This window comes from Stenella coeruleoalba (assembly GCF_951394435.1).
Source record: "Stenella coeruleoalba genome assembly, chromosome: 3".
In the NCBI taxonomy this organism is placed as follows: Eukaryota; Metazoa; Chordata; class Mammalia; order Artiodactyla; family Delphinidae; genus Stenella; species Stenella coeruleoalba.
The window spans coordinates 132,724,327-132,796,415 of NC_137148.1; the positions used below are offsets into that span (position 1 = coordinate 132,724,327).

At 38.3% G+C, this 72,089-nt stretch overlaps 2 protein-coding genes across 4 annotated transcripts; one reads left to right on the plus strand and one right to left on the minus strand.

Moving 5' to 3' along the window:
• Positions 1 to 315: 315 nt before the first annotated feature.
• On the minus strand, positions 316 to 33,299 carry SOX30 (SRY-box transcription factor 30). 2 transcript variants are annotated; one of them, XM_079918293.1, is made up of 5 exons: positions 32,243 to 33,299; positions 30,012 to 30,251; positions 28,616 to 28,795; positions 21,988 to 22,480; positions 316 to 1,358 (listed from the first exon to the last, which is right to left on the minus strand). In XM_079918293.1, the coding sequence occupies exons 1-5, from the start codon at positions 33,273 to 33,275 to the stop codon at positions 977 to 979; spliced, it is 2,328 nt and encodes a 775-aa protein (XP_079774419.1). In that variant the 5' UTR covers positions 33,276 to 33,299; the 3' UTR covers positions 316 to 976. The 2 variants fall into 2 exon arrangements, with proteins under 2 accessions (XP_079774419.1, XP_079774418.1); XM_079918292.1 differs by having other exon boundaries at positions 21,988 to 22,515; positions 28,600 to 28,795.
• A 32,441-nt stretch (positions 33,300 to 65,740) lies between these two features.
• Positions 65,741 to 71,914, plus strand: THG1L (tRNA-histidine guanylyltransferase 1 like; the record flags this gene model as incomplete). 2 transcript variants are annotated; one of them, XM_079916925.1, is made up of 6 exons in its annotated part: positions 65,741 to 65,931; positions 66,753 to 66,929; positions 67,587 to 67,756; positions 68,555 to 68,643; positions 69,854 to 69,961; positions 71,033 to 71,914. In XM_079916925.1, 6 exons carry the CDS (start codon positions 65,741 to 65,743, stop codon positions 71,192 to 71,194), a joined length of 897 nt encoding a protein of 298 aa, XP_079773051.1. In that variant the 3' UTR covers positions 71,195 to 71,914. The 2 variants fall into 2 exon arrangements, with proteins under 2 accessions (XP_079773051.1, XP_079773052.1); XM_079916926.1 differs by having other exon boundaries at positions 65,799 to 65,931; positions 67,682 to 67,756.
• Between the last annotated feature and the right edge of the window lie 175 nt (positions 71,915 to 72,089).

A 72,089-nucleotide genomic window follows, 5' to 3' on the forward strand; every position in this document is an offset into this window, starting at 1 on the left:
CATGTGCTCTTAAATGAACTCCATGGTTTTAAAGACAGCTGCTTGAACCAAATCTGGAAGAGTTCTTCCATTTAGGGAGTGTTTAAGTCATAGGTACACATCTGTAAAGAGTTTGGAAATGGCATCATAATATGTGTACACCATCTTTGTTGATACAGTTTCAAGTAAGCTAATAGGATCTGTACAATTCTAGAGACTATTAAGTTAAAATGAATATCGCATGTGGTATGGAACCCATTCTCATTTGAGCAATACTCATTTTGCTTATTTCTGTCTCCCAAACAGAAAACATCCAACAAGAACAATTTTCTCTATGTTTATTTAATTATAAAAAAAGTAGAACAATGCATACCAAATGTAAAAAGATATCCAAAAAAGATGATGAAAATGTTTAGGAACAGAAATGACTAATTTAACTGAAGGAATTACTCAGGTTCCATTAAAACATACTTGCAACTTATAATTGGTTATTAGTGTAAATTAAATTTAGTAACTGAGTCCCAATTTACTACTAAAAGTTATCAAAATATTTTCAAAATGTTACATAAAAAGTGAAACATCCATAAGTATTATATAAACACCAAACAAAACATCATATAAAGAAAAATAAATGTATCCTGAGATAAAATACAAATCACACTTGTCATGCCAGATTATACACCCCCTTTCCCCTCACATATAATTGTGAGGATTCAGTGTTTTGCACGTTCCAAGATAAAGTGATGATAATATACGCTGATGCAAATTTCAGCCATAAAAATAAACTACTTCATATCTTAAATATTCCTACGATGAAACATCAGGATTCCAGTTTCACTAATCAAAAGTTTATGAAGGCATAAATTGCATTTGGTTTTGACTCCTCAGATCACAGTTGAAAACTCTCAGCAAAGTATTCTAGGCTCTTTTTTTCACATCAAGTGACCCAGAATATATTTTAAGAAATATTTATTTTCTGGACATATTTGTTTTATAATTATAAATTCTTGAGCACTTTTTCTTCTTCCTCATCATCACTGTCAGTGACATTGACTTGCTGGATGTTAGAGGGAGTTGATGTCGGGGCTGTGAAGACACTTTCCAAGGCTCCAGTGTCCAGCTGAGGCACGAGATTTAAGTATTCTTCCCCACTGTGGCTATGACTGTTACAGTAAGAGGTCCCATCCATGCTCTCACAACTCCAAAAATCTTCGCTGTGAGCACGTTCATCTGGGTAGTCTCCATAAGGATAGTCTCTATTTAAAGCTGAAAACATAGCCTCATGGTTCTGGCATCTGTCTTCATAATAACCAAGGCATTCTGGCACTGCACTTGGAAAATTTCCATAGCCAAAAGGAGGCCGACTATAAGGGCACGTGCTGTATCAGAAAGACAAAAAAGGAATTCGATCATAACTTATCCACATGTTGCCTTGTATACAGACTAACTGAGCAAGTTTAACTGGGGCCTAGAGAGCTCCTAAGATAACTTTCTGCAACTACTTCATGTACTCATCCACATGTTGCCTAGTCCCAACATAAAACAAAGTAAACAACATAAAGCAAAGTAAGCTTATAACTATTACCTATTATCAGCCTCAGGTTTCTTACCTTTGGCAGCCTTAATAAAGAAAAATTACTTATCTGGGCCTTTCTCTCATGATGCCTCATGCCATGTAAGGTTTTAGAAATGCAGACACCTGCTGTGCTGTGCTAAATATTGACACTTAGTAAGCAGTGTAACAATTGTTCTTACTAGTATTTGAAGCAAAATTTACAGGAGGTGGGGGGAAATGTGTAACTGGGTTGAAATAAAGAGCTCTTGGGGATGGGGGAGGGCACTCGAACAGAGGATAACAACTTAATTTTTAAACTCACTTTCAATAATTAATTATATTAAAACACTCGATACCAGAAAGATTTAGAACTGATATTAAACTGTGGTTTTTAGAGATCTTTTCCAAAAAAAAATTTGGAGTGTGGGAATGTGAAGAATTGAAAAGATCACTTTGCTGTTTTATAAACTAATGGTTTTTCTTGTAAGGCAAATCTAAAAATTCTGCCATTCAAACCCATTTGTCAATTTTTTTAAAAAAGTATTACTCCACTTTTCAAAGGCACAGAACAGGAATCATTGGAAGAGTTATGTAGAAAAGTCCAACCAAAAGTTGCCTGGACTCATGGACTCCATCTAGTGACAGATAATATAAGCATAATAACCATGCTCATTAGCAAAACCCAAGACAAGTTGGGTGTTTCATTTCATGCTCCCACATTTTTTTTAAAAGGTCAACTTTGTTTCCTTCCCTTTAAAAATGTAAGTATGATTGACATAATAGACTATCATCTCAAATTCTTTGTAAATATAGGGTTTCTTCAGTGGTTGGTGTCCTACCCCCAAATCTCCAAGTGCTAGGGACCTTGCCCGTGTTCAATATCACAAATATGAGACCTAGTTTCTGAAACGTTTCAGGTTTCCACTCCTACTGCCACATCCTTATTCAGGCATTTTTACTTTAATACATACATCCTGAATGCATTGTACTTGCAGCTACTGTGACTTTGCTTGGTAGCTCTTCCACCTTTAGATCTCTTCATCCATTGGATTCCACAAATACTTCAAGGGTGTGCTCAAATCTACTTCCTTCACAAAGCCTTCTTCTCTTCAGCTAGGAACAATTCACCTACTAACTGTTCTTTTAGGACTCAATATAGGCAAGATATTACACAAGGTTTGGTGGAGAATTTAATTTTAAAAAAATCTAAAATCCAGGTAGTATATACTTGATATGTGCTAAAGTGTGCTATAATGCAAACATCACACGGCTATATTGGTGTGGTAAAAACAAGTTAGTGTTATATCTGGAGAACAAAAAGATCAGTAAAGATAAGAGTAATCCTGGACTTCCCGGGTGGCATAGTGGTTAAGAATCCGCCTGCCAATACAGGAGACATAGGTTCAAGCCCTGGTCTGGGAAGATCTCACATGCCGTGGAGCAAATAAGCCCGTGTGCCACAACTACTGAACCTGCACTCTAGAGCCTACGAGCCACAACTACTGACCCGGCATGCCACAACTACTGAAGCCCATGTGCCTAGAGCCAGTGCTCCACAACAAGAGAAGTCACCCCTATGAGAAGCCCGCGCACCACATCGAAGAGTAGCCCCTGCTTGCCACAACTAGAGAAAGCCCGCATGTAGCAACAAAGACCCAACACAGCCAAAAATAAATAAATAAATTTATTGGAAAAAAAAAAGAGTAATCCTAAAAGGTTACATGGATGAAAATGAATACCTACAGAAGCATCATGGTGTAGTGGGAAAAGCAATCCTGATGGGTGTGTAGTGATGTTGCAATGTTGTTTAAAGTTGCAATTCCCTAATGATATATGATATGGAGAATCTTTTCATATGCTTAATTGTCATCTGTATATGTTCTCTGGTGAGGTATCTGATCAGGTCTTTTGTCCATTTTTAACCGGGTTGTTCATTTTCTTATTACTGAATTTTCAGAGTTCTTTGTATATTTGGGTAACAGTCCTTTATCAGATACATCTTTTAAAAATATTTTCTCCTAGTCTGTGGCTTGTCTCCTCTTTCTCTTGATACCATGTTTTTTGATACAAAGTAGCTTTGTAGTAAGTTTGAGGTCACGAATTGTGAGTGCTCCAACTTTGTTTACCTTTTTCAAAATTGTTTTAACTATTCCAGGTCACTTAAAATTCTATGTAAATTTTAGGATCAGCTTTTCCATTTCTGCAAAAAAGCTGCTGGGATTTTGAAAAGGATTATATTGATTTTGTAAATCCCTTTGGGAAGTATTGCCATCTTAATAATAAGTCTGCCAATGCATATACACGAATACCTTTCCATTTATTTCAGCCTTCTTTAATTTATTTCAGCAATGTTTTATAGTTTTCAGTTTACAAGTTTTGCATCTCCTTGGTTAGATTTATTCCTAAGTATTTTACTCTTTTTGATGCTATTGTAAAAAGAATTGTATTCTCAATTTCCTTTTTTGAGTGCTTATTGCTTGTGTACAGAAATACAAGTGAATTTTGTATATTGATCTTATACCCTTCAACTTTGCTGCATTCATTCATTCACTCTAATAAATTTTTGTGGATTCTTTAGGATTTTCTATATATAGGATTTTCCATATATAGTATCATGTGTGAAAAGAGGTAATTCTACTTCTTTTCCATTTTAGATGTCTTTTTTTCTTGCCTAATTGCTCTGGCTGGAACTTCTAGTACAATGTTGAACAGCAGTGGTGAAAGCAGACATCCTTGTCTTGTTCCCAGTCTTAGGGGGAAAGCTTTTGGTCCTTTGCCATTGAGTATGATGTTAACTGTCGGTTTTTGATAAATGCCTTTTATCATGTAGAAGAAGTTCCCTTCTACTCCTAGTTTGCTAAGTTTTGAAATCAGGAATTGATTTCTTTCATGAAAAGGTGTTGGATTTTATCAAATGCTTTTTCGGCATCAATTGAAATGATCACGTGGTTTTGTTCCTTCATTCTTTTAATGAAATGTATTACCCTGATTGATTTCCTGATGTTGAACCACACTTACAATTCCTGGGGAAAATCCCACTTGGTCTTAGTGTATAATCCTTTTAATATGCTGCTCGATTCAGTTTGCTAGTATTTTGTTGATTCTGTAATTTTCTTTCTTGTGATATCTTTTTCTAGCTTTGGTAACAGAGTAATGCTGGCTTTAGAATCGTTCCCTCTTATATATTTTGGAAGACTGTGAGAAGGATTAGTGTTAATTCTTCTTTAAAAGTTTGGTAGAATTCACCAGTGAAGCTATCTAGTCCAGGGCTTTACTTTGTTGGGAGGTTTTTAATTACTGATTCAATCTCTTGATATATACTTATTCAGATTTCCTATTTCTTCTTGAGGCAGTATTGGTAATTCAAGTATTTGTGCATTTCATCTAGGTTATCTAACTTGTTGGTGTACAATTATTTATTATTATCCTATAATCATTTTTCTATGAGGTCAGAGTAATGTACCCAGTTTCATATCTGATTTTAGTAATTTATGTCTTCTCTCTTTTTTTTCTTAGCTTAGCTATAAAAGTTTGTCAATTTGTTGATCTTTTCAAAAAGCCAACTTTTGTTGACCTTTTTTTCTCTATTTCATTAAACTCTCTATTGTTTTTCTATTCTTTATTTCATTTATCTCTATTCTAATCTTTATTATTTCCTTCCTTATGCTAGCTTTGGGTTTTATTTGCTCTTCTTTTTCTAGTTCCTTAAGGTATAAAGTTAGGTTGTAATTTGACATCTTTCTTTTTAAATGTAGGCTAGGGCAGCTATGAATTCCTCCATCAGCACTGCTTTCGCTATATAATTCCTTAAGTTTGGGTATGTTGTGTTTTCACTTTCATTCCTCTCCAAGTATTTTCTAGTTTTCCTTGTGATGTATTATTTGACCCATTGGTTAAGAGTGTGTTGTTTAATTTCCAATATGTGTGAACTTTCCAGTTTTTCTTTCTGTTATTGATGACTAGTTTCATTCCATCATGGTTAGAGAAGAAACTTTGTATGGTTCCAATCTTTTCAAAATTTCTGAGACTCATTTTGTGATCTAACATATGGTCTATCCTACAGAATATACATTTTCACTTGAGAAGAATCTATATCCTGTTGTTGGGTGGAGATCATGTATTTCTGTTAGATCTAGTTGGTTTAAAGTATCATACAGTCTTCTATTTCATTTTTGATCTTCATCATTTTTGGATGGATGGTCTTCCATTCATTATTTAAAGTATCCACAGCTAATATCATACTCAATGGTAAAAAGTTTAAAGGTTTTCCTCTAAGATAAAGAACAGAACAAGGATGCCCACTCTTGCCACTTATTCAACATAGTACTGGGAGCCCTAGCCACAGCAATTAGGCAAGTAAAAGAAATACAAGGCATCCAAATTGGAAAGAAAGAAGTAAAACGGTCTCTATTTGCAAATGACATAATAATATATCTAGGAAAACCTAAAAACTCAACCAAAAAAACTGTTAGAATTAGTCAGTGAACTCAGTAAAGTTGCAGGATACAAATTCAATATGCAAAAATCAGTTGCATTTCTATACACTAATAGCAAACTGTCAGAAAAAGAAATTAAGAAAAACAATTCTATTTACAATTGCACCAAAAAGAATAAAATACCTAGGAATAAATTTAACCAAGGATGTGAAAGACCTGTACACTGGAAACTATAAGACACTGATGAAAAAAATTGAAGAAAACACAAATAAATGGAAAGATATTCTGTGCTCATGGATTGGAAGAAATAATATTGTTAAGATATCCGTACTACCCAAAGCTATCTACAGATTCAGTGAAATACCTATCAAAATCCAATGGCATTTTTCACAGAAATAGAACAAACAATCCCAAATGCTTTCCGGAAATATGAAAGACAGTGAATAGTCATAGCAATCTTGAGAAAGAAGAACAAAGCTGGAGGCATTTTACTCTCTGATTTCAAACTATATTACAAAACTATAGTAACCAAAACAGTATGGTATTGGCATAAAAACAGACACATAGATCAATGGAACAGAAAACAGAGCTATAAAAAAGCCCATGCATATGTGGCTAATTAATTCATGGCTATTAATTAACAAAAATAGACAATTGGGAGAAGATAGTAGCTTCAATAAATGGTGTTGGAAAAACTGGACAGCCACATGCAAAAGAATGAAACTGGACCCCATCTTACATCATATACAAAAATCAAGTCAAAATGGATTAAAGACTTAAACGTAAGACCCAGAGCTTTAAAACTCCTAGAAGAAAACATAGGCAATAAGCTCCTTGACAACTGAATTGGCAAGTTCTTTTTCTTGGTTTTTTTTTTTTTTTATTTGACACCAAAAGCAAAGGCAACAAAAGCAAAAATAAACAAGTGGGACTACATCAAACTGAAAAGCTTCTGTACTGTAAAGGAAACCATCAACAAAATGAAAAGGCAACCTACCGAATGGGAGAAAATATTTGCAAATCATACATCTGATAAACAATTAATATACAAAATACATAAAGAATTCATATAACTCAATAGCAAAAAAAAAAAATCTGATTTAAAAATGGGCAGAGGAGCTAAACAGACATTTTCTTCCCAAAGACGACATACAGATGGCCAACAGGTACATGAAAAGGTGCTCAAGAACTTCCCTGGTGGTACAGTGATTAAGAATTCACCTACCAATGCAGGGGACATGGGTTCAACCCCTGGCCTGGGAAGATCACACATGCCGTGGAGCAACTAAGCCTGTGTACCACTCACCACTACTGAGCCTGCGGTCTAGACCCCGCGAGCCACAACTACTGAGCCTGCGCACTACGACTACTGAAGCCCACGCACCCTAGAGCCCATGTGCCACAACAACTGAGCCTGCGTGCTGCAACTACTGAAGCCTGTGTACCTAGAACCTGTGCTCCACAACAAGAGAAGCCACCACAATGAGAAGCCCACACACCTCAATGAAGAGTAGCACCTGCTCGTCACAACTAGAGAAAGGCCATGCGCAGCAATGAAGACCCAATGCAGCCAAAAAAAAAAGGTGCTCACAATTATCAGGGAAATACACATTAAAACCACAATGATATCATTGCTACCATTTGCAACAACATGGATGGACCTTGAGGACATTATGCTAAGTGAAATAAGTCAGAGAAAGACAAATACCATATGGGTTCACTTACATGAGGAGTCTAAAAACAAACAAACAAAAAACAAAGAAAACCAAATCATAGATACAGAGAACAGTTTGTGGTTGCCAGAGATTGGGAGTGAGAGGTGAGAAAAATGGATAAAAGTGGTCAAAATATACAAACTTCTTATTTATAAAATAAGTAAGTCCTCAGGATGTAATGTACAGCATAGTGACTATAGTTAATAATACTGTATTGTTTTTTTGAAAGTTTCTAAGAGATTAAATCTTAAAAGTTCTCATCACAAGAAAAGAATTATGTTGTATACTGAGACTAATATAATGTTATATGTCAATTATATCTAAATAAAAAATAAATAAAATTAAGTAGTGAAGTCTTCAACAATTATTGCATAACTGAGTATTTCTCCTTTCAATTCTGTCAATTTTTGCTTCATATATTTTGGGGTACTGTTGTTATATATGTATGTGATTATAATTGCTATACCTTCTTAACATTTTATTATTATTTTTGGCTGCGTTAGGTCCTCGTTGCTGCGCGCAAGCTTTCTCTAGTTGCAGCAAGTGGGGGCTACTCTTCATTGTGGTGCGCGGGCTTCTCGTTGTGGTGGCTTCCCTTGCTGCAGAGCATGGGCTCTAGGCACGCGGGCTTCAGTAGTTGCAGGATGTGGGCTCAGTAGTTGCGGCACATGGGCTCTAGGTGCACAGGTTTCAGTAGTTGCAGCATGCAGGCTCAGTAGTTGTGGCACATGGGCCCTAGAGCACGTGGGCTTCAGTAGTTGCAGCGCCTGGGCTCAGTAGTTGTGGTGCACAGGCTTAGCTGCTCCATGGCATGTGGGATCTTCCCAGACCAGGGATCAAACCCATCCCCTGCATTGGCAAGCGAATTCTTAACCACTGTGCCACCAGGGAAGTCCCTTCTTAACGTTTTAAAATAGATATGTGGGAGTTCCCTGGTGGCCTAGTGATTAGGATTCCAGGCTTTCACTGCTGTGGCCCGGGTTCAATCCCTGGCCAGGGAACTGAGATCCTACATGTTACGTAGCGTGGCCAATAAATAAATAAAATATGTAATGTCTTTGTCTCTTGTAACAATTGTGACATAAAACCTATTTTGTTAAATACTATTATAGCCACCTCAGCTCTCTTTTGGTTACTACTTGTAAGGAATATCTGTTTTTATTTTTTCACTTCAGCCTATTTGTGTCATTGGATCTAAAGTGAGTCTCTTGTGGGAATTCCCTGGTGGTCCAGTGGTTAGGGCTCTGCACTTCCATTGCAGGGGGCACAGGCTTGATCCCTGGTCAGGTAACTAAGATGTCCACAAGCCACATGGTGCAGCCAAAAAAAAAAAAAAAAAAATCTGCTCAGTGAATATCATGTTTATTTTTTAAAATAAATAAAGTGAGTCTCTTAGAGACAAGATTTAGTGTGATTATTTTTTAAATTCATTCTGCCAATCTACCTTTTAATTTAATCCATTTAAGGGGATTACTGATAAGGAAATACTTACTCTGCCTTTTTTCTATTTTTTGGCTGTACCACGTGGCATGTGGGATCTTAGTTCCTGAGCTGGGGTGCAGGGGTGCAGTGGAAGCATGGAGTCCTATCCACCACCGCCAGGGAATTTCCTCAAATATTTTTAAGTTATTTTCTTAAGTGGTTACCATGGGGATTATAATTAACATCTTAAATTTATACCAATCTCGTTTGAATTGATACTGTTACCTTCATTAGCATATCAAAATTCTGCTTGTATACAGTGCCTTCCTTCCTTCGTATTGCTACTGTCATACATTTTATATCTATTAACAGATTTTATAATAGATGTTTTATGCATTTGCTTTTTAAATCACACAGAAGAAAGTTGTTAACCAAAAATACAATATACTTGGCTTTTAAAAACAAAAGAAGGACTTCCCTGGTGGTCTAGTGGTGAAGACTCTGTGCTTCCACTATAGGGGGCATGGCTTTGATCCCTGGTCGGGGGAACTAAGATCCTGCATGTCTCTGGCGAGGCCAAAAAAACAAAAGAAAAAAGATACTTGGCTTTTCTATCTGTTATTTTAGTAACTTTTACCAGTGTTCTTTATTTCTTTGTCTGGCTTTGAGTTACTGTCTACTGCCTTTTCATTTTATTCTGAAATACTTCCTTTAGCATTCCCTTAGCATTCCTTGTAGGGTAGGTTTACTGGTGATGAACTTCCTCTACTTTTTTTTTTTTGGCCACACTGTGTGGCTTGTGGGATCTTAGTTTCCCAACCAGATATCATATCTGGAGCCCTGGCAGTGAAAGTGCCGAGTCCTAACCACTGGACTGCCAGGGAATTCCCTCTCCTTCATTTCTTTCCTTTCTTTCTTTTTTTTTTTAATTTTTGGCTGTGTTGGGTCTTTGTTGCTGGACACAGGCTTTCTCTAGTTGTAGTGAGCGGGGGCTACTCTTCCTTGTGGTGCGCGGGCTTCTCACTGCAGTGGCTTCTCTTATTGCAGAGCACAGGCTCTAGGCACACAGGCTTCAGTAGTTGTGGTGCATGGGCTTAGTTGCTCCGCAGCATGTGGGATCTTCCCAGACCAGGGATCGAACCCGTGTCCCCTGCATTGGCAGGCAGATTCTTATCCACTGCACCACCAGGGAAGCCCTCCTTCATTTCTGAAGGGTAATTTTGTTGGTTATAGAATTCTTGGTTGATGGTTTCTTTTCTTTCAGCACTATGCTATGCCACTGTCTTTTGACTTCCCTGGTTTCTGATGAGAAACTAGCTGTTGACCTTATTGAGAATCTCCTGTACAAGATTAGTCACTTCCCTCTTGCTGTTTTCAAGATTCTCTCCTTCTTTGGCTTTGACAGCTTGATTATAATGTATCTCTTTGAATTTATCCTACTTAGTGTTCATTGAGCGTCTTGGATTCCTATCTTTCTTTAAATTTTGGAAGTTTTGGGTCAAGCTATTTACAAGTCTTCTTCAGCCTTGATTTCCTATTTACATAGAGCCTAAAAAGCAGTCAGAGGTGAAAGCTTAGGGTCTTCTCCAGTGTTTGCTGAACATGTGTTTAGCTCTGGATATGCTAGCTCTGGATATGTTTGTGCCCTTGTGTACTGATTCCTCAGTATACATGGGAGATTTTCAAAGACTCTATTCCCCATATATCTCCTTTCCCAGTCTCTTCTAGGCTTTTCAGTCTGTCTGCTGCTTGTCCTGTCTGTTGTCCCTTAACCCAGGCAGCTGTGGACAGTACATACCTTTAAATATTTTCCACAAACACTAGCTGTGAGGCCACTCCAGCTCTACGGGAATGCTTGGGAGAGTCAAACTAAGGTAAGCCCCTGAGCCAATTCCTCAGGAAGTCACCAGACAGGTCAAAAATGCACAACCATAATGCTTTAAGAACAAGGTCTGTACTGCCTCCTCTAATAGCAACAAGTCACACCAGGAACATGGGTCACCATCCCCTTGGCCATCACTGAAGTAGAAAATGTGAGATGGCTGTGGCAAAAATACCACAGTGCTCTCTTATCAGAATTTAGCAGCTTCTTTCTTCATTAAACACCCCTCCAGCTGATTCTGACAGGTTTTGCCAGCTTACTTATTGCTTCAGTGGTGAGAGAGATTCTTGGGGCTCCCTATTCTGTAAGTCTCAGTGACATTCTACCTCAGTGGTGTTTTGTACTTTTCAGAATATAAGTTTTGCACTTATTTTGTTAAACTGATTCCTAAGGTTTTAAATTCTATTTTATTGTAGATGGAATTGTTTTCTCAATTTCATTTTCTATTTATTCACTGCTACTGTACAGAAATGCAACTGTTTTATATATATTAGTCTTATATCCTGAAAACTTGCTGAATTCATTTGTTACTTATAATAGCTTTTTTTGTGGATTCCTCAGGATTTTCTATATATAAGACTGTGCAATATATAAATATAGTTTTATTTCTTCCTTTACAATCTAGATACCTTTTATTTACTTTTCATGTCTAATTGTCCTGGATTAAACCTCCAATAAAACGTTGAATAGAAGTGGTAAAAATGTACATCCGTGTCTTATTCTTGATCTTAAGTGGGTCTTGCTGATCTCCAGTCTTTGCCATTAAGTGTAATGTTAGTTAGGGTTTTTTTTGTTAGATGCCCTTTAACTAGTTGAGGAAGTTTCTTTGTATTCCTAGTTTGCTGGAATACTTCATGTTCAACATGAAGAAGTGCTCAGTTTTGTCAAATGCTTTTTTTCTGGGTTTATTGAGATGATTGTGTGGTTTTTGTCCCTTATCCTATACTACATTAATCGATTTTCAAATGTTAAACAACTCACATTCCTGGAATAAATCCAAGTTGGTTACAGTGTATAATCCTTTTGTTATGCTGCTGATTTCAGTTTGCTAGTATTTTGTTGAGGATTTTTGTCTCTGTATTCATTAGAGATATTGACCTGCAGTTTTTCCTTCTTACGTTGTCTTTCTCTGGTTTTGGTAGCAGAGCAATACTGGCCTCATGGAATGAGGCCCTACCATTTTTCGGAACAGTCTGACTATGAAGTGTGTCTACTGTAGACAACATATAGTTAAGATCTTGATTTTTATCCAGTTATACAATATCTGCCTTTTGATTGTTTAATCATTAACAGTTAATGTGATTATTGAAACAGCTGGATTCATGTCTGCCATTTTATTTTTTGTTTTCTATGTGTCTTGTATTTTCCTTGTGGCCTTCTATTCCTTCTTTACTGCTTTATTTTGCATGAAGTAAATATTTTCTAAATAACTTTTTAGTTCCTTTAACAACTTTTCCACTATTTTTTCGTTATTTTCTTAGTGGTTGCTCTAGGGCTAATCATATAATCTTACCTTACCTGAATCAACTTCAGATTTTTACTAACTTAATTCCAGTAAAATATAGAAATTTTAAAAAAATATGTATTTATTTTGGCTGCACTGGGTCTTAGTTGCAGCATACAGGATCTTCATTGCAGCATGCAAGATCTTTAGTTGCGGCATGCATGCGGGATCTAGTTCCCTGACCAGGGATTGAACCCAGGCCCCCTGCGTTGGGAGCGTGGAGTCTTACCCACTGGACCACCAGGGAAGTCCCAAAATATAGAAATGTTGCTTGTATATAGCTCTACTCCTTCTTCCCCCTTTTTGTACTACTATTGTTATATAAATTATAGCTATATGTTATCAAACCAGCAATCTATTGGTATGATTATTAATTTATATAATTTTATGCCTATTAAATAAGCTGAGAAGAGAAAGGAGAGCAAGTATATACTTTGAAGTTTGTTATATTAACCTTTTTATTCACTACTGCTGGTTCTCTTCATTTGTTCCTGTGGATTCAAGTTACCATCTGCCATCATTTCCTTAACTCTAAAACAACTTTGCCTCCACCTACTTCCTTATGCTTTTATTATCAAATATATTACATTTCTATATGTTATAGGTCCCCCCAAACAATTATTTGCATATTGTTTTATACAACTGCTTTTAAAACCAGTCAAAAGAAGATTTATACTGTCTTTTTTATACTATCTTTTATTTATTTTTTTATTTTTATTGGAGTATAGTTGCTTTACAATGTTGTATTAGTTTCTGCTGTACAGTAAAGTGAATTGGTTATACGTATACATTACATATATCCACTCTTTTTTAGATTTCCTATACTATCTTTTATAATTGCATTTTTACCTTTACTGGGCTCTTTGGCATTTTGTTTGTTTGTATTCCAACTACCATTAGTGATCACTTACTTTCAGCCTGAAGAACTCCCTTTAGTATTTCTCAAAATGCAAGTGTGCTAGCAATCTCAGTTTGGGATTATCTGAGAATCTCTTTACTTTGGCTTCATTTTTGAAACATGGCTTCACTAAATGTGAGTTGACAGGTTTTTTTCAGTACTTTAAATATGTATTCTGGCCTCCATTGTTTCTCATGGGATGTCAGGTGTTCATTTTACTGGGGTTTCCTTGTACATGATGAGTGTCTGTCTGTCTGTCTGTCTCTCTCACTTTGATTTTCTCTTTGGCTTTGGATTTCAGTATTTTACTATGATGTGTCTCGCTGTGGATCTCTTGGCTTTTACACTACTCATAATTCATTAAATTTCTTAAATGTGTAATATTTTTCATCATATCTGGGAAGTTTTCAGCTATTAGGTCTTCAAGTACTTTTTTCCGCTTCTTTCTCTCTCCTCTCTCCTTCTGATACTCCTTTTACAGATACACTGGTACACTTAATGATTACTGTGTTCTGAGGCTCTGTTCATTTTTCTTCATTCTTTTTCCGCTCTATTCTTCAGATTGTATAATCACTACCAGTCTATTTTCAAGTTTTCTGATTCATTCTTGTGTTCGTTCAATTTTACTGTTGAGCCCCTCTAGTGAATTTTTCATTTTGGTTATTGTACTTTTCAACTCCAGAATTTCCATTTGGTTATTTTTATAATTTCTATGTCTTTATTGATAGTATCTCTATGAAGAGACATCATCATCATAACTTCCTTTACTTCTTTAAGAATGGTTTCCTTTAATTGTTTGAATATATTTATAATGGCTTGGAAGCCTTTGTCAAATTTGAAATCTGGGCCCTACCACAGGTAGTTTCTTTTGCCTGTTTTTCTCCCCCATGTACAAATCGTGCTTTCCTGTTTCTGTGCATGTCATAATTTTTGGTTGAAGTCTGGACGTTTTAGGTAATATACTGTAGGAACTCTGGACAATGACTCTTTCACTTCTCCAGGGCTACTTTTTTTGGGTTTTTTTGCTTGTTTTTTGTTTACTGACTTGACTAGACTATTTTATTTTTTATTTTAAAAAATATTTATTTATTTATTTATTTATTTATTTTGGCTATACCGGGTCTTGGTTGAGGCATGCAGACTTCTTAGTTGCAGCATGCAGACTCTTAGTTGTGGCATGCAAGCGGGATCTAGTTCCCAGACCAGGGGTCAAACCCAGGCCCCCTGCATTGGGAGCACAGGGTCTTACCCAATGGACCACCAGGGACAGACTATTTTAGTGAAGTCTATTTCCTCTGCAGTGTGAACCTTGAGTGTCACTCCTCAGAGGGCACAGACTTGGACATGAATACAGTCACCCTAGGATGATATTGGTTTTAGCAGGACTCTCTTTGACTATCTCTTTCCCTGATTTTTGTGTTAAGCTCTCTGACTCATTTGTTATCACATACAGCTGTTAAGATTCCACTAATTGCTGGTTGATTGCTCTGTTTTCGAAATGCCTTGGGGCAGAGATTGTTCCACAGTCTGATCCAGTTAAATTCAGAAGGGGTAAATTTTGAGGAGTCTTTGAGGTTTGTTCTGACTGCAGGAGGGCTCTTCTTAGCTGTTTCTTTCCCTAGTTCTCTTTGGTGTACTAGCTGGCATACAGTAGCTGCTTGGTCTCAATTAAGAGGAGTCTATTTTTATTTGCTTATCACCAAAATCTCATTGTTTTCAAGAGTGTCCTTAGGGTTGAACTTCCCCACACTGTTTCAGATAAAGTCAAATTCCTTTGGGGGAAAGCTTCTGAGCTCTCTGTTCTTATGGCAAAATCTCTGGTTTTCTTGGCTTGCCTCTGCCAGCATAGAACATCTCTTCTACAAGTGACCTGGGTCAAGCGTGTTCAGGGTTGCAGTATTCTCTGCCTGTCATCCTTAGAGTTGAGTGACTATCCTGTTAGTAGGGGCTGAGCGAAGAAAAGGAACCCCCAACCTCTTGGTCACACTCACCATCAACTTAGTTTCTTTAACTCAAGAGCTGGAGAGGATGAGAAATGCTACCATTCTCTGTAAGATATTGTATCCCTTGATTAGGAGCTGAGGGGAGTGAGAGCTACCTTCTTGGCCATACCCACCCAGAGTTGGCATTCCATCCAGATGAACTGAGGGTGGGAGTGAGGGATGGTATTTGTCATGGCTCAAGGGTCATAGACTCTTGCTGTTCTCACCAAGTTTTAGGATGTTTTCTTGAATAAATGTTTCTTCATCTGCTGTATGCCCTTAGGACACTGCCCAGAGAATTTAAGCGGTTAGTTTTTTAAAATAGTTTTCACGAGTCATGCTTGTTTGCTTGGGAGCAGCTTCACAGAGCTCCTCATGCTGCCACCTCAGAAATGAAACTCCCTCTCACTTATCTTTTTAATCATACTATTTCTATTAATATCCTTGAGCTTTGTTTTGGATGCAGTTAATTACTTGAAAACAGTTTGATCATTTCAGATCTTACGAATTTTTAGATAAAATTTTTTAGATAAAAATTGATTAGAAATTTTTAGTCTAGGCCTAGCTGAAACAAGACTCTCTAAGTATTTAATACCCCATCAAGGTTTTCCAATCTGTTTGGTGAGAACAGGAACTATTTCCAGCCTGGTGTGATTGCTGGGAACTGTTGTTTCTGATTTTTCAGGTAGTTTTTCCATTAGCCTTGGGTAATTTTCCTCACAGGCATACACTGATCAGTATTCAGCTGAATACTCAAGATGGAACCTATGCAGAGATCCAGAGTTCTTGCACTGTGCAGCTTTCTTCTCTCCACTACTCTATCCTGAGAATTCTAACTGACTTGGTTTCACTGGTCTCTCAGCTCCATCTCCTCAACTCAGGGTGTCTGCAAGGATCTGCTTGTGCCACGGTTTCCAGGTCAGTAAGCTGGTTAGATTGCAAGGCTTACCTCATTTATTTTCTGTCTCTCAGGGATCTTCATATTCATTGCCTGGTAAATAGTGTCTTGAAAACCATATCTTCGTATATTTTGTCTGCTTTTTATCATTTCAGATGAGGGTAGATACAGTTCCTTATATTGCATCTTGGCTGGTACAGAAGTCCTCTTTAAACATTTGAAATATTGATTTTTAGTCTCTCCCTGATTTTCAGTTATTTCAAATTCTTGGGGCGTTAATTCTCCTATTTGTACCATCTACTGTCTCTTGTTCTTAATGAATACTTTCCTCGTGTTCCATAATTTTCTAAAGTTCACCTTTAATAACAATTTCCTCCCTTTGGAAATTCCAAGTGGCTTGAATGGTGGAAATGTTCCTCTAGAATAGTTGTCCCAGGTAAGTCATCCAAGAACTAATTTCTATATTCATTTCTCAGTTTATTTTTTTTATTATTTTTTAATATTTATTTTATGGGGGGGCTGCATCGGGTCTTAGTTGTGGCACGTGGGATCTTTGTTGAGGCATGAGGGATCTTTCGTTGTGGTGCCCAGGCGTCTCTCTAGTTGTGGCATGTGGGTTTTTTCTCTTTTCTAGTTGTAGTGCACAGGCTCCAGGGCACGTGGGCTCTGTAGCTGTGGCACGCAGGTTTCAGAGCATGTGGGCTCTGTACTTTGTGGCACATGGGCTCTCCAGTTGAGGCATGTGAGCTCAGTAGTTGTGGCACGTGGGCTTAGTTGCCCCACAGCATGTGGGATCTTAGTTCCCTGACCAGGGATTGAACCCATGTCCCCTGCATTGTAAGGTGGATTCTTTACCACTGGACCTCCAGGGAAATCCCTAACTTCTCAGTTTATCAAGTGGATAGGTTGATTTCAGATTCTCAACCAGTGTGCAGTATAATCTAGGGTTTTGATTTCTAACAGAAGACTTTTTTCCATATATAGCCCTGAATAAAAACAAGTTTCCTTTGTGCTTTCTCTGGGTCAATGATAAAAATCTTCTATTACTTTATCAAGGTTGAGAGGCCTTTCTAGGGTCTTAGCTTTTTTTAAAAGTTATTTATTTATTTATTTAGGCTGCACTGGGTCTTCATTGCTGTGTGTGGGCTTTCTCTAGCTGCAGCAAGTGGGGGCTACTCTTCATTGCAGTGCATGGGCTTCTCATTGTGGTGGCTTCTCTTGTTATGGAGCACGGGCTCTAGGCACACAGGCTTCAGTAGATTTGGTGTGTGGGCTCAGTAGTTGTGGCTTGTGGGCTCTAGAACGCAGGCTCAGTAGTTATGGTGCACGGGCTTAGTTGCTCTGCAGCATGTGGGTTCTTCCTGGACCAGGGGTCAAACCCATGTCCCCTGCATTGCCAGACGGATTCTTAACCACTGGGCCACCAGGGAAGTCCTCTAGGGTCTTAGCTTTATGAAGAGGTTTTAGTTTCAGCTCCTCACCTTGAGCAGAGTCATGACCTCATATCCTCTCCTTATGTAGGCATTAAAACCCAAGTTTATAAATGCTGAGACTATATGAACCTGCAAACTACCCCCAAGACCACTGTACTAGTTTTCAGCTCGTTTGTCATTTTGACGAAGGGGGATTTATTTTCCTTTCTTGTGATTTCAGCTAGGTATTAAATTGTTCATATATAAATTCAACAGTTATAGATAGTTACAGCAGAAGGTATTCCATATTAGCTAAATCTATCATGTTTTGGGACTATAAATTCTATCCTCCAATAAGGATTAGGCAAAATATTGTATATGTATGTAGATGTGCATTATTACAGAAAATAGGTCCAAAACTTCAATTAAATTCTTAAATAGGTCTACAGACCAAACAAGGGTTAAGGATAATTGCTTTTAACTTTAGATCTGTTTGTCTAAAATTTTACAGTTAAGATGCTATATAATCCCACAAATTTAGAATTCTTTGGACTTACCTTCCCTAATAGATACATAGATATAGCTATGTCTGATTATATTTTTTTATACATTTCAAGCTAATAAATTCCCATTTATCATTCGTATCTTTTCTATATCCCTAACTGCAATACACTTTTTTAAAATTAATTAATTAATTTGTTTATATTTTTGGCTGCATTGGGTCTTTGTTGCTGCGCGTGGGCTTTCTCTAGTTGCGGCGAGCGGGGGCTACTCTTCATTGCAGTGTGCGGGCTTCTCATTGCAGTGGCTCCTCTTGTTGCGGAGCACAGGCTCTAGGGGCACAGGCTCCAGTAGTTGTGGCACGTGGGCTCAGTAGTTGTGGCTCGCGGGCTAAGAGCGCAGGCTCAGTAGTTGTGGCGCACTGGCTTAGTTGCTCCATGGCATGTGGGATTTTCCTGGACCAGGCCTCAAACCCGTGTCCCCTGCCTTAGCAGGCAGATTCTTAACCACTGTGCCACCAGGGAAGTCCCTGCAATACACTTTTTGAACACATTTATTTACTCAATGGCCAAGAGAATGAAGATCCTAGATATCTCTTGTGCATATGAAAGTATAACTACTACAAGAAGGCGGAGGTATAGAAGAAAAGGTGGGGCTTCCCTGGTGGTGCAGTAGCTGAGTGTGCCTGCCAATGCAGGGGACACAGGTTCGAGCCCTGGTCAGGGAAGATCCCACATGCAACTAGCAACTAGGCCCATGAGCCACAACTACTGAGCCTGCACGTCTGGAGCTTGTGCTCCGCAACAGGAGAGGCTGTGACAGTGAGAGGCCCGTGCACTGCGATGAAGAGTGGCCCCTGCTCGCTGCAACTAGAGAAAGCCCTTGCACGGAAACGAAGACCCAACACAGCCAAAAATAAATAAATAAATAAATAAAAAGAAGAAAAGGTGGGGAGTGAAAAGAATAACTAAGAAATTAATATAGTACAGAAAGAGAGTGTCTCAATAAGCACAGTATGAAGATGGTTAATATTTGAAGGTAGGATATTAGCCCTCACAGCTAGGGATCAGCATTTCTAAGTGTCCATCTGTTTCATAAAGTGACTCCTTGATTAAACCGTCTAACCTCCTTGATTTTTACTCTAGATACACAGGGCAAAATATCAAATATGTATATTTGGTATATATTTAATATATATATCAAAAGTCATTACAATTATGGTATTGAAATGGTTGAATAATTCACACGTAAATGGAATAGATTAGGGAGGAAATATTCTTTATAGAAGACTATTATTAGTTGGGAGAAGAGACAATAGAAAAATTGAGAGGAAATCAATTAATTTTGTTATTTAGCCAGGCTGGATTTTACTGAAATATACTATCTAAATAAGCATAAATAAGATCATCCATATCCTTGGAAAAATTATCATCACACACATACAGGTAGAAGTTAGGAGCAACTTAATGTTTAAAGCTGACATACTTGTTTGAAATTCTTACATGAAATAAAATTCAGTATAAAACTACCAACTCACTTCATTTGGTTCCTTTAATAGCATTGGTTTTTTTTTTTGTTTTTTTGCGGTACGCAGGCCTCTCACTGTTGTGGCCTCTCCCGTTGCGGAGCACAGGCTCCAGACACGCAGGCTCAGCGGCCATGGCTCATGGGCCCAGCCGCCCCGCGGCATGTGGGATCCTCCCGGACTGGGGCACGAACCCGTGTCTCCTGCATCGGCAGGTGGACTCTCAACCACTGCGCCACCAGGGAAGCCCAATAGCATTATTATTAATTAGCAATAATGGTAGTAAAGATAAAGGTATAGTTTCTGTCTTCTAAGGACATACTTTTCAGAGTTTCTTTTCAAAATGTTCTTTAAACTATCAGATGATTTGTACATTAACAGCTAAATCCCATAAGTCTTGTCATGAGTAAGGAAGAGAAATTTCCTATGATTTTATCTATTTATTATATAAGGAAACATTTCCTGCCCAAAAGTCTACTTGACTACATGATTTTTCCATTCAAAAATACAGTATGTATTTTCCATGTGATTCTCTGCTAGCAACTAACAGCTACCAATCAAGAGAAGCCATTATATTGAGAAGCCTTTACTGATACAGTGAAAAAAACAAACATGGAATTCAAAATCGGACAGCAAATCTAAGTTTGACTACTGGCTCTGCCATTTACTAGTTGTGTGACCTTAACAAAGCTATTTAACAGCTGATCAGTTTCTTTATCTGAAAAAGTAAAGGGATTACTATGCCTAAAACAAAGGATTGTTGTGAGAATTATAGATAAAAATGCCAAGTTCTCAAAATGCTAAAAAGAAAAAAACAATAACAACTAGAGTGAGATTGTGGTACACAACCTGTTCTAGATGCCTCTTTTTCTCCTTTAATGTGAGTAAATACTGTCTAAGTCTTTCCTTTATTACAAAATGAATTATGTAACAAAGATAAAATTTCCGCAGTTTTAGTTTGTGGACCTCAAGGTTCTAACTAAGGCTGATCTTCTCAAACCTACTCACTTATTAAATTCCAGCTATGTCCTAGCACTCTTCTTATAACTAAAAAAAAACACTGTAAAATTCTCTAAAATTCCTGCAACATCTCAGATCCTAGGAAATAGCAATGAGAAGAGTTTATCAACCCCTGTCCTTAGGAGTCTCTTGAAGTTTGATTTCTTGAACTAAAAGACTTCTGAAAGCTATTAAAGAAGAGCCTATTGCGAAAAACAAAACAACAAATAGCAAAATCTCCCTTTCTCCTGATCTGATCCCCTAGTTCCACTTTCTTCCAGTTCTGGGCTAAGGACTTGAAAGCAAGCAATCCCATTATGAATTGAAGCAACATAATATATACCTCAAAAGTTCTTTGAGGCCTTGGTACCCAAGTGGGGAGTAGTTTTACTTTCTAAGTAAGTAACCATAAAAGATTGTGTTAAACACGTAACACTCCATTCTCAACAGAAACCATCTCTGTCTACACACTTAACAGCAACTGAAAAGTAGAGGTTAATGCCACTTTATTAGAATGCTTGCAAAGAAGTTAAATTCTATCACTCCAAAATGAAAAGTTACAAATTTGTTTTCCCTAGATACTTCCCTGTGAAAATAAATTCCTTTACTGGTAATTTACGTAAGAAACGTTTTGGTTTGTTAAAAAGGGCACTGAGAGGGTATATAACTTCAGACAAGTCATTTAACCTCTTAGATCAAGTGCTCTCTATATCCCTGCTACTCAAAGTGTGGTCCACAATCAGCAGAACTGACATCACTTGGGAGCTTGTTAGACATGCAGAATATTACGCTTACTATAACTCAGTATAGGAAACTACTATACCCCAGACCTGCTGACTCAAGAGTCTTCATTTTAACAAGATCACATGTGGTTTATATATATATATGAAAGTTTCAGAACCACACCTCTATACAATCAGGGGGTTTGACTAAATGATCTTAAATTAAGGTCACGTATAACTGATTATTTTTTCAAGAGAAAAATCAGATCTGACAACACTGGCACCTGTATTCTCATGCGGCAACAGTAGGCTGGAACTGAGTAGCAGCTGCCTCATAAGATGGGGCATGCACTCTCCTTGGCTTCCCCAGTCCTCATCTGGCCCCTCCATGTATTTATATTAACTGCTTGCCCCCTATTTAGCCACTAATCTAAATTATATAGATCCCAAGCAGTAATGAGGAAGTTCCTTTTTCAGTAAATAAGAGAGGCCTTCAGAGGTAAAAATTCATTAGCTATAAGTAGTTTTACGTGAAAGGAAATAAATTGTTCATTTACCTTGATGGGAAGTAGTGAGGTCCAGGTAGGAAGTAAGGGTGATGAAAAGCGAATCGCGGTGGCGTCCCAAATAATGTGGCTGCATGGCCAAGGGGAGGGGGCTGGCAGACATGTGAGTGTGGAATAGGAGGAGCTTGGGGGATTGGAGCACTTCTGGGACAAGTGGAGATGCTGGGATACTCCTCGGGAGGCTGGATGGTAGAGGCTGCAAATCTGGCGTGGGCAGTACTTGCACTAGTTGGAATCCTGCTGGTGCTCTCCAGAAAGACAGGAGTGGGTCTCTTCACAGAGTGACTGGCTCCAGAATGCAGCTGATGAGTGTCCGTTTCGGAGGGCCCAGCAAAGCACTGGGGTAGGAGTGGTGGACAGAGGGGCAAACTTGGAGCCTGGACAGCCACCTGGGCAGTACTGGAGATGCTTGGCTGGAAAACTGTGATGGGGCTTGGGCGCTGGACTGCAGGTGTGGGCAGCGGGATGGCAGGTGGAGCTTCATCTTTGGAAATAAAAATAGCATGGGTCAGGCATGAACTGAGTCACTCCATATTTTTCTTTTTTCAGCAGAACTTAATAAACTATACAACCAGAAGCCTTCACTAACCACCTTACCTAAGAACATCACCACTCTATTTTACCATCTTGAACAAACTGAAGCCGTCTTGTTCATTTATTTTACATTCTTGTCTCTCTTTCCCACCTAGATTCTAAGTGCCATAAGAGGAGAGACCTTTTCTGTTTTGCTCACTACTGTATCCCCAGGCCTCAAAATTCTGCCTGGCACAGAATAGGCCCTTAAAAAATATTTTTTGGATTAATAAATAAATGAATAAAATGATTGAGTGATTGAGTGAAAGACAAATACACACAAATGCTGGCACATATATAAAAATGTTTCTAAAAGAAATAGTATGAAGCTACTGATAGTGGTTACTTTTAAAAGGTGGTCATCTGGAATAGGGGACAGGGCCGTCGGACGCCAGACTTTCATTTTATACCTACTGGTACTATTTGAACTTTCTATTCTCTAAATATATCAATTTTATTTTACATATTAATAGAGGTTTCATCCTAGTGGTATGGGTCATTTTTCTTTTATTTTGTATACTTCTCTATATTAAACTAAATTATAATTGACATTTAATTTTTTAATTGGAAACAACTAAAGAAACAATCAGTAAAATTATTTTGCTTTATTGCATTCAATATGAATACATAAGGAAATTCCCAAGTGAGACTAAGACTTGCCATAGGTCAGCAATTTGTGACAGATAAGAAAGGAATATTATCGCAGCAGGGCATGCTGGATATAGCAGAATTTTTAGAGGCAAGTGAAATAATCATGTATTTGATCTTTTTGATCCTGAAGAAGAGAGGACTGCTGACCGAGTTGCTGAGTTATCCAAATGACACACTTAGCCTAAATTTAACTCAAGTTTTCCACAGAAATACAGAGAGAAGCCAAAGCAATAGATTCATGATCTAGTTTATTTCCATGCAGTTAGGTCTCTATTAATATAGAAGATGCAGTCCAAGAACAGACCCTGTGGTTAGAAATGTTTCTGTCAGAGGCCAAAAGGATTGTGAATCTTCTCTCAGCCTTGGCCAGATAACACCTTCCTCTCCTTCCTTCTCTCCAGATAAGTCAAATAACTACCCCTCCTCCCCTTTAAACCTGGAGGTAGGGAATTAAGGGGTATATCTGTTTCAAGTTGGACTCTGACCCAGTGAAATAGAGGCAACACAGGAGCAGGGTGTAGATGAAGCGGTACTGATTCTCAGTTAATGGGGTTACATGGACTAGCCCTCCAATCTGTGAGGCACAGGCCTTAGGCCTTTCCTGATTAATCAAACATAATTTCCCTCTTCAGGTTCCCTCAGAACCTATAAATCTATCAAACATCACAAAATAGTGTAAATTTGCAGGTCTGCCACCCTTACCACAATCACAAAACTGGGAGCTCAAGAGCAGGAACAGTTTAATTCATGTTTGTATCCCCATTACCTGGCACAGAACTTGGTTAATAATAGTTAAGAAAGGTATGACTAGATGAAAGAAAAAACAAACTAACAAATAAACCTATAGCTGACAGAACCTCTACCATTCATCTGGTATAAGGAAAATCTCCTCCTCTATGCAACTATGAAGCCAGGCTGACCTGTAAAATCTCTCAGTTTTATTCACTGAATTATCACTGCACTCAAGACATCTGCTCCTAAAATCTACTCTGATGCAGATTTCTTTTCCCTGTACAGTACAAGAGGCTCTTAGTCCTCAGAAAAGAAGTATGGTCATTTTAGGCAAAGGAAACACAAATTATAGGAGCCATAGAGAACAATGATATTATTTCAGTTATTGAAGAAGGAAGGGACTCATCCTTTAGCTGATACAAATGTTCTTTTCTACCAAAGATATTTTTATAAAATAAGGGGTACCGGTGAGGCATGAGGTGATAAAATCATGCATCTGTTTAACTAAACAAATATTCACTAAGCAACTAACATGTGTCAAGCACCATTTTGGCCTGAGGTAAAAAATCAGATAAATCAGGTGCATAGAGAGTTATATGGTAGTATAATGAAGATGTCCTAAATGTCAAAATTCATGTTGCTAAACAAGAGGTTAAAGTCTGCAACACCTAGTCATCACTGATAAACTGTCAGTGAATAGGGAAGACTTGTGGAACGGGCAGAGATCTAATGTATCACGCTGTAGATAAAGTATGGAAAAGACCAGCCAGTCACCTGGTTTCTCTCCTTCTAGCATACAGCTAGGTTACATTTCTCAGCCTCCCTTGCAGTTAGGAGTGGTCCTGTGGCTCAGGCTGACCAATGGAATGTAAGAAGAAGTGATATGCACCACTTCTGAAACTGGCCCATAAAAAACTTTCATGCATGATCCTCCATGCTCTTTTCCCTTCCGCAGGTCATGCACACTTGGATGCTACATATCAAAGATGGAAGAGCCATAGGTTAGAAGAAAACTGTGTCCATGAATCCCTTGGAAGAAAGCCAGAAATACTTATTTTGCACTTTACATGCGTAAAAAAGTAAACCATGATTCTGTTTAAACCGTTATGTTTAGATGAGTGTTGAAGCAGCTAGCATTATCTAATTGTTACATGAGGTACAGAGCAGAATTTTAGATCTATAGTACAATATGAGAAGAAAAGAAAAAATTTAAAGTTATTAATAACTTTCAACAATTCTGGCAAATCTCTCCCACCCACTCCTAAAGAGGAAGACTCTACTGCCTGTGTTGAATGGATGAAGGATGCAACCAGGCTTTTGTTGTGTGACTGGGATAAACAGGAAGGAGTAGAGAATGGCATAAACTGAGGACAGACCAAATTTCTCTGCAAGAAAAAGTTGTATAGAGGTAGAAAGAAGAACAGGAGGAAGAGCATATGGCTGAGGAGAGAGAAACAGAGGCAGAGAGAGGAGGAGAGGACAGAGAGAAATAGAGTAAGAGCAGAGACATAGAGACAGAGATGGGAAATGGAGACTTGGGAAGAACAGTTAGACAACTGCTAAGAAAGATGGGACTTTGGGGACAGAAATGGTAATGAGGAACCTAAGAAGACTTACTATAGTTTGAACCATAAGATTCCATCTTCCTTGCCTCATAAGAAAACCTACAATAATGAGCTACATCACTTTTCAAGGAATTTTCAAGCCATATCTTTGTTTCTTATGGATATAAAACTTTGCTAGGGGACTTCCCTGGTGGCGCAGTGGTTGAGAGTCCACCTGCCGATGCAGGGGACATGGGTTCGTGCTCCGGTGCGGGAAGATCCCACATGCCGCGGTGCGGCTGGGCCCGTGAGCCATGACCGCTGAGCCTGCGCGTCCGGAGCCTGTGCTCCGCAACGGGAGAGGCCACAACAGTGAGAGGCCCGCGTACCGCAAAAAAAAAAAAAAAAAACTTTGCTAGAACTGATCTTAAGTCAGGGACAAGACCAGATTTTTTTGCATTATAATAACAGTATCAGAACATTGGAGGGTTTTTTTTGTTCTGTTTCTGTTAAATAAGAACAGATGGGTAAACCAAAATCACATCACATGTTTACTACCAAAAAATTAAAATAGTAGTAAACATTTTTAAAGTAAAAATTTAGAGAAAATGTATGAATTCAGAAGAATGAAAGATGTCAACTGAGTTTGGATGTAATAAGGAAAACCCATTTCAGGTTTGAGAAATAAAATGTAGAAAATGAAATAATCTCACCAGAAAATTCCTAAATATATAAAACTGACATTTAAAAGCCAGGCTAAAATAAATATAGCTTCTACCAAACTTCCAGAATCCTTTAAAATAAATTTGACCACTTAATGTAAAATGAAAATGCTGGCATAATTGGCATCAAAGACATATGATAAAAGAAAGTATCTAAAAAGTATTCTGGACTATCTGGCTGTAAGTACTTTCAGAAACTAGAAACAGGAGACAAGCTCACAAGATCAAAACATCACAAGATCTTAGGTAGCATTCACTGAAGAACTTTAGAGAAACTCAAAGTTAGAGCTGAGAAAATATTAGATGAAGTAAATACAAATGGTCTCTCTGCCAAAAATGCTATGCCAGAGCATTTTCCAAGTTATTGGAAGTAGTGAACTTGTTATTGGAAGTAGTGAACTTGAGAACTATAGTTTGGTAAGTCTATTTTCTACACTTAAAAAGCTGATGAAATCTATACAATGTATTAGTGTATAAAGGTTGCTAGGAAAAAAGAGAGCAAATTTTTTCTGATAAGAGATAAATTATACCTCACTCCTCACTAACTTGATATCTTTCTTCCATGGGAATAAACAAAACAAGTTTGAAAAACACAATTACCATGACTTTATGTTTAGAATATAATATAAAATTAATTGAAAGAAACAAAAAAAGGGGTGGTGTAAAAATTTGTATCTGTAGGTAATAAGCGATTAAAAGTAGATTCTCTTAGGGATTTGTGCTATAATTTGTTCTTATTTAACAATTTTATAAATGATTTAGAATATAAAATATATAGTGAAATTTCCAAATTTGCAACTGATAACAACTCCTCCAAGTAATATAATGCCACACTGATGAGTACAAACTAAAAGAACATATTTCAAAAGTTGTATGATTGGGCAGCAGAGTAGCCAATAAATCTCATCATAACTATTATATAACTATTAAATATATATATATCATAATTATTATACATATAACTTTATATATCTGGGAAAATAATTCCCAAATTTTATACTTAAAAGATAATGATTTTTTTAATCATTTGAGATCCAATTAAATCTTTACTGACACTACATATTACTAGAAATAAGAGAAATTTAAAAAGAAAAGAGCAAACAAAAGATCATTTTCCTTAGATTTGATTACTTTGTATATGGCTCTGAAATGCTTCCTATAATTCTGCTTCTCATACTTAAATAAAACATCATGGATGCGAGAGCTCTACCACTTTCTATCTCCCCAAATCTTTGCTCAGAATTGCATAAAATTAATATATTGTATAAAACTGTCAGCTGTCTCAAGTAAGAACACTGATAAATATATTTCTGGGGAGAGAAAACATACAGCATTTAACTGTGGATAGAATGACATGGAAGAGGGGTCTTAGAAAAAGGGGTAAAAAGAAGAAACAGATGATAAAAGTGTAAATCATAAATAACAGATAAAACAAGGTAAGTTTTTAAAAAAAGCACAATTAAGCCTAGATTGAAATACAGGATTAAAAGAGATACTACCAAATAGCAAAGGGTGAAAGTGCCTGCCTGTTCTGGGAGAGGACAGGGTGATAGGATCAGCTTTCTTTGCCTTGAGCCTAGATACCCTGAAAGTGGCTTTGTTGGTATCCATTGCTACAATGATACACAGGAAAAAACCTGAAAATGTCTAAGATCCTAATAAGTTAATTTTCAAGATATCTAAACCTCTCATCACATAGATATGAGGAGGCAGAAACTGGAAAGAACAGTAGTTTCAGGACAAGTGATAGCAAGTAGTGAACGTACAAAGCTCTGCCTAAGAGATGACTAAAATAAGCTCTGGAAGAACAAACTAATGATGGATAGACCTATAACAAGTTCTTAAGATACTAGATTCTCAATTTTGGGTTCTTAAAAGCAAAAGACAGGAATGTTGTGAAGAACTGATAACAGAGGAGAAATTTAGGGAAAGACAATGTAATGAACGAAATATCTGGTAGAAGATAACTTCCATTGCTTTTCTAAGGCAGCAAAAAAAAAAAAATGGTCTTAAGAGATCAGTCACTACTACTATATTCCAGGACAGGATGCCTCATACCCCATCAGCAAGGCATTCTTTTATGCTAATAGTAAAAACATATTCCTATTTCCTATTGAATTACCTCAGTCATTTCCTGCATTATCTGCATAATCTATGGACTCATCCTGATTTGCTTAAAAGGTCTGACACAGAATATTTGCTACTCTAGCAAACCAAGGGTTTTGATGTCTACTGAAATCTTTCTTTCCCTGATTTAATGTTTTCACTCTATTTTTGATTTTTTCTTAACATTGTTGCCCTAAACTCTTAAGCTAACAGAAACAAAATTTCAAGTTAAGAGGTAAAATGATCACACAGCCATTAAAAAATTTGTAATCTACAATAAAATCAACTCACCAACTGAATGAGTGATGGGGTTCTGTAGGCTGGGAATTACCACAGAGTAGGTAGGTGAGCAATAAGGATAAACTGTTGTTGAATTTGTAGAGATGATATTCTGTGTGGTACCAGAAAGTACATTGGAAACGCTTAGAGGGAAGCGTTTTCGCTTCCCTGGACGAGGCTGATAAATCCAACCTAGAGAAGATAAACTATTTTTAATTTGAACATATAGATCCTATTTAGCCTTTAAATAGTTCTTTGCACATTAAAAGTCCAAAACACTTCTAAGTCTTCATTGTCTAAAGTATCTTTTCCAGCTCTATGATACCATTTCTGTGCATTTTAGCATATATATCCATATGGCTCCTAAGTAGTGGCCAATGTTGTAACCCATAATACAAAGGAAGAGGAAGGGCAAATGTCTTTTATCCAAAGACACATAATGAATTTATAGTAAAATCAACATTAAAGGCACTGAGTTTGAATCCCAAAGCTTTTCCTCTACCCATAAAACAATGCCCCAGTAAGATACTATTTGTCTCCTCCTGTTTCCTCACTTTCTATAAGACACAATTATCTATATCTTACGATGAAGTGGTTACTAATGACCAGTCACTATTTTTATGCCTTCTTCAGAAAGAGTCACTCTCTTAGACTTGGCAGTCTCCAAGTCCACAAACCACCCAATTTCCTTCCAAACTCAGAAAAGTGGAGTTAGGGCAGTTGTAGCCACTGCATAACCAAGAGAATCACTGGTTCCCTGTAACCACTGCTCTGATGATTCCCCCCTAGAACCTTTCTCCTACTACTTTAGAAAAATAGTTATTCTTTTCCCACCATGCACAATATGTTGGCCATACACTGTGCTTTTACCAAGCTTAATATCAATTTCCTCACTGCTGGGGAGAGAATCAGAATTTATTTCAAACTACATCATGATGAGGATAAATTTATCAATCAGAAGGCAGCACTATATTCTGATAATCATATAATATTAAAATGGAGCATGGTGTTAATGCCTGTAGCATGCGCTGCATATTTTCTCTGTTGCTCTGATCTGAACTTCATTTTCTAGCATATTTGAAAAATTATAGCCTAGAACTCTGGAGCTTTACCTTCATTACGTTTATATTTATATATTTAATCAAAACGACAGTAAAACTGTTTGTCCTCAGGTTTGCATTAGTTGGCAAATATGAGACCAGATATCCCTCTACTTTGTGCTGTTTAAGGAAACTTATGCCCAGTATCAATTAAATCATTACTGTAATATTAGCCAGTATTTTCTCTATTGTACATATCAGATTAGAAAAAAATTACATTTTTGTATTTCAGTCTCAAACTAACCTATTCTTTACCTAAATAAATTTAAAGAAATTAGAAAGAGGCTTTGTTCATTTCATTTGATTACCAGGAAATTCCTCTCTGTGCTTTTCTTTAATCTTTTGTGCTTCATCATAATAGGGTTTCTTTTGTTCTTCACTAAGTTTGTTCCACTCTAACCCGAGCTGGACACTGATTTCTGCATTGTTGGCTGCTGGGTTAGCTTTGGCTAGTGCTGGCCGGTGGATCCTTGCCCAAACCATAAATGCATTCATGGGTCGCTTCACATGACCATTTCTGTCCTTACTGAAGGGAGTGTCTGGTATTCCTACATGACAAAAATTAAGAGACTAAATTAATGTGCCACACACACACACAATTTTAAAGTGAAGTGCACTTCCACCTATATTTACTTTTTAAATATCTGGAGAAAATATACACTTCAATATAGCCAAGGAACTGCCAGTGTTCCAGAATTCCTCATAACCCCTGAACTCTGCATTCTAAACTGTGGCTTAGAAAGACTCTTCTCTTCCTCAAAAAGAATAATATTGTTGAAGATACTGTGGAAGTAATAATGTTGAAGACACAGTAAACTGCTGGCTTACTACTTCTTTGAGCTATATTAATATCTCTAACAATAATTAACATTTAGTTTATTTCCCATTAAAATATTCTAGTACTGGGGGACAGGAATTAGGACTTATTAATGACTATAATCCCAGCGCTAGGTGGGTGTACCCTAAATGTTTAAAGGAATTCATTTACATGCCACTGGAGTGCCCATTCAAGCAAAAATACTTATAATATTAATATACTATATTATTTATATTTTGTTATGAAGGTGAAGCACCTGCCAAGGTGGGTCACTAACACTAGTTCCATGTCCCAGGAGAAAAAATAAGAGGAAAATAAGAAAGGTGACTTTTTGAAAATCACAGAGACAGCTGAAATTACAATAAAGGAAGTTGTTTAAATTCACATCTCTTACATAATTCATCAAAAACCACTGCCTATACACTTCATATACTGTTTCTCTTTATTTTAGGGTTACTTGATATATAAAATTTTAAAATGCACAAAGGATGAAATAAGTATTATAAAGAAAGCTTCCCCTTTCTCTCCTTTAGAAAATGAAAACAAAGTTTAAAAATTACTGACGATAAAAAGCAAGAGTATGGGGTACAGATGAACTTATTTGCAAAGCAGAAATAGAGACACAGATGTAGAGAGAACAAACATACGGGTACCACGGCGGGGAAGGGGAGGGTGGGATGAATTGGGAGATTGGGATTGACATATACACACTACTATGTGTAAAATAGATAACTGATGAGAATCTACTGTATAGCACAGGGAACTCTACTCAATGCTCTGTGGTGACCTAAATAGGAAGGAAATCCAAAAAAGGGGATATATGTATACGTATAGCTGATTCACTTTGTTGTACAGTAGAAACTAACACAACATTGTAAAGCAACTATACTCTAATAAAATTTTAGAAAAAAAAAAAGCAAGAGGGTGGGGTGGGGAGGAAGAATCAGTAAAGAAAATAAGAAAACAATGAAGATAAAAGTCAATGAAGATATGAACTGAAGATTAATATGACTTTCCATTGACATTTACTGCCATAGTATTCTGTCTGAATTACATCTTAAAATAAGAATTTTCTAGCTATATATTTGGAAATAACGGATAGAAATAAAATATCTACTTGTAATTGTTACTACTGTAACTGTGGTCATTTCTTTGAAAACAACTTATTCTACAGTGTTTTCATTTTCTATATTTCTGTAAGTCCTTAGCTTTTAGAATACCATTACAATTAATTATGTACTGTTCTCGCCTAGAAAATGTTTACTCTTCATTTTTAAAGAAGATAAATCACCTCTATATCCAGTATAAACTTTCCTGTTTATTTTTTCATTAAACACTATTTTTTCTTGTTTCTTGATACATGTAAAAATACTGAGCTACTATAATACAATATTTTAAAATGTTGATTATCTGTAGCATATAAACTGAGGGCTTTGTGTTATCTAGCAAGAATATTTCTATTTTTGTGTATAAACATTAGTCACATCTAAATCTCATCCTCCACTGGGCCTTAAAAAAAATAATTATTTTTAATGTTTGGGAATCCTGAACGTGTTAGCGTATTTTACTGGTATATGTACAAGTCAGAAGTGATCTTTGCAGACTTTGCCCTGAACCCATGATTTTATTTTTCTAGTTTATGCTTCTCAACAGCTGACATGTCAGCTACGGGGCAACAGCCGAAGTTTAAAAAACCAGATTGTTTCCCCTGCCGTCTAATACCTGCATCTGAGGGAAGCACGGTGAGTGGGACATCTTTGGTTTCAATTTTTACAGAAGGCTCCAGTAAGGACTGCATTTTAATAGGCACTGGTGTCAAGGGGACCTTGGTCAATCCTATCAGCTCTGAAGGTGGAGGTCCCTGAAACTGGATCCGGGCTCCAGGGGGCACGGTAGGAAGAGTCAAAGGGATCCTGAGGTCTTGCTGGTGCGGCCCAAAGGCAATGGACGGCTGGGTCAGGATGACATCCTTGCTGCCATGGACCAGGCCACTGGACGCGGGCTCTGTGCCGAGCCTGGAGTCCTCGCGGAGTCTCTCAGGCTCCTCCGTTTTGATGACTCCTTCGCTGATAGCCGCCAGGCTTTTGCCTTCCCCTCCTTTCGCCGCCGTGAAGCTCATGACCTCCTCCTCTTCCTCCATCTTGCCCTTCTCGTCCCCTCGGGGGCTGTCGATGGCCGGCCCGGGGCCTCCTGCCTTCGCCGCCTTGGAGGCCTTAGGGCCCGCCTTGACGGCCCTCCGAGGTCCCACTGACGGATCCAAGCTGGGGTCCAGCTCCTGCTTCTCTGCCTTAACGTGCACCGGCAGGGGCTGCCCCAGGTGCAACTGAGGCCTGCAGGGGGAGCCCTCGGGCGGCGGCGGCGGCGGCGGCGGCGGCGGCAGCGGCGGCAGCAGTAGCAGCTCGGGCCTCAGCTGCAGCAGCCGCGCCTGCGCGGGAGAGGCGGCTGCGCCTTCCTCCCGGGCCTGAAGCAGTGGTGGCCCAGGCGGCAGCAGTAACACCTGCTCCGGGTTCACCTGCAGTACCCGCCGTGCCGCGGGCTGTACGCCCGACGCCGGAGCCTCCCCGCACGACGAGCCTAACGTCACAATGGCGGCCGCGCACGGGGCGAGCGGCGACGCAGAGGGCTCCGCGGCCGCTGCCCGAAAGAAGGCGCCCTCGACAGCCACCGGGGGCGGAGCGGGGCGCAGCGGGCGCGGCGGGGTCGCCCGCGGCAGTTGGCGCGGCTGAGGCGGCGGCTCCGGCCTGGCTCTCTCCATGGGGGGAGGGGGACGCCCCGGCCTACTCCCGGCCCGGATTGTAAGCTCAGCCGTTTGTTGGCGACCTTCTCCCCTCCCCCTTTCAGTTAAGACCCTTCCACGGCCTTTGCTACCCAGAACCCTACGCGGTTCAAAAAGCAGCCCTTGGTCTTGGCCTCGCCCAACCACAAGTGTCTTGGTACCCCCCCACCCGCGGTCCGCCAATCACAGGCACGTTCTCCGGCTCCTCCCGCCCTCCACGCACCCCTGGTACCGAGCCCTCGAATCGCCCGCTACGGCCGGGCCGCGGCACGTGCTGCCCATTTTCCCCCTGTGACTCTCCCTCTCTTCCGGTGTTCTCTTCAGTCCGTTGTCCTTAGTTACCTCTCCCCAGTCCGGAGCGCCCGACAATGGCGTTGCCCAGGAAACAGAGCGGTTCCACGCCACTGACCTCCAGGAGATAAAGCCGTGTGAGTTCTGCACAAGAGCTGACCATACCTGCCTTGTACACGCGGTTTGCAATTCCAGAATACCTCGTGGGCCCTGACTCTCACCGGGGTCTTTGGATTTGTGCCAAGGGAAAAGAAGGCAAATTTTGCAACTTCTCAATAATCCCCTTAGCTGATCTTGCTGGGAAGAGTGTTCGACTTGGCCATTACTGTGCTAGTTAAACTTTATATTTATCACCACTCCTGTGGGCCCTGCTTGCAAAATACATCCCAAATTCATCCACCTCTTTCGGTTTCTCCCACCATTACTCTGTTCTGCTCTTACATCTGGATACTGCTATAGCAGTATCTTTTTTTCACCTTTCACCTGGATCTTTCATCTGGATACTGCTATAGCTCTGTAAATAGTCTCCCTGCTTTTCGCTTTTGTCTCACTACGCTCCAGCTGCCAAGAATCTTTGAAAAATATAAATCTAGTCCTCCCACACCCTCTCTCCAAAAACAAATCTTCTCAGGCCACTCAGTAAAGGTTTAAAGTCTTGGCAAGGTCCGTAAGGCCCCAAATGGCTTGGGCTGTAGTTCTCCTATTTACCACTCTAGCCCCAGCTTTAGCTACACTGCCTCTCCTCATTCTTTCTCCTACTTCAAAGATGTTTGAATATGCCTTCACTTGTATTTCTCCCTTGTGTCTCCTTAACACCTCCTGCTCCTATTCCGAATTGCACCTCAACTAGTACTTCCTCAAAGTCGTGTTCTCTGACTCTGAAAATCAGGTCAAAACTCCTTTATGGACTCGTACCTCTATCACCTCTTTTAAAGTTCTTACCACAATTTGTAATTACATATTTCTTTATGGCATTATTCTGCTGCCTCCTCCACTTTACTTATACTCCTTGAGGGCCGACTGTGTTTTGTAAATCTCCAATGCCAATCATAGAGCCTGGCGTATAGTAGACATTCAGTAAATACCTGTTGAATGAATAAAGACTGTCGTAGTCTGATAATAAAATAGTAATAATCACTACCTATATTAAGGGCTTACTTTTATGCTAGGCATTGCTTCAAGTCCTTCGCGTGCTTATGCCTCTCCTTTTACTAGTACTGTATTGTGTTTGTTTCCATTAAATATCACCAAGAGAAAGAAATCTTGTATTAACATTTGTTACATTTCTAAGTGATGTCCTGATTAAAAGCTACAAATTTATCTTGAAGCAGATAATTTTTTGCCACCAGAACAAGTTAGCTCTCAAAGAAGACCTGACCCAACTCTCTTTCTAATGCCCTGTTGTCAAATGTGGCAAATAGGAGTTCTTACAACTGGCAGGTAGTCAAGGGCAGTGGTTCTCAAATTTTTATCTCAGGAACCCCTTATATCCACAAAAATGATTGAAGATTTCAAAGAGCTTTTATTTATGTGGTTTTATCTGTCAATATTTGCCATATTATAAATAAAAACTGAGGACTAGTTATCAATTCATTTTAATTCATTCATTAATGAATAGTTATCAATTCATTTTAAGTATCTATAATAAACCCATTACATATTAACATAACACATTATCATGATAAAACTATGTTTTCCCCAAAATTAGAAGAGTAGAATTGTGAATCTACTGTCTTAGTGGAAAAAAAAAGTTGGATTCTCACGGCTGCTTCTGCATTCAGTTTGTTGTAATTCATGCCATATAGGCTCTAGAAAGCTTCACTGTACACTCATGAGAGTATGAAGTAAAAAAGGCAAATATTGTCTTAGAATTATTATGAAAGTACTGTTAACCTAGCAGACACTCTGAGTCAGTCCCTGAACCATACTTTGAGAACCACTGACAAAACAAAGGCTAGTGAAAGAGGCAAAGGAATAAATCATGTTAGTGTTGACTTTGTGCAAGACTAATACATATTCCAATCTGAATTAGTAATTCAAAGCACGTGATGTGTCAGTCCTCTGTGGTAGCAGTGCAAATAGTATATGGGGAGTATATTTTAAGCAGAAAGCAATCTTTTTAAAAAACAAAAAACTGTTTTACTGAGGTTTGATTTATATATAATGTTTACAATTAAATGTACAATTTGATGTGTTTTAATAAATATTTAAAGTTGTGTAACCATCACTACAATCCAGTTTCAGAACATTTTCATAAACTCAAAAAAGTTGGGGTAACTTAACTCTAAAAGTCCTCTTGTTCCCATTTGCAGCCAATATATGCTCCCACCTTCAACCCCAAACCACCGCTTGTATGCTTTCTGTCTGTATAATTTTGCCTTTTCTAGAAATTTCATATAAATAGAATCAAATAATGTATAGGCTTATATGTCTGGCTTCTTTAACTTAGCGTAATGTTTTTGAGGTTCATCCAAGTTTAATGTATCAGTAATTATTTTATTACAGCGTAGTATTCCATAGTATGGAAATACCTAATTATTCAGGGATATTTTATTGTAAGATGTCTCCCACTCATTTTGTTTATCCACTGACTGGCTGATGAGCATTTGGATTATTTCTAGGTTTTGGCTGCTATCAATATGATGCCCATTCATGTATAAATATGTGTGGGGACATAGGTTTGCATCTCACTTGGGTAGGCACCTAGGAGCAGACTTACTAGGTTATGTGGTAAGTTTATGTATAACATTTTACAAAACTGCCAAACTGCTTTGCAAAATGTATCATCTTACATTTCCACCTACAACATATGAGGGTCCCAGTTTCTCTACCTCTTCTCCAATATTTGGTGTCAAAAGCCTTTAAAATTTTATCCATTCTATATAGTATATATAGAATATATTATAGTAGTAGTATATAATAGTAAATAATTGTGTTTTAAAACAGTGAATAATAATTCACAGTGAATAATAATGTTGAGCATCTCTTCATGTGCTTAGTTGCTATTCATATATCTTTATTGCCTAGTTCTGTTAAAGTTTCTTTTGCCTATTTAGATTGTGTTGTTGATTTTCTTATTTTTGATTTTTAAGGATTCTTAATATATTCTGGATATAAGTTCTTTATTAGATATATGTTTTGCAAATATTTTCTTTCAGTCTGTGGCTTGTCTTTTTGTTCTGTTTTTTTTTTTTCATTCCTAGTAGTGTCTTCTGAAGAGCAACATTTTTACCTTTGATGAAGCCTAATTTGTCAATATGCCATTGATTATATTTAAGAAATCATTGCCTAACCTAAGATTAAAGATTTTTCTCTCGTGATTTTCTCTAGAAGAGTTTAGTTTTAGTTCTTACATTTAGCACTATGATCCATTTCAAGTTAATTTTTATGCAAAGAAAGAACTAGTTCGTTACCTAACACTCTACAGTTGTTTCAGTATCATTTGTTGAAAAAACTATCCTTTTCCCATTGAATTACTTTCTTTTGTTGAAAATTAATTGACAATATATGCATGACTTTATTTCTGAACTCTGTTCGGTTCCTCTGATCTATGTCTGTCTTTATGCTAATACCACATTGTCTTGATTACTATATCTTTATGGTAAATTTGGGGAGTATGTCATGTAAGTTTTCAAACTTAGCTCTTTTTCAAAATCATATTGGCTAGTCTTGATCCTTTAGATTTTCATATAAATTTTAGTATCAGCTTATCGATTTTCACCAAAAACAAGCCTGCTGATTTAGGTAGCCTGCACTGGATCTATATATCAATTTCGGAAAAGTGGACTTCTAAGCAATATTGAGTCTTCAGTTTGCAGGCATGGGATATATGTCCATTTATTTCAGTCTTTAATTTTTCTTGACAATGTATAATATTCAGTGTACAGTTCTGCACTTCTTTTGTTAACTTCATTCTAAATACTTTAATTTTTGATGCTATTATGAATGTAATTGTTTTCTTAATTTCATTTCTAGTTGGTTATGTACTGATTTTGTATTCATTGCCTTACTGCACTGGCTAGAAGCTCCAGTCTAGTGTGGAATACAAGTAGTGAGAGTGAACATCTTTGCTTTGTACCTAGTGTCAGGGGAAAAGCAATGTCTTTTATCTTTAAGCGTGATGTTAGTTGTAGGTTTTATGTAGCTGCCTTTTATCAAATTAAAGATGTTTCTTTCTCTCTTTCCTAGTTTGTTGAGAGCTTTATCATGAATGTTTGTTGCATTTTATCAAATGCTTTTTCTTTTTTTAAATTCACATCTAAATTTTTTCGTTTTAAATTTACACAGTTGCAAATGATTTGATTTCTGATGTATTGTAAATATTGATACTTTATCGAAAGCTTTTTCTACATATTTTGAGATTGTCATACTCCCCTTTAGGCTAGGGGTCAGCAACATTTTCCAGAAACGGCCATATAGTAAGTATTTTTGGTTTTGTGAGCTATATGATCTTTGTTGCAACCGATCAACTCTGTTTTATTGTAGAATGGAAGCAATTATAGAGCACGTGTAAATGAGTGGGCATGATTGTTTTCCAATCAAACTTTATTTAAAAAAACAAAAGTCATGCCAGATTTGGTCTCTGAGCTGTGGTTTGCTGACCCCTGCTTTAGTCTGTTACTACTACATGTATTACATTAATTGATAGTCAGATGTTAAACTAGCCTGCCTTAGTGGATACACCTATTTGGTCATAATGTATAATCTTTTTTATACAGTATTATACACAGTTACTATTCTAAGAATTTTAGCATTTATATTCATGATGGATATTGGTCTGTAGTTTTCTTGTGATATCTTTGAAACTTTGGTATCAGTAAAATGAGCTGGAAAGTGTTCCATTCGCTTCTAGTTTTGAAAGGATTTGTGTTGTATTGGTATTATCAATTCCTTAAATGTTGATAGAGTTCACCAGTAAAGCCATCTGGGCCTGGACTTTCCTTTATAGGAAGATTTTTTAGTAAGTCAGATAATTTAATGTCTTTGATATAGGTCTATTCAGATTTTATATTTCTTCTCGAGTCAATTTGATAATTTCTATCTATGAATTTGCCCATTTCAGCTAAGTTATCAAATTGTTGGCATAAGGTTGTTCATAATATTTCTTCATAATCTTTTAAATTTCTGTAGAGTTCAGGATGTTTCCTTTTCATTCCTAATTTTGGTAATCTGTATCTTTTCTCTTTTTTCTTGGTCATTTTACTAAAGTTTTGTCAATTCCATAGGTCTTTTCAAAGAACCAACCATCAGTTTCACTGACTTTTCTCTATTGTTCTGCTAGTTTTTTTCTTTTAATTTCTGCTGTGGGCACTATTATTTTGTTCATTCTACTTACTTGGGGTTTGATTTGCTCTTCTTTTTCTAATTTCTGAAGATGAAAGCTTAGTTAGTTGATTTTTTAAGTTATTGATTTTAAATCATTTCTTTTCTAATAGAAGCATTTAAAGCTATAAGTTTCTCTCTATGCACCACTTTACCTGCTTTCCATTACTTTTGCTATGGCATGATTTTGTGTTCATTCAGTAGAAGATATTTTCTAATATCTCTGGTGATTTCTTCTTTGACCTATGATTTATTTAGAAGTGTACTGTTTAATTTCCAACTCTATGGAGACGTTCCAGATTTCCTTCTGCTCTTTATTTCTAATTTAATTCTACTGTGGTCAAAGAATGTTCTTTGTATGATTTCAGTCCTTATAAATGTATTGTGACTTGTTCTATCACCTTGCATATGGTCTATTCTATAGAATGTTTCATGTGTACTTGAGAAGAATGTATATTCTACTGTTGTTGGGTAGAGCATTCTAGCTGTTTAATAATATTCAAGTATTCTGTATCCTTTCTGATTTGCTTCTTGTCATATCTATTAGTATTATCAATTATTGAGAGAGAAATATTGAAATATCAACTATAGTTACTGAATGGTCTATTTCTCCTTTGATTTCGTCAAATTTTGCTTCACATATTTTGGGGCTCTCTTGTTAGGTGCAAGTATATTTGTAATTGTTGTAACTTTTTGATGAATTAACCTTTTTGTCATTATGAAATATCCCTCTCTGTCTGTAGCGATATTTTTGTTATTAAAATCTATTCTAATATAGCCTCTCCAGTTTTCTTATGGTTACTGTTTGCTTGGTATACCTTTTCCCATCCTATTACATTTGATGTGTTGTATTTTAAATATAAAGTATTTCTCCTGTAAACAGAATATGCTTTTTAATCCCATCTGATTGTTCTGCCTATTAATTGGAGTTTTTAGTCCAGTACAATTTAATGTAATTATTGATATGCTTAGAATTGTGTCTGTTGTTCTGGATTTGTTTTCTCTGTGCTTTTTGTTCTTTGGTTTCTCCTATACTGCTTTCCTTTGGTTAAATATTTTTAGCTTACAATTTTAATTCCTCTGTTGATTTTTTTAGATGAGTTTATGAGGTTTAGTGTGTGTGTATGAGAGTATATGTGTGCACACAAATGTGCATGCTCTTTAGATTACAATATTCATCTTTAACCTATCAGAGTCTTCTACAGTCTTCCTATACTGACTTGATTCTGATAAAATATTGCACTATTTCACCAGTAGAACTCCATTTCCTCCTCCTTCCTTTATGCTATTATAATATATATTATAAACCAAATAATAGAGTAATATATTTATTGCCTTAAACAAACTTGTGGTTTTCAAAGAAAATAAGAGAAAAATTATGTAGTCTTCTATATTTACCCACACATTTACTATTTCCCACGTTCTTCTTTCCTTCCCACAGATCCAAGTTATTGTCAAGCATCATTTCCTTTAGTATTTTTTGGAAGGCAGGTGTGCTAGCAACAACTTCTCTCATTTTTGTTTCTCTGCAAATATTTTTATTTCACCTTCATCTTTGAAGGCTAGTTTAATTGGATGTAGAATTCATGGTTGACTTGTTTTTCTTTCAACACCTTGAATATGTCATTCCACTATGCTCCTGTTTCTGAGAAGTCAGCCAGTAATTATACTTTTGTTTTTTCCATACATAGTGAGTCATTTTTCTTTTGCAGCTTTCACAGTTTTCTCTTTGTTTTTGGTTTTCAGGAGTCTGACTGTAATAAGTTTAGGTGTGGTTCTCTTTATTTTTATCCTACTTGGGATTTGTTGACATTTGGATTGTATGTTTTGTTTTCTCTTAAATCATATTTGGAAAAGTTTTAACCATTATTTCTTCATGTATTTTTTTTCTACCCATTGGCTTTCTCTTCTCCTTTGAGGACTCCCATTAACACATGTTGGGACCCTTACCATTATCCTGTAAGTCTCTGATGCTCTGTTCATTTTTCTTCAGTCCTTTTTATCTGTATTCTTTGGATTAGATCATTTCTATTGATCTAATCTAATCTTCAGGCTTGCTGATTCTTCCTTCAGCCATCTCAATTCTACTTTTGAGGTGTCCAGTGAAATTTTCATTTTAATTGTAGTACTTTTTAACTCTAGAATTCCAAATTTTAATAACTTCTAGTTGTTGATTTCCTATTTATTATCATACTTTTCTATAATTCTTTGAACATATTCTTAACAGCTCCTTTGAAGTTTTTACCTGCTAAATTCAATATCTGAATCCCACTCACATACAGTAAGTTTCTATTCACAGAAAGCTATCTTTTGATTTGCTAATGGATCTGATAGACTCTTGCTCTCTTCTCTTATCTCTCATGGAAGGGCATCAATAATAATTGTCAAATAACATAAAATATTAATTTCAGTAGTTGGTTCCTTGACAGTTTATATAAGGCATAGCACGAAGTGTTATTTATTTATTTACTTAATGATGGAAATCTATCTGCCATCAGATTCCTTGTAGTGTTCAGAACTTCACAATGTGACCTTATTTGGAAATACGGTCTTTGGAGATGTAATTACTTAACAAGTGAGATGAAATCATACTGGATTTGGGTGAACCTTAAATCCAATGACTAGTGTCATAAGAAGAGGAGAGGACACAGAGAAGATGATATAAAGATGGAGGCAGAGATTGGAGGGATGCATTTACAAGCCAAGAAATGCCAAGGATTGCTGAGAGCCACCAGTAGCTAGGAAGAGGCATTGAACAGATTTTCCCTCAGAGTTTCCAGAAGGAATCAGTCTTGATTTGAATGTGCTAGTCTCCAGAACTGTGAGAGAATAAATGTCTGTTGTTTTAAGCCACCTAGTTTGTGATACTTTGTTATAACAGCCCTTGGAAACTAATATATTCTGTTTTCTTTTCTTAATAGGTAATGTGTTACAGAAAGTTCTGGGATTGGTTCTTTTCCATTGACTAAGGAAGGCTTAGAGGAGAATTTCCATTCGCTGACTGACTGATTTATTCATTCCATAAATATTTACTGAACCCCTAGAATGTGACAAGCTCTGTGCTAGGCACTAGGAATATAACAGAGAATAAGACAAATGATTCCTCTTCCCTTACACAACTTACGTTTTTAAGAGAAATTTTAAATTCATACCAAAACTGTTCAGGGTCACAACAGTGTCCTCAAAGAAGGTTACTTAAAATGAATCGAATAAAACAATGTTGTGGACAGGATGTTTGAGGCCCCCCAAATTTCTGTGCTGAAACCCTACACCCCCACCCACAGTGTGCCTATATTTAGAGATGGGATCTCTAAGGAAGTAATTAAGGTTAAATGAGGTCATAATGGTGAGGTCCTGAACTGACAGGATTAGTATCTTTATGAGAAGAGACACCTGAGAACTCTTTCCATTCCTATGATCACCTCAAAAACACACTGAGGAAAGTCCATATGTGGACATACTGAGAAGATGACCATCTGCAAGCCGAGAAGAGAGCTCTTACCAGGAACCACCTCTACCGGATGTTGATCTGGCACTTTCAGCCTCCATAATTGTGAGAAAATAAATGTCTGTTGTTTAAGCAAGGCAGTTTGTGGTATTTTGTTAGGGCAGCCTAAGCAGATTAATACATAGAGGAACCAAATATCCATGGAAATTAGTGGAAAAGGTGTATTTTTATCTTTTAAAAATTATGAGTTTAATTGAACTTACATTTTAGAAATTTCATATTATAGGTGCCACGGTAATTCTTAGAACAGACATAGAATGAACCAAGTGCTAATTGTTTATGGGGGAAGATAGACTTTGGTGGGGAGGCTTTCAGTGCAGAGAATTGAGTTAACTGTTTTCCATAGACCAGCAGATTATTATTTTTGGTTTGTACAAGTCCCTGTATTAGTTCCCTATTGCTGTTGTAGCAAATCACCACAAATGTAGTGGCTTAAAACAACACATACATAGTTCTTTAGGTAAGAATTTCGAAATGGGCCACATGGGACTAAAACCAAGATGTCATGAAGGCTGCATTCTTTCTGGAGGCTCTAGGAAAGAATCCATTCCTTAACTTTTCCTCTTTCTAGAGGCTGCCCACATTTCCTGGCTCATGAACCTCTTCTATCTTCAAAGCTAACAGCTGGATCGCTCCGACCCTGCTTCCATCACTACCTCATCTTCTCTGGCTCATTTATTTCCCTTTCCATCTTTTACATAACCTTGTGATTACATTGGACCCACCCAGATAATCTAGAATAGTCTCACTATTTTAAAATCCCTAATCACATTTGCAGAATCTCTTTTGTCATATAAGGTAAAACATTCACTCATTCCTAGGATTAGGACATGGACATCTTTGGAGGTGCTATTATTCTACCTGCTGCAGTCCTCATTCCTGTTTTATTTTATGTCATGTCATATCATGTCATTTTTTTATGACACTTCTTCATTCACCATTTCTATTCCCATTCCAGTTCTACTCTCCCTCACCTCCATCCCCCAGGCACCCACCTTATTATTTTTTAAATAAATTTATTAATTTATATATTTATTTTTGGCTGTGTTGGGTCTTTGTTGCTGCATGTGGACTTTCTCTAGTTGCAGGGAGCAGAGGCTACTCTTTGTTGCAGTGCACGGGCTTCTCATTGCAGTGGCATCTCTTGTTGCAGAGCACAGGCTCTAGGTGCACAGGCTTCAGTAGTTGTGGCACGCAGGCTCAGTAGTTGTAGCTCACAGGCTCTAGAGCGCAGGCTCAGTAGTTGTGACACAGGGGCTTAGTTGCTCTGCGGCATGTGGGATCTTCCCGGACCAGGGCTCGAACCTGTGTCCCCTGCATTGGCAGATGGATTCTTAACCACTGTACCACCAGGGAAGCCCCCATCCCCTTTAAAATACTTAATGGAACCTCGGTTATATATGTACCATTTAGTGATATACAATGTTTTGTGTATACATGTATTTGTTTTTTAATTTACACATGTCATCCTAGATATAGACTCAGTTTGTTTCTTTTTTTTTTCACTTTTTGGAAATTTTTTTGCTTATCTGTATTTTCTACAGTGGATATGTTCACTGATTTTTAAAAAAACTTTTATTTGTTTTTATTTTTGGCTGTGTTGGGTCTTCGTTGTTGCGTGTGGGCTTCTCATTGTGGCTTCTCTTTTTGCGGAGCACGGGATCTAGGCACATGGGCTCAGTAGTTGTGGTTCGCGGGCTCTAGAGCGCAGGCTCAGTAGTTGTGGTGCATGGGTTTAGTTGCTTCACAGCATGTGGGATCTTCCCGGACGAGGGCTTTAACGCGTGTCCCCTGCATTGGCAGGCGGATTCTTAACCACTGCACCACCAGGGAAGCCCTGATTTTTTTTTTTTAGTGTTTTTTTAAGTGTGTAATTTAGTGGGTTTTAGTATGTTCAAAACATTGTGCAACAATCACCATTATCTGATTCCAGAATAGTTTCATCATCCCAGAAGTAAACCTCAAACCCATTAGTAGTTACTCCCCATTCCCCTTTTCCCAGGCCCTGGAAACCACTGATCTACTTTCTGCCCTTATGAAGCACAAGTTTAAACAGTTTACCCTTGTCGTATAGGTATATCTGGTTCTGAGCTTCTGAATTATGCATTCTGTGCATCACTTTTTACTTCTCCATTCCTGTAATGGTGGACTCTTGGGTGCCTCTAGTGAGCTCCTACCACAAGCAGTGTTGCTGTGGACAAGACCTCATAAACCTATACAGCAGTTGCTCTGCAGATATACCCACTCTTCACTAACAGATTGCTCTCCCAGGTGGCTATTCCACTTCAAACTTCTAACAGCAGTACATAAGGATTTCCTTTTTCCAACTTCCTTACCAACATTTGGTTTTGTGCAATAAATTTTGCCCACCTTATCAGTGTATAGAAGCATCCAATTGTTTTAATTTGCACTTCTCTGATTTTTAGATAGGTTGAGCATCTCTTCATAAACTTATTAGTCTTTCACCTTTCCCCATCAATGATGTGTACATTAAGACCCTTTGCCACTTCATTATTGTGTTTTCCACTTTTTCCTTGTTGATATGCATGAGTCCCTTGTTTATTACAGATATTCAAACATTGAAAATATCTTATCTGTGACTCATCTGTTCATTTGTCTCTGACATCCTCTGTTGAACAGAAATCCTTAATTTAACGTGGTTGCATCCATCATTTTTTCACCTTATATTTTAGGCTTACAGGGTCTTGTTTAAGAAATATTTTTCCATCCCAAATTTCTCAAAGAAATTCTATTATATTTTCTTCCATTAGTTCTATAATTTTACCTTTATAGTTAGGCCTTTAATCTATATGGAACTTTTATGTGATATAAAATAGGGATCCAAGTTAATTTCACACAGTAATCTAGTTATACTAATACCATCTAATGATTCATGTTTTCTCTGCTAATTTACCCTGCTTCTATGTATCAAAGATCCCTATGAAGAGATCACATGGAGAGGGCTTAAGCTTCTTGCCAACAGTCATGTAAGTGAACCATATTTGAAGTAGATCCTCTAGCCCCATTCAAGCCTTCAAATGACTATACACCCAGCTGACATCTTAATTACAACCTCATGAAAGACCATGAGCTGAAAGCACCCAGCTAATCTACTGAATTTCTGACTTACAGAAACTATGTGAGATAATAAATGTTTATTATTGTTTTAAACCACTAGGTTTTGGGGATAATTTGTAACACAGCAGAGGATAACTAATATAGTTTTAATACTGAATAACGAGTAAGTAGAGCTCTTTGGTCTCTATTATATGGTGCCCTTCACTTTCTATTTCGTTTCTATCAGAGGAATAAAAGTAAGTGATAGCTTTTCAATTTTGGTGTTCCCTAAGAGTGTAAGATAGTTAATAAATGGGAAAGATGGGAAAAGAGAGGAAAGAAGCTGAGAAAGGAACAAATATTTAAGGCCCCTTACAGTGTGCCTATTATGTCCTTTATTACCTTATTTTGATCAAAAGAGTATCTGGTCAGCTGGCAAAAATGTGGTTATCGCATTTATTTTATCTTGGACCTCTTACTACATATAATCACTGTTGACCAAATTGAGGAGGCCAAAGCACTGTTGGCTTTGACTTGGCTGGAGGCATAGGTCATAGAAAGGAATGAGGCAGATTTGGAAAATACTGTGAAGGAAAGGCATGTGTTGAATGGAGTTTGCACTAAATACTCTTTAAGGTCCATCATCCCTAGTGTTCTGAGATATTCATCCTTTGCCTGGTAAACTCCTATCTACCCTTCAAGACTCAGCTTAAATGTACCAGTCCTCAAAAAGTCATTAGTTCTACATACCTCAACGTAATAAAGGCCATATATGACAAACCCACAGCTAACATCATAGTCAACAGTGAAAAGCTGAAAGCATTTCCTCTAAGATCAGGAACAAGACAAGGATGCCCACTCTTGCCACTTTTATTCAATATAGTTTTGGAAGTTCTAGCCACAGCAATCAGAGAAGAAAAATAAATAAAAGGAGTCCAAATTCGAAAGAAAGAAGTAAACTGTTTGCAGATAACATGATACTATACGTAGAAAATCCTAAATATGCCACTAGAAAACTACTAGAGCTCATCAATGAATCTGGTAAAGTTGCAGGATATAAAATTAATGTACAGAAATCTGTTGCATGTCGATACACTTACAGTGAACTATCAGGAAGGAAACTAAGGAAACAATACCATTTACCACTGCGTCAGAAAGAATAAAATACCTAGGAATAAACCTACCTAAGGAGATAAAAAAACCTCTATTCAGAAAACTATAAGACACTGATGAAACAAATTGAAGATGACACAAACAGATGGAAAGATATCTCATGTTCTTGGATTGGGAGAATTAATATTAAGATGACCATAGTACCCAAAGCAATCTACACATTCAATGCAATCCCTATCAAAATACCAATGGCATTTTTCACAGAACTAGAACAAATAATTTTAAAATGTATATGGAAACATAAAAGACCCTGAATATCCAAAACAATTTTGAGAAAGAAGAACAGAGATGGAGGAATCACACTCCCTGACTTCAGACTATACTACAAAGCTACAGTCATCAAAACAGTATGGTACTGGCACAAAAAGAGACATATGGATCAGTGGAACAGAATAGAGAACCCGGAAATAAACCCATGCACTTGTGGCCAATCAATCTGCAATAGAGGAGGCAAGAATATACCATGGAGAAAATACAGTCTCTTCAATAAGTGGTGCTGGGAAAACTGGACAGCTACATGTAAAAGAATGAAATTAGAGCATTCTCTAACACCATATACAAAAATAAACTCAAAGTGGATTAAAGACCCCTAAGTGTAAGACCAAATACCATAAAGCTCCTAGAGGGGAATATAGCCAATATTTTATAATAACTATAAATGGAACATAATCTTTTAAAATTGTGAATCACTATATTGTATACCTATAACTTATATATAAACTATACTTCAATTTTTAAAAAAGCCAGTAGTTCTAGCCAGAGTGAAACATTTCTTTATCTAATAAATGCTTTCACAGCACTTTCTGTATACCTCTGTTTTGGCACTCATATTGGAAAGGGGATATGGCAATACTATTGGTTGCCTATCCTCCATATTCTTCCTTGCTAACAGAACCCTGCTTTTGTTCAGAAGGCACTGTGCCAAGTACTGTTCCCTATGGTCAGAGATTGGTATAGTGGTGGGCATGTGACCCAAGCTCTGTCCACTGAGACATAAAGAGCAGTATGTTGGATGCTTCTGGAGGGAAATTTTTTTCCCTGTAAAAGAGCAGATATACAAAAAAGCTCTTTTCTGTTCATTTCCTTCCCTCTGCTTTAGATGTTATAGTGTGAGGATGTTATGTCTGGTACCATGGCAGTCATTTTCAGAACACGAGGAGAGAGCTCTCATATATATTGTGTGGATAGTGAAGCAGAAGAATTAAAAGTGTTCCAATCCTTGGCATCACTGAGCCACTGAATGGACCATGGAACTGCCAAACTCCAAACTTTTCTGTGATGTAAGTAAATTTCCCACGTTGTTTAAGTTTTTGTAAGTCAGGTTCCAAGTTATTTTCATCCCAAAGCATGCAAATTGATAGAAAGGGAAACAAAAACAACATTAATTAAACACTTGTAATATGCCTGAATGTTTTGTTAACATGCTTCTCTCCCTAAATTGTCAGAGTAGGGACCTTGTCTTAATCAATTCCTAGCTCCTTCTATAGTCTCTGATTTAGAATGATTGCTTAAGAAGTGTTTGTGCAATGAATAAATAATAAATGAATGGATAAATCTGGAAATCAATGTGATGATGTTATTAGGAGGCAGTATAGAAAAAATGGCTAAGAGCATAACCTCACGTATTACATTTCCGGCTTCCAACCCTGGCTATACCACTTACTAGCTATGTGACCTTGGGCAAGTCACTTAATTTCTATAAAGCTGTTTCCTCAGCTATGAAATGGGTGTAATAATACTATATACCTAAAAGAATTGTTGTGAGGATATTAAATATTCTATATAAAGGGCCCAATACAGAATTTCACAAGTAACAAACACTGAACACGTTAGCCATTATTATTAGAGAAAAATAGAGAAGAGCCAACAATGATTCCAAATTTTCAAGCCTGGTTAACTGGGAAGATAAAGATAAGCTGGGCCAAAATTCAGTGTGGAAATGGAAAAGATGATGTTCATCTTCAGACATATGTAAAACAAAGCCTAAATATAATTAGAGAGTAAAGATATTTTGGATATAGAGAGAGTTACTCTGCTTAGATTCTGATTTAATTGCAGTTACTCATCCTGAAATTCTATAATCACAGAATTGTACTTTTAAATATAGTAATTTAAAGAGGAGGATAACTTCCAGATTGCATCCATGATGAGTCAAATCCAAGGAGGTAGTAGTTTCTGAGATTCTGCCTAAAAATGTGTTCTCAAGTAGTGATCTTCAAAAACAAAATATTACAGAGAGAAAAGATTTCCTTAAATGGTGTAAATTCATGCAGTATCAGTGATGTGATGTGGTTTAGTCTCTGAAATCCCTTGAATTCTCTTCCCAAGTTGATGTTTCTTCACGGAAACAGAGGAAAGCTATGCTGGAAATATTTAGAGGGGAAATTCTGTGTATTAGCATTCAACCACTTTTGTTCCCCAGCTAGTCAGAACCAGTAATAAAAGTCAAACATGGAGGAGGTGTGACTAAGATGGCAGCGTAGGAAGACCCCGAGCTCACCTCCTGCCATGGGCACACCAAAATTACAACTATTTACAGAGCAAATGTCTAAGAGAATGACCTGGAGACTAGCAGAAAAGGTTTTCCACAACTAAAAATATAAAGAAGGAACCACAATGAGACGGGTAGGAGGGGTGGAGATGCAGTAGAGTGAAGACCCATATCCCCAGGATAGGCAACCCATAAATGGGATGAAATAACTATTACAGAGGCTCTCCCCAAGGAGCAAGGGATCTGAGGCCCACATCAGTCTTCCCAGCCCAGGGGTTTTGTACCAGGAAGATGAGCCCCCAGAATGTCTGGCTTTGAAGCCCAGCAGGGCTTGCATGCAGGAGAGCCAGATGGCTATAGGAAACAGATACTCCCCTCTTAAAGACTGCATACAAAATTCACATGCTCTGAATCCTAGTGCAGAGGCAGCAGTTTAAAAGGAACCTGGGGGACTTCCCTGTTGGCACAGTGGTTAAGAATCCGCCTGCCAACGCAGGGGACACAGGTTCGAGCCCTGGTCCAGGAAGATCCCACATGCCACGGAGCAACTAAGCCCGTGCACCACAACTACTGAGCCTGTGCTCTAGAGCCTGTGAGCCACAACTACTGAAGCCTGCGCGCCTAGAGCCCATGCTCCGCAACAAGAGAAGCCACCGCAATGGGAAGCCCACGCACCGCAACGAAGAGTAGCCCCACTCACAGCACCTAGAGAAAGCCCACGTGCAGCAACAAAGACCCAATGCAGCCAAAAATAAATTAATTAATTAAAAATAAAAGAAGCCTGGGTCAGACCCACTTGCTGATCTTGGAGAACCTCCCAAAGGGGCGGGAGGCAACTAGGACTCCCCCTGGGGACATAGTTACTGGTGGCAACCATTTTTGGGAACTCTTTCTACCACAAGGACGCTGGTGCTGGAAAGCACCATTTTGGAGCCTCATTCCAGCCTTTTAGCACCAGGGACTTACCTGCCCACCAGCAGGCCAGCACCAGCTCTGGGCCCCAAGGGTCCCACAGCTGGCCATTTTGGGGTCTGAACCTGCCCACCAGTAGACCAGCAGCCACCTTATGAGGCAAGGCCTAACAGCCAACCAAGCTGGGGGCCACTCCCACCACAAGAAGGGCCCATGCAGCCCACAAAGGGGGCACCCCAGAGCATATAGCTCTGGTGATCGGAGGGGAATGTATCACTGGGCCCCACAGGACATCTCCTACACAGGGTCACTTCTCCAAGGTCAGGAATCATAACCAACTTACCAAAAACACGGGAACAAACAGAGAATTAGGCAAAATGAGGAGACAGAGGAATATGTTCAAAACAAAGGAACAAAACCCCAGAAGAAGAGCTAAGAGAATTTGAGAAAAGCAATCTACCTGATAAAGAGCTCAAGGTAAATGATCATATAGATGCTCAATGAACCCAGGAGAAAAATATATGAAAACAGTGAGAAGTTTAACAAAGAATTATAAAATATAAAGAAGAACCAAATAATAACTGAAGAATATACTAGAAGGAATCAACTGTAGATTAGATGGAACAGATCACCAAACTGGAAGAGAGAATAGTGGAAATCACCCAAGCTGCACAGAAAAAAAGAAAAATGAATTTTTAAAAATCAGGTCTCTACAATTTTAAGAGACCTTTGGGACAACATCAAGTGTACTAACATCAAGTGTACTAACATCAAGTGTACTAACGTTGGGTCCCAGAAGAGAAGAGAGTGAGAAAGGGGCAGAGAACTTATTTGAAGAAATGATAGCTGAAAACCTTCCTAACGTAGGAAAGTAAACAGATATTAGGGTTCAGGAAAACAGAGTCACAAACAAGATGAACCCAACCCAAAGAGGTCTACCCCAAGATACATAATAATTAAAATGACAAAAAATAAAGAATCATAAAAGCAGCAGAGAAAAGCAACTAGTTACATGCATGAGAACTCCCATAAGACTCTCAGCTGACTTTTCATCAGAAACTTTGCAAGCCAGAAGGGAATGGCATCATATATTCAAAGTGATGAAAGGAAAAAGTCTACAACCAAGAATACCATACCCAGCAAGGCAGATCTGCTTCAGATTTAAAGGAGAGATAAAGAGTTTTACTGATAAGCAAAAGCTAAAAGAGTTCAGCACCACCAAACCAGCTTTAAAAGAAGCATTAAAGGGACTTCTCTAAGTGGAAAAGAAAAGACCACAACTGGAAATATGAAAATTATGAAAGGAAAAATCTCATTAGTAAAGGCAATCATATAGTAAAGGTAGTAGATCAACCATTTATAAAGTTATTTGGAAGGTTAAAAGACAAAAATAGTAAAAATCCTCTATATCCACAATAAGTATTTGGGGATGCACAAAGTAAAATGATGTAACATATGATGTCAAAAACATTAAATGTGTAGGGGGGAAGTAAAAATGCAGAGTTGGGAACCAAGATGGTGGAGTAGAAGGACATGCTCTCACTCCCTCTTCTGAGAACACCAGAATCACAACTAGCTGCTGGACAGTCATCGACAGGAAGACACTGGAACTCACCAAAAAAGATACGCCACATCCAAAGACAAAGGAGAAGCCACAAAGAGATGGTAGGAGGGGCACAATCACAGTAAAATCAAATCCCATAACTGCTGGGTGGGTGACTCACAGACTGGAGAACACTTATACCATAGAAGTCCACCCACTGGAGTTAAGGTTCTGAGCGCCACATCAGGCTTCCCAACCTGGAGGAGGAATTCCTAGAGAATCAGACTTTGAAGGCTAGTGGGATTTGATTGTAGGACTTCGACAGGACTGGGGGAAATAGAGACTCCACTCTTGGAGGGCACACACAAAGTAGTGTGCGCATTGGGACCCAGGGGAAGGAGCAGTGACCCCAGGGTAGACTGAACCAGACCTACCTGCTAGTGTTGGAGGGTCTCCTGCAGAGGCAGGGGTGGCTGTTGCTCACCATGGGGACAAGGACACTGGCAGCAGAAGTTCTGGGAAATACTCCTTGACGTGAGCCCTCCCAGAGTCTGCCATTAGCCCCACCAAAGAGCCCAGGTAGTCTCCAGTGTTGGGTTGCCTCAGGCCAAACAACCAACAGGGAGGGAACCCAGCCCCACCCATCAGCAGTCAAAAGGATTAAAGTTTTACTGAGCTCTGCCCACCAGAGCAACAGTCAGCTCTACCCACCAACAGTCCCTCCCATCAGGAAACTTGCACGAGCCTCTTAGATAGCCTCATCCACCAGAGGGCAGACAGCAGAAGCAAGAAGAACTACAGCTGCAGCCTGTGGAACAAAAACTACCTTCACAGAAAGATATACAAGATGAAAAGGCAGAGGGCTATGTACCAGATGAAGGAACAAGATAAAACCCCAGAAAAACAATTAAATGAAGTGGAGATAGGCAGCCTTCCAGAAAAAGAATTCAGAATAATGATAGTGAAAATGATTCAGAACCCCGGATAAAGAATGGAGGCAAAGATCGAGAAGATGCAAGAAATGTTTAACAAAGACCTAGAAGAATTAAAGAACAAACAAACAAAGATGAACAATACAATAACTGAAATGAAAACTACAATAGAAGGAATCAATAGCAGAATAACTGAGGCAGAAGAATGGATAAGTGACCTGGAAGACAGAATGATGGAATTCGTGCTGCAGAACAGAATAAAGAAAAAACAATGAAAAGAAATAAAGACAGCCTAAGAGACCTCTGGGACAACATTAAACGCAACAACATTCGCATTATAGGGGTCCCAAAAGGAGAAGAGAGAGAGAAAGGACTTGAGAAAATATTTGAAGAGATTATAGTCGAAGACTTCCCTAACATGGGAAAGGAAATAGCCACCCAAGTCCAGGAAGTGCAGAGAGTCCCACACAGGATAAACCCAAGGAGAAACATGCCGAGACACATAGTAATCAAATTGGCAAAAATTAAAGACAAAGAAAAATTACTGAAAGTAGCAAGGGAAAAAAGACAAATAACATACAAGGGAACTCCCGTAAGGATAATAGCTGATTTCTCAGCAGAAACTCTACAAGCCAGAAGGGAGTTGCATGATATACTTAAAGTGATGAAAGGGAAGAACCTACAACCAAGATTACTCTACCCGGCAAGGATCTCATTCAGATTCGATGGAGAAATCAAAAACTTTACAGACAAGCAAAAGCTAAGAGAATCCAGCACCACCAAACCAGCTCTACAGCAAATGCTAAAGGAACTTCTGTAAGTGGGAAATACAAGAGAAAAAATGGACTTACAAAAACAAACCCAAAACAATTAAGAAAATGGTCATAGGAACATACATATTGATAATTACCTTAAATGTGAATGGATTACATGCTCCAACCAAAAGACACAGGTTTGTTGAATGGATACAAAAACAAGACCCATATATATGCTGTCTACAAGAGACCCACTTCAGACCTAGGGACACATACAGACTGAAAGTGATGGGATGGAAAAAGATATTCCACTGCATGGAAGTCAAAAGAAAGCTGGAGTAGCAATACTCATATCATATAAAATAGACATTAAAATAAAGAATGTTACAAGAGACAAGGAAGGACACTACATAGTGATCAAGGGATAAATCCAGAAAGAAGATATACCAATTATAAGTATATATGCACCCAACTTAGGAGCACCTCAATACATAAGGCAACTGCTAACAGCTATAAAAGAGGAAATCAACAGTAGCACAATAATAGTGGGGGACTTTGACACCTCACTTACACCAATGGACAGATCATCCAAAATGAAAATAAAGAAGGAAACAGAAGCTTTAAATGACACAATAGACCATATAGATTTAATTGATATTTATAGGACATTCCATCCAAGAACAGATTACACTTTCTTCTCAAGTGTGCATGGAACATTCTCCAGGATAGATCACATCTTGGGTCACAAATCACCTTGGTAAATTTAAGAAAATTGAAATCATATCAAGCATCTTTTCTGACCACAACGCTATGAGATTAGAAATGAATTACAGGGAAAAAAGCATAAAAACACAAACACATGGAAGCTAAACAATATGTTACTAAATAACCAAGAGATCACTGAAGAAATCAAAGAGGAAATCAAAAAACACCTAGAGACAAATGACAATGAAAACACGATGATCCAAAACCTATGGGATGCAGCAAAAGCAGTTCTAAGAGGGAAGTTTATAGCTATACAAGTCTACCTCAAGAAACACGAAAAATCTCAAATAAACAATCTAACCTTACGCCTAAAGGAACTACAGAAAGAAGAACAAACAAAACCCAAAGTTAGCAGAAGGAAAGAAATCATAAAGATCAGAGCAGAAATAAATGAAATAGAAACAAAGAAAACAATAGCAAAGATCAATAAAACTAAAAGCTGGTTCTTTGAGAAGATAAACAAAATTGATAAACCATTAGCCAGACTCATCAAGAAAAAGAGGGAGAGGACTCAAATCAATAAACTTAGAAATGAAAAAGGAGAAGTTACAACAGACACCACAGAAATACAAAGCATCCTAAGAGACTACGACAAGCAACTCTATGCCAATAAAATGAACAACTTGGAAGAAATGGACAAATTCTTAGAAAGGTATAACCTTCCAAGACTGAACCAGGAAGAAATAGAAAATATGAACAGACCAAGCACAAGTAATGAAGTTGAAACTGTGATTAAAAATCTTCCAACAAACAAAAGTCCAGGACCAGATGGCTTCACAGGTGAACTCTATCAAACATTTAGAGAAGAGCTAACACCCATCCTTCTCAAACTCTTCCAAAAATTGCAGAGGAAGGAACACTCCCAAACTCATTCTATGAGGCGACCATCACCCTGATACCAAAACCAGACAAAGATACTACAAAAAAAGAAAAATACAGACCAATATCACTGATGAATATAGATCAAAAATCCTCAACAAAATACTAGCAAACAGAATCCAACAGCACATTAAAAGGATCATACACCATGATCAAGTGGGATTTATCCCAGGGATGCAAGGATTCTTCAATATACACAAATCAATCAATGTGATACACCATATTAACAAATTGAAGGATAAAAACCATATGATCATCTCAATAGATGCAGGAAAAGCTTTTGACAAAATTCAACACCCATTTATGATAAAAACTCTCCAGAAAGTAGGCATAGAGGGAACCTACCTCAACATAATAAAGGCCATATACGACAAAACCCACAGCAAACATCATTCTCAATGGTGAAAAACTGAAAGCATTTCCTCTAAGATCAGGAACAAGACAAGGATGTCCACTCTCACCACTATTATTCAACATAGTTTTGGAAGTCCTAGCTATGGCAATCAGAGAAGAAAAGGAAATAAAAGGAATACAAATTGGAAAAGAAGAAGGAAAACTGTCACTGTTTGCAGATGACATGATACTATACATAGAGAATTCTAAAGATGCCACCAGAAAACTACTAGAGCTAATCAATGAGTTTGGTAAAGTTGCAGGATACAAAATTAATGCACAGAAATCTCTTGCCTTCCTATACACTAATGAATGATGAAAAATCTGAAAGAGAAATTAAGGAAACACTCCCATTTACCATTGCAACAAAAAGAATAAAATACCTAGGAATAAACCTACCTAGGGAGACAAAAGACCTGTATTCAGAAAACTATAAGACACTGATGAAAGAAATTAAAGATGATACCAACAAATGGAGAGATATACCACGTTCTTGGATTGGAAGAATGAACACTGTGAAAATGACTATACTACCCAAAGCAATCTACAGATTCAATGCAATCCCTATCAAATTACCAATGGCATTTTTTACAGAACTAGAACAAAAAATTTTTAATTTGTTTGGTGACACAAAAGACCCCGAATAGCCAAAGCAGGGGAAAAAAACGGAGCTGGAGGAATCAGACTCTCTGAATTCAGACTATACTACGAAGCTACAGTAATCAAGAAAATATGGTACTGGCACAAAAACAGAAACATAGGGCTTCCCTGGTGGCGCAGTGGTTGAGAGTCCGCCTGCCGATGCAGGGGACGCTGGTTCGTGACCCGGTCTGGGAGGATCCCACGTGCCGTGGAGCGGCTGGGCCCATGGGCCATGGCCACTGGGCCTGCGCGTCTGGAGCCTGTGCTCTGCAACGGGAGAGGCCACAGCAGTGAGAGGCCCGCATACCGCAAAAAAACAAACAAACAAAAAAAAAACCAGAAACATAGATCAATGGAACAAGATAGAAAGCCCAGAGATAAACCCACGCACCTATGGTCAACTAATCTATGACAAAGGAGGCAAGGATATACAATGGAGAAAAGACAGTCTCCTCAATAAGTGGTGCTGGGAAAACTGGACAGCTACATGTAAGACAATGAAATTAGAACACTCCCTAACACCATACACAAAAATAAACTCAAAATGGATTAGAGACCTAAATGTAAGACAGGACACTACAAAACTCTTAGGGGAAAACACAGGAAGAACACTCTTTGACATAAATCACAGCAAGATCTTTTTTGATCCACCTCCTAGAGTAATGGTAATAAAAACAAAGATAAACAAATGGGACCTAATGAAACTTAAAAGCTTTTGCATAGCAAAGGAAACCATAAATAAGACAAAAAGACAACCTTCAGAATGGGAGAAAATATTTGCCAACGAATCAATGGACAAAGGATTAATCTCCAACATATATAAACAGCTCATGCAGCTCAATATTAGAAAACCAAACAACCCAGTCCAAAAATGGGCAGAAGACCTAAATAGACATTTCTCCAAAGAAGACATACAGGTGGCCAAGAAGCACATGAAAAGCTGCTCAACATCACTAATTATTAGAGAAATGCAAATCAAAACTACGATGAGGTATCACCTCACACCAGTTAGAATGGGCATCATCAGAAAATCTAGAAACAACAAATGCTGGAGAGGGTGTGGAGGAAAGGGAACCCTCTTGCACTGTTGGTGGGAATGTAAATTGATACAGCCACTATGGAGAACAGTATGGAGGTTCCTTAAAAAACTAAAAATAGAATTACCATATCATCCAGCAATCCCACTACTGGGCATATACCCAGAGAAAACCATAATTCAAAAAGACACATGCACCCCAATGTTCATTGCAGCACTATTTACAATAGCCAGGTCATGGAAGCAACCTAAATACCCATCAACAGACGAATGGATAAAGAAGATGTGGTACATGTATACAATGGAATATTACTCAGCCATAAAAAGGAACGAAATTGGGTCATTTGTTGAGATGCGGATGGATCTAGAGACTCTCATACACAGTGAAGTAAGTCAGAAAGAGGAAAACAAATATCGTATATTAACACATATATGTGGAACCTAGAAAAATGGTACAGATGAACCGGTTTGCAGGGTGAACTTGAGACACAGATGTAGAGAACAAACATATGGACACCAAGAGGGGTAAGCGGCAGGGGGTGGTGGTGGTGGAGGTGTGATGAATTGGGCGATTGGGATTGACATGTATACACTTATGTGTATAAAATTGATGACTAATAAGAAAAAAATGCAAACCATATATGGGTTTTATACAATTTAAATAAAAACTCTTATTTGTAAAGGAAGATTATACAGCTTTTGAGGACATGGGTTGGAGTACTTTTTAAATGTAATTAATCTAAAATAAGCCAGGCAGAGGAAGACAAATACTGCATAGAATCACTTATATGTGAAATCTTAAAAAAAAAAAAAAAAAGTCAAAGGCTAGAAACAGAGCAGAAAAGTGGTTGCCAGGGTGGTAGTTAGGGGAAATCAGGAGAGGTTGGTAATAGGGTACAAAGTTTCAGTTATAAGATGAATAAGGTCTGAGCATCTAACGAAAAACATGGCAACTAGTGATAACACTGTATTGTATAATTGAAATTTGCTGAAAGAGTAGAACTTAAATGTTCTTACCTCCCCCCCAAAAGGATAAATATGTGAAGTGATGGATGTGTTAATTAACGAGATGGGTGGAATCCTTTCACAATGTTCACATACATCAAATCACCACAATGTACATTTTAAACGTCTTGTAATTTTATGTCAATTATACCTCAGTAAAGCTGAAATAATAGGTCTAAAAAAATGCAGACTTGTTAGAATGCGTTTGAACTTAAGAGATTATTAACTTAATATAACTATATTTGATGATAATAATAATATATATAGTAGTATGATCATCACAGTAACCACAAACCAAAAACCTATAATAGCTACACACTCAAAAAAGAAAAAGGAATCCAAACATAACACTAAAGATAGTCATCAGGAGCTTCCCTGGTGGCGCAGTGGTTGAGAGCCCACCTGCTGATGGAGGGGACACGGGTTCGTGCCCCGGTCCAGGAAGATCCCACATGCCGCGGAGCGGCTGGGCCCTTGAGCCATGGCCACTGGGCCTGCGTGTCCGGAGCCTGTGCTCCGCAATGGGAGAGGCCACAACAGTGAGAGGCCTGCGTACCGAAAAAAAAAAAAAAAAAGATAGTCATCAAATCACAAGGGAAGAGAGCAAAAGAAGAAAAAAGGAACAAAAAATAACTACAAAAACAACCGCAAAACAATTAACAAAATGGCAATAAGTACATACCTATCAACAATTACTGCAAATGTAAATACACTAAATGTTGCATTCAAAAATCATAGAGTGGCTGAATGGATAAAGAAAGAAAACAAACAAGACCCATCTATATGTGGCCTACAAGAGACTCACTTCAGATCTAAAGGCACACATGGACTGAAAATGAGAGGATGGAAAAAGGTATCCTGTGCAGATGGAAACAGAAAGAAAGTTGGGGTAGCAATACCTATATCAGACAAAATAGAGTTCAAAACAAAGTTTTGTGATGATATAATAATTGTAAATATATATGCATCCAACATACGAGCACCTAAATACATAAAGCAAATATGGAAAAACATAAAGGGAGAAATTGACAGCAACATAATACCAGCAGGAGATTTTAACACCCCACTGTTATCAATGGACAAATCATTCAAAGAGAAAATCAATAAGGAATCACAGACCTTAAATGATACATTAAACCAGATGGAATTAATAGATGTACATATAGATCATTCCATCAAAAGCAGCAGAATACACATCTTTTCAAGTGCACATGCAACAGTCTTTGGGATAGATCACATGCTAGACTACAAAACAAGTCTCAGTTAGCTTAAGACTGAAATCATACCAAGCATCTTTTCCAACCACAATATTATGAAATTAGAAATGAACTACAAGAAAAAAAACAAAAAGTACAAACAAACGTATGGAGGCTAAACAAAATGCTGCTGAACAACAAATTTGTCACTGTAGAAATCAAAAAGGAAATCAAGAAATACCTAAAGACAAATGAAAATGGAAAAAACGATCCAAAAAATCTATGGGATGCAGCAAAAGCAGTTTTAAGACAGAAGTTTACTGTGATACAAGTCTAGATCTGGGAATAAGAAAAATTACAAATAAATTAGCCTTAAATCTAAAGGACTAAAAAAAGAAGAGCAAACAAAACCCAAAGTTGGTAAAGGGAGAGAAATAATAAAGATCAGAGCAGAAATAAAGACCAAAAAAAGAAAAAAAATAGAAAAGATCAATGAAACTAAGAGCTGGTTCCTTGAAAGGATAAACAAAATTGATAAACCTTTAGCCAGCCAGACTCATCAAGAAAAAGAAAAAGAGCCCAAATAAATAAAATCAGAAATGAAAGAGAAATTACAACCAACACCATAGAAATAGGATCATAAGAGATTATTATAAACAATTGTATGCCAATAAAATGGGCAATCTAGAAGAATGGATAAATTCCTAGAAACACACAATCTCCCAAGACTGAATCAGGAAGAAATACAAAATATGAACACACCTATACCAGTAATGACATTGAATCAATAATTTTAAAAACTCGCAACAAACAACAGTCCAAGATCAGATCACTTCACAAATGAATTCTATCAAACATTTAAAGAAGAGTTAACACCTATCCTTCTCAAACTATTCCAAAAAAATGGAAGAAGAAATGTTTCCAAACTTATTCTACAAGGCCAGCATCACCCTGATACCAAAACCAGATCTGCTATATCAACCACCTCCCCATCCTGACTTGATGGAGGAATAGGGCAGAGAGGGAGAGTTGCCTACCCTCCAGGGGAGCACTGTGCTCTTGACCAGTATTTGAACACCAAAACTAATACATTTTACTAACTGGGAAGGTATGGTTTTGGACAAGATTCTTTAAGGAAATTGCTAACCAACAACAAAGGAGAACAAGAGAGAGCAGTTATTAGGGGAAAAAATGAAGTTATTATTTATTTATATACCCCAATGAATTGAGACATCTAAAAACCCAATTTCATAAATAAAAAAGGAACTTATTGGCTTAATCTCTCAACAAATATTTATTGATTGCTTCCCTTGTGCCAGACACTGTTCTAGGTAAGGGCGATACAGCTTTGAAAAATATTAAACAAGGTCCCTGCTTTCCTGGAACTTATAAGAGTCTAGGAGTAGCACTGGCTCCAGGCATTGTGATCAGTGTCATCAGAAAATTTTTTCTCCATCTTTCAGACTTTTTCCTTTTGTGCAGGCTTAATTTGGAGCAGGGATGGGCTCTTCCTGCTTGAAGCTTTGTGGCTACCAGTGTAGCAACTGTAATAGGAAGAGAGTCTCATTTTCCCAGTCATTGTAGCACAACGCTAGACTGTCTCATTGACGTGGCTTGGGCTAGGTGCATATCTCTGAACCTGATTAGACAGATCTCAGTTATTAGTGAGGCCGCCACAAGTGTTTGTGCAGGTTATTCACTGCAAAGAGAACAAGCAGGAGCTGAGGTCCAGTGCAGGGCACACCATGTTTTTGCCTCGTGCAGAACTATATCTGCTGCAGAGGGTGCATTTTTCTAATTCACACTGTGACACTACAGTGGTTTCAGTCAAGTGCTCACCATGGAGCAAAGGTGGGATAGGGTTATCCCCACATAAACCAAATGGTCTGAGGGTGGGAAAAGGACAGTGGGGTGCCTTTGGCAAAAGACAGTAAAAGGGATGTTGAGTAGGCAAAAAAACAGCTATCCACTTCATTCCTTTAAAACATAGAAAGGCAAGGTCATAGAGTAGAGAAAACTTGGACTTGGCATCAGAAGGACTGGGTTCTAATTCTGGTTGTTGAAGCCGTGGGATATTGCGCATATCACTTAACCAACTCCCACAGAGTTTGTTTCCTTTCTTGAAAAATAGAATTATTTTTCTGCCTCCCCCACACACTCATTGAAAGGGAAAATGAGATAATAAATGAGAATATGGTTTGAAAATTGTAAGTTTCTTACATCTGGAAGGTATTATGATTATTTATTACATTTTTCCAGTCAGTATCTTGCCCAGTGCCCTTACACATTGAAGGTTCCCATTAGGTATTTATTAATTGCCTGATCCATGATATGGAAACTCATGTCACTCTGGGTCCTTTTCCAAAACTTTGTACAAGCAAAATGTTTTGGTGAAATATTCATTCAACATTAAAATTCAACGACACTAGGAACATGCAGAGCACGCTATCTTTTGACCTCATCATTCAGATCTCAATTTAAGTATTACTTCCTCAGGGGAAACTTCATGATTCATCCCCAGTCCCCCAATCAGGGCAGGGCCTCCAACCTGTTTCACAACACTTAACACAATTCTAGTTTAATGGTTACTTGTGAAATTCTTGTTTAATGCCTGTCTCCATCATTGGCCATGAACTCCATTGTGCAGGCACCATGGCTGTATTGTTTGATGTTGTATCCTGTTGTACATGGTACATAGTAGGAAATTAAGAAACATTTGTTCAATGAATGAGTAAATTCATGAGATTAAGTGGAACAAGGTCAAGTGGACTAGGAAACATACATCTAATTTCCCCTTTCTGTTCTCCTAATTTTTTAAAAAATATTTACTTATTTATTTATTTGGCTGCGTCGGATCTTAGTTGCACGCGGGCTCAGTAGTTGCAGTACATGGGCTTAGTTACCCCGCCCGTGGCATGTGGGATCTTAGTTCCCTGACCAGGGATCGAACCCACGTCCCCTGCATTGGAAGGCAGATTCTTAACCACTGGACCACCAGGGAAGTCCCTCTCCTAATATTTTTTTCCAAGCCCTCCAGGGACCACGTCCTCATGACTTACGGAACTGCTGCTAAGTAGAGAAAGAATGGGTAGTTGACTAAGCATGTCCCTTTAAGGACACACAATCAATGACTATTCAGAAATAAAATCCATTCACTCTGACCCATGCAAGCTACGTCTCAAAAATTCAGAATAAATGTATTATGGCAATTACAAGATGTGTAATCATTAATTTACTCTAGAATAATAGTTCTAAATTTTATACCTGTGTATGTCCTAGTATGTCCTAATGCTTCTCTCTGCCTCAAAACTGTGACAGAACTAGGCAGTTCATTCCTGGAAGCATATGACTTACTCCCAGCCACAAATTTGATTACAGTGGTTCAGAGCAGGGAAGGAGACTTCAGAGACAAATTATTCCTTCTTACCCGCCTCCACCCTAAATTTCATTTACATAATGCAGTTCTTAGTATAAATGAAATGAGTCAGCATTGGGGAAGACAAACTGAAACGTGACTTCCATACCAAAGGCAACTTTTCTTTCTGTCAGTCTTAGTGAGTAAATGATCTTCTAAGTAATAGAATTTTTGAAAAATAGAGGTCAGCATGCAGTTAGGTCATAAATATCTATGTGCAGAATTTTTTTTAACTTTTAATTTTGGTAAAATACACATAACAAAAAGTTTACCATTTTAACCATTTTTAAGTACGGTTCAGTGGCGTTAAGTATATTCACATTATTCTGCACCCATTCCCCAGGCCTCTTTTCATCTTACAAAATAGAAATTCTATACTCATCAACAACTCCCCTTCCCCCACTGCCCCCATCCCCTAGCAACCATCATTCTACTTTCTGTCTGTATGAATTTGACTTCTCTAAGCACCTCATCAAGTTTCCAGAATCATACAGTATTTGTCTTTTTGTGAAAAGTGTCCCCTCCCTCAAAGCCCCAGTGCAGGCCAGGCCTCTTACTTGAAAGGGCTTGGAGTGGGAGGTCCAGGGTCTGCTCTTTCACTCTGCTCCCACTCCAACAACCTGGAAGGAGGTGGGAGGCACATTCTGGTTCTGAGATTCTCTGCATCACTCCCCTCTTTTCAAGGCTTAATTCCAATTGAGGGCTGAACTAGGCTGTAGACAAGGCAGTGGACTTCTACGTAATTGGCTGGGTGGTGGGAAGTCCTCTCTTCCTGGGTTGGCATGGTGCCTGGGGCCATGTTTTTAGCACCAGCCTGATCCTCCAAGGATCGCTTGAAGAGAAGCAGCCATAGCTCCCTTTGGCCCTTCGAGCTCTGTCTGTCTCCATATCGTCTCCAGGAGGGGCGACTTTACTTGCCCAGTGGCCCCAGAGGCAATTCCCAGCTCCTGCCCCCCACCAACCTCTGAGATCCTTCTTATGGGACTGATAATGATAATGATCTTTTCTAGGCCCCAAAGGCTGAGGGGGACTGCAGTGAGGTATCCCCATCCTTTCCTCAGCTACTGCACATCACTGCTCCTTCTCATCTACTGGGCTAGGCTGTTCCAGAAACCTCCAAGTGGTTTGATATGATTTCAGATCCACTTGTTTATGACTAAAGTGAAGTTGTTTTAATCCACTTGTTTATGGCAAAAGCAAAAAAGAGCTGTTTTTAGAAATAAAGTTGTTTCAGGCTTCCCTGGGGGCGCAGTGGTTTAGAATCCACCTGCCAATGCAGGGGACACGGGTTTGAGCCCTGGTCCGGGAAGATCCCACACGCTGTGGAGCAGCTAAGCCTGTGGGCCACAACTACTGAGCCTACAGTCTAGAGACCACGAGCCACAACTACGGAGCCTGCGTGCCTAGAGCCTGTGCTCTGCAACAAGAGAAGCCACTGGAGTGGGAAGCCTGTGCACCGCAACAAAGAGTAGCCCTGGCTCGCCACAATTAAAGAAACCCCACACGCAGCAACAAAGACCCAACACAGCCATAAATAAATAAATAAATTTAAGAATCTTTCTTTAAAAAAAAAAGTAAAGAAATAAAGTTGTTTTGCTATAAGAATGAAGTAAGTTGTGTCAGGATGTCATTATCTCATCTGTTGTCATCGATAAGCACCCAGCAGCTCAACTGCTGAGGGGCCCCACTGGGGGCTTATCAATAAAAACAGACTAAGAAGCAACTGTGGTGAGGAGTTTGTGAGGACTATCCGAGAGTTTTGAAGTGGGCAAGGTGACTCTTTGCTGACCTAACAGCTCTCTGAAGACCCTTGGAGCATAAGCTTCTGCTGGTAAAAGTGACTCTTTTACCAGCACTGGCGAAAGCTGTGCAGGGACCCAGCAAAGATCATATTGCACCTCAACACCAGGCTTCATTCCCTAACAACATACTCTAGCAACAGGGGACTTTCCACTTTCGTTTAGCTGGCAGCTGGACATCAACTTGTGGTTGGCTAAGCCAAGTCTCCTGAGAACCAACCACATAGGAAAGATACACCTCAACTGAATTTGGACTTTCTCTTATCTCCCCTTGCCTGGAACAATAGTGTAAGCAATCTATCATCTGGAGTATGTTATTTCTTTATTGGCTTATTAAGAGACATATCCAGTATGCTATTGGCTTGTGAAATTATAATTCCCACAGTGAACCTATAGTAAATAAAATATTAGCAAAGACAGTCTCAGTCTCTGAGCATAATTTGGCCCAAAACAAAACACATCTCTATCTCTATGTTCATCCCTGTCTCTATTTCTATATCTCTCCCTGAATAGATATGCAAGAAACTGGTAACAGTGATTGCTTAAAGTAGGGAGTTAGGAGTCAGTGAGAGGTTTACTTTTCACCATATATACTTTTATACTGTTTGAATGATATTTTTTTAGGGATATATATATATGAAGGTAATGAATTCAAAAAAGCTTTATAAATCATACAGCATCGTACAAATATGAGGGTTTTACTGTTACTAGTATCTACCAGCAACAAGATCTCAAGCATGAGTCTTTGTGAAAAAGTTGAATGACTTAATTTAGTACTACGTATGTTAGAATGAGTCCTTTTAATTTATTTATTTAAGTCACTCTTTGAAATATTTAATGACGTTGGCAAATACTCGAGGTGAGTGGAAAAAATACAAAAATTGCACAGGTGTCTGATTCCAATTTTGTGTATTCCCTGTGTAAACATACATATATAAAAACAGACCGTAAGGAACCTTCCACAGTGCTTTGACGGGGAGAGGGGAGGCATGAAGTGTTAATTTTCTTAATTATATTTTTCGAAATATCCCACATTTTCTACAACAAATACTATTTGGAAAGAAAAAAATCACAAACCTTCAAACTTGGCCAGAGATGAATTTTTTAAAATTTCGTGAGAATGATTTGTTGCAGGACGGAAGGAGACAGGCGAGCAGCTATGAGTAGTACTAAGGAAAGCATGGAACCCTCCTTCCAGGCCCGGAAGTCCATTAAGAACTACAAGGAGAGGCGAGAGAGATGCTGGCCTCCACTACGGCTAGAGCAACCGTGAGAAGACACAGGAACTTCCGGGGCGGAGCTCTGTGGTGTTTTCATTTCCGTGGGGGAAATGTGGGCTGCTGGCGCCGTGAAAGTTAGCGGTTGCTTGGCTGCCTTTTCCGTTACTTTGAGACGGTGCTTGAAATTGGGAGCGGCAATGGCAAAGAGCAAGTTCGAGTACGTGCGGGACTTCGAGGCTGACGACACATGCCTTGCCCACTGCTGGGTGGTGGTGCGGCTGGACGGCAGGAATTTCCATCGGTGAGTGAGCTGGGCTCAGGGCTGCGTGGTTCGCCAGTGCTTCCAGAGAATGCGACGCATTTGTCGCAGCCCCGAGCTCATGGTTACCGGGGTAACTCGGCAGCCAGTGAGCGCGCGGCACTGAGCATCACTCTGCGTGCTGGCTACAACTGGCTTGAACGCGAGCTGGGTGGGGTAAATGAGACACGGTGCTCCCCTAGTGAGGAGCTGGCTTGGGGTGTCCGCTAGCAAGACTGTGGTGGAAAAAGTCACTCTCGGGCCCATTATTTCAGCTCTTCAACAAATTGACAAGCTATTTTGGTAGGTATCTTTGAGGGCTGAGTGTTTTGCGGCCCGTTCTGGCCTCGCTGTGGGCACCACTGTAGAGTATGTTGTTTCATTATAAGTAGCAGAACACATGGACTGGATTCAGGAGGGAAAAAGTCAGAAAAAAAGAAAAGTGTAGCAGGAAAATAGGAATTTAAGTCTTAAAAGTGTTACTTTAGTAATGCTTATTGTAGTTAACATTTATTGAGCGCTTCCAAGGAGCCAGGCATAGTTATATTTATCTCCCTCTCATCTTCAGGAGAATCCTATGAAGTAAATTTATCCCCATTTCACTGAAAAGGGAATGGAGGCTTAGTATTTATGTTACTTTTTCTCAGTTGGTTAGAGCAAGAAAAACTAGAGTTCTTAACGAAATGGATCAGGTTGTGGCTACTGGAATGTCTGGACTCACAGCACACTCACAGCGCTCTTTGAGTAGCCCCTTTGATCTGTGGTATTAATGACAAGCTCTCTTCCACCCATACCCTTTTCCCTCTTCTTTTTCCCTTATGAAGGTTTGCTGAGAAGCACAACTTTGCAAAACCTAATGACAGCCGTGCTCTCCATCTAATGACTAAATGTGCCCAAACCGTAATGGAAGAACTGGAGGATATTGTGATTGCATATGGGCAGAGTGATGAGTACAGCTTTGTGTTCAAGCGGAAAAGTAATTGGTTTAAAAGAAGAGCCAGGTAATTTTGTGGCCTAGCTCCTTCAGAATATTTCCTACCAGCATTTGGCTTCTGCTTATCTTAATCACAAACTTACAGACTGTAGTATTTGCAACTGCAGAATGTATGTATATAACAGGTTAGACTGTTGTACTGCCATCTGATACCTGAGCATTCTGTATACCTCTTTAAGTTTTCTCTGTACTCGCCATCACCTTAGCTTCTAGACTGATCTGGCATTGAACATTAAAACTAGAAAGAGAAACTAAAGTTTTAGTTAAGGAGGATCTCAGTACAAATTAGACAGATCTGATATTTGATTTGGCAGTATATTGAAACTCTCACAGGAAACAGATCACGTAATGAATTGGGATGTTTTTAAAACAATGGTTCCCCTCCTTCCAAGACTTGAAAAAAAACCTCTTGAACCATAAGTTCACGTCACACGCTATGGAAGAACATTTGACATTAGTAAATTACTTATAGGACTAGAAGGAGAGACAGGCTGCATTTTAAATATATAACTGAAATACTAAAATAGTTTTTCTTGACCCATCACTCTTGGCTTGCTAGACAGTTTGTGTTATCTCTCTGTTACACCCACAGACCCTGTCATGGTGTTGAATTAATATCATGTATTTTCTCTTTTCTTGCTCCACCCACTGTGCCTTTTGCAAGTAAGTTTATGACTCACGTGGTCTCCCAGTTCGCCTCCAGCTATGTGTTTTACTGGAGGGATTACTTTGAGGACCAGCCCCTTCTGTATCCCCCAGGCTTTGATGGAAGAGTCGTGGTGTATCCTAGCAACCAGACCTTAAAGGACTATCTCAGCTGGCGGCAAGCAGATTGTAAGTGAAACCAAATAAACAGATGTAGTTAAACTACTGATTCCTTATATTAGAGGTGATGATCTGATACATTTTTGGCCCATGTATTTTGTTTGGAATGCAGTATTTCAAGTTTTTTAAATTAGTTGAAAATACTTGAAAAATTGGAAGGTTTTATGTAAATACTACCTATTTCCAACTTTTTTTTTTTTTGGAAAAATCAGATCTGGCAATACTAGGTCTATATTCCCACTTAGTATTGGTCAGAACCTGCGTAGTGACTACTGCCTTTATACACACAGACACACACACACATACACACACACACGCAGGCACACATTCATGCACATAGGAGCCAGTGTGCCTCAGCCTCTACCATTCCCTGTTGTTCCCCTGGGAACTCTGCTTTACACGCCTATGTTTGTGCTGGCTTTAGTGGGTATTCAAGTTGTGACCCTTCCTTACATGACTATGGTGAAATGTTTGTTAGACTTTTATTCATTTGGTGTGTCTTGATTTTGCCAGGAGAACTGGAAGAGAGGTGGGAATAATATAAATCAAATAACTTGGAAAGTATTCCTTAGCTTAATGCACAAGTTAACAGATTTGTGTAAAGCACAACTGAAATGACAGGATAAAACTGTTAGGAAATAAGTTTTTTCTGCTTGACCACTTCCCCCTGTGTTCCCTGTGTATGGCTTTGCACAAGTAATTATATGTCTCTGTGGGAGAGAGGTGGGGTTCCAGTACTCTTTGAAGGGTGAATATTGAATAAAGATTCTATGTGCGTACACAGTGCCAACTATGTTTTCCTTACAGGTCACATCAATAATCTTTATAATACAGTTTTCTGGGCACTTGTACAGCAGTCTGGATTAACACCAATACAAGCCCAAGAGAGATTACAGGTATAAAGATCTTACTGCATTACTACTTAAGGGGGGACAGTTTACGCTCTCTCATGACATTTGGCCTTCTTTTTAAGCTCTTAAATTTTTATGGTTTTGTTTTGAAAAGATAGAAAGATCATACTAGTAGCAGGTCTGCTGCTTGCTTGCTTTGTGACTGTGGATCAGTTGTTACTACTCCCTGAGCCTCAGTGTCCTCAGCTGGAAAATGGAATTAATAATGGCTCTACACTCCCACATGGTAGTGCTTAGCTGGAGCTGTGTATAGGCTGCCCCCCTATAAAGGGCACATGCTCTTCTTTTTTTGTCAGCCCCACCTGGCTGCTTCATGATTGTCAATCCCTGCTGGGGACCTGGAGTTTCTTGGGGTTAGGACTCCTGTGTATCATTAAGAGTTTAGGCTCTGGGGGTCAAATAATTGTACTCAGAGGCTTTTGTTTAATTTTATCATCTCTGCCTTAGTTTTTAATAGGTAAAATGTAGAAGATAGTAGTTCCTACCTCATAGGTTTCTGGTGAGAGTTAAATGGCATGATGCATGTAAAACACGTAAAGGCTAGTACAGGGCACACTGTAAGTACTTAATAAATACTGGCTTGTATCATTAGATGACCATGCTACTTGTAGGAAAACTAACCGTGAAATGAGATGATGTGTTGTATTAGCTCCTAATACAATGCCTGGGACTTTAAAATGACGCAGTAAATGGTTGTCATTATTAACAATCATGATAAAGTTGCATATGTAGCAGTAATAGGAAGACTGGTAGATCTAGCCAGAGTTTGGAAGTGCTGAGATCAGATTTTGATTCTTATACGAATAAGAGCACTTTTGGCCTCGGAAAATTTATATAATCTTTCTAAGCTTCAGAGCTCTCATCTCTAAAATGGAGATGGTTATGAGGGTCAAATAATACAAAAACTATCCAGTACAGAATCGGTACTCTTACTATTAGTTCCTCTCACCCCATCACAGTAGTGACTTGTAAAGGCAGTTATTTGCTACAAAAGAGAATTTTATGAATTTTGATATTTAAATAAGATTTGAACTGCTTTTACGATGAAAATTCATTAACACCTATGTGACGTTTGATGAAATGCTTCCACTTCTTGATTTGTTGTGGAAGTCTAGGTAGAGAGTGGAATGGATAGGTGGGGTTAGGGGAGAGAAAAGACCTACAAAGCTTTTTATATGTGTTTTTATTTCTTCAGGGAACTCTTACAGCAGACAAGAATGAGATTTTATTTTCTGAATTCAACATCAACTACAATAATGAGCCACTGATGTATAGGAAGGGAACTGTGTTGATATGGCAGAAGGTAATGCTGTTACGTCTGAGGAAAAACGGAGGTCAGAAGGAAAGCCTGTGCCCATCCCAGGCTTTGTCTTGCCTGCTGCCTGTATGCTGATGTGACTCCAGTAACTAGCACAGATTAGACCCTTTCCAAAATGAGATGCTATCGATTATTATTATGGATGCTCGTTTTGTCAGTTTGTCAGTGAACATTGTGATCTGGACTCCCCCATTCTGTAAGTAGAATCACAGAATTTTAGAATTATTACACTTTTCCATGTCATAAGCTCTCCCCAAATCTCATCAAACCCCTTTAAACAGGTAAGTGCAGATATGAGAATTTTTGCATTCAGAGAACATTTAAAAAAATAATTTCTCCCACACTGGATAATTCCACTAAATGGTCCATCCATCCCATGAGAACTGTAATATAAGGAACTGATGTTGCATGTGAGGGTTCTGTCCCTTGCAGAATGTTTGAGGGCTTCCCTAGACATTCATACTTAACTTAATATTCTGTCTGTGCATTCACCTGTATCCTTAATTCTACCAATATTTTTGCTCTGTTCCAGCTCCTGGGCATAATGAAGTCTCTAAATTTATTTCCTTCTGTCTAAAGTATTTTTTTCTGAAATGAATGTTTTCAAGTATTAAGGGGTATTAGGTATCCCACTGGCAGCTTCAGCTCTTTTATTAGTATTTTTAAAACATTTGTTTGGCACAGACTCGGATCCTTCTTAATGCAGGTGGGAGAGCAGAAATGTCTTTAATTTTATGGTTATTGCTAACAAGGAACATAGAATCCCTTCTTTGTTCCTAAGGTCTCCTTTCAAAATATAGCAACATAACTTTTTTAAAAAGTATTTTAGTTGTAAAGAAATTCATGTATGGTGAGAGATATACATATATCTCTGATATATATATATATGTATATATATGTTCATATATATACATATATATATATATATATATATGCCTGAAAATATGTATTTGTCAGAAGTACATAAAGTAAAAAAGTAAACTTCCCCCACTTCTCCCTCTTCTCTCCCAAACTGACTCTCTAGTTAATGTGTCAATATTTTAACTTTACCTATAGGTGGATGAAGTCACGACAAAAGAAGTTAGGCTGCCAGCAGAAATGGAAGGAAGAAAGATGGTGGTGACCCGGACCAGGACTAAGGCGGTGCCCTTACACTGCGATGTCATTGGGGATGCTTTCTGGAAGGAACATCCAGAAATCCTACATGAAGACAGCTGACCCTTTGCTTTTCATTACTGTTGTGCTTGACCATGCAGGGTCCCCCAAGTCTCCTGGCCTTAGGTGGCCCTAGCATCTGTGCCATGCAGAACAGTGTCCTGGGAGTGACATGGCTCTGGTTGGGAGGGGAACAGAGAAAGAAGGGATGAATGTGGGTGGTGTATCTTGTTCTGCTTTAAGTGGAACACCTATTTTTCGGTGTTGAAACATGGTTCCTTTGGTAGAAGTACAGTTTTTTAAAAATCGTGGTACTATTTTTATAAAGCAAGAACTATTTTATGCCTTGCAAAATGAATCATTTTTAGATTGTGGCGTAAGCCTTATAAAAACTTGTCAAGCTCTTTTCACCTATGATAGAAGATGAGCCCAAACTTTACTCTCACCCACTTATTCTTTTTTTTTTTTTAACATCTTTATTGGGGTATAATTGCTTTACAATGGTGTGTTAGTTTCTGCTTCATAACAAAGTGAATCAGTCATACATAAACATATGTTCCCATATGTCTTCCCTCTTGCGTCTCCCTCCCTCCCACCCTCCCTATCCCACCCCTCCAGGCTGTCACAAAGCACCGAGCAGATCTCCCTGTGCCATGCGGCTGCTTCCCACTAGCTATCTACCTTACTATGTTTGTTAGTGTGTATATGTCCATGACTCTCTCTCGCCCTGTCACAGCTCACCCTTCCCCCTCCCCATAACCTCAAGTCCGTTCTCTAGTAGGTCTGCGTCTTTATTCCTGCCTTACCCCTAGGTTCTTCATGACATTTTTTTTTCTTAAATTCCATATATATGTGTTAGCATACGGTATTTGTCTTTTTCTTTCTGACTTACTTCACTCTGTATGACAGACTCTAGGTCTATCCACCTCATTACAAATAGCTCAATTTTGTTTCTTTT

Bases quoted from the DNA above. Each gene is read 5' to 3' on its own strand.
- SOX30 (XM_079918292.1), bottom strand. From the start codon at position 33,275: ATGGAGAGAGCCAGGCCGGAGCCGCCGCCTCAGCCGCGCCAACTGCCG. The intron at 30,252-32,242 runs GTATTAGACGGC...TTTGTCATGTAG, and splicing joins CGTGCTTCCCTCAGATGCAG to GAATACCAGACACTCCCTTC. The intron at 1,359-21,987 runs GTAAATGAACAA...TTTCTGATACAG, and splicing joins CCTCACTACTTCCCATCAAG to CACGTGCCCTTATAGTCGGC.